The sequence below is a fragment of the Anomaloglossus baeobatrachus genome, chromosome 5, assembly GCF_048569485.1.
Source record: "Anomaloglossus baeobatrachus isolate aAnoBae1 chromosome 5, aAnoBae1.hap1, whole genome shotgun sequence".
Classification (NCBI taxonomy): Eukaryota; Metazoa; Chordata; class Amphibia; order Anura; family Aromobatidae; genus Anomaloglossus; species Anomaloglossus baeobatrachus.
In genome coordinates this window covers 576173737-576245825 of record NC_134357.1, presented here as the reverse complement: position 1 = coordinate 576245825, position 72089 = coordinate 576173737, and the positions used below count along the sequence as shown (strand labels likewise).

At 44.6% G+C, this 72089-nt stretch overlaps 2 protein-coding genes across 2 annotated transcripts; one reads left to right on the top strand and one right to left on the bottom strand.

The window, feature by feature from the left end:
• The first annotated feature begins 4812 nt into the window (after positions 1-4812).
• Positions 4813-5445, top strand: LOC142310457 (oocyte zinc finger protein XlCOF29-like). Its single transcript, XM_075347981.1, has 2 exons — positions 4813-4966; positions 5096-5445. The coding sequence occupies exons 1-2, from the start codon at positions 4889-4891 to the stop codon at positions 5318-5320; spliced, it is 303 nt and encodes a 100-aa protein (XP_075204096.1). The 5' UTR covers positions 4813-4888; the 3' UTR covers positions 5321-5445.
• A 20038-nt stretch (positions 5446-25483) lies between these two features.
• LOC142313100 (uncharacterized) lies at positions 25484-52112 on the bottom strand. The gene is made up of 8 exons (XM_075352085.1): positions 51891-52112; positions 51686-51809; positions 51505-51602; positions 40992-41141; positions 40683-40862; positions 40478-40601; positions 40281-40394; positions 25484-28171 (listed from the first exon to the last, which is right to left on the bottom strand). Exons 1-8 carry the CDS (start codon positions 52110-52112, stop codon positions 26823-26825), a joined length of 2361 nt encoding a protein of 786 aa, XP_075208200.1. The 3' UTR covers positions 25484-26822.
• Between the last annotated feature and the right edge of the window lie 19977 nt (positions 52113-72089).

The following is a 72089-nucleotide window of genomic DNA, read 5'->3' as shown; positions in this document are numbered from 1 at the left end:
CACCCGACTCCGGGCATGTATTAACGTAGGGTCCTGGAGTTGGGCTGTCCCAAACGTATCCGGGGACGCCTCCAACTCCGGGATGGGCTCGACCGTCTCAGCCTCTCCTGCCAATACCTCTAGGGGTGACCTATCGGGTTCACACTCTGTCCCTATCATCGTGACCCCTACGGCAGGTGTCCCGGATTCAGGATTGTAGGGCTCAGGTCCCGGACCGACCAATATCTGAGGGGACTTAGGGGGTCCCCTCCATAAAGTCCAAAAATAGGGCAGATCCCTTCCTAGGATCACGTCATAAGGAAGAGTGTTAAGAAGTCCCACCTCATGTTGCACCTGACCGCAAGGTGCTGTGATGGTGACAATCCCCGTGGGATAGTCGTGGCGGTCCCCATGTATGCAAACCACCCCCACAGTGCGTCCTGTGGCCTTTACTTTAGCTCTCAAGGTGGATCGCACAAGGGTCACTAAGCTTCCGGAATCCAACAATCCTGTAACCGGACATCCATTCACCTGTATTTGGCACAAGTGGGGCTCTGTCTCTGGGGAGACCAGGTCAGCGGTACACACCACCTGAGCATACATTGAACCCCGCCGGGTAACCCCACAATCCATGGGCTCCGTGGTGAGTGGACACTGGGCTTCCATATGTCCCACCCGCTGGCACCGCCAACATCTAATGGGGACGGAAACCCCCTTGACGGGTTGTCGTTTAGGGTACAGTACCTTCCGGACCTCAGGAATGGCGGCCGCGGCCTCAGACGGGACGGTAGGGGACTCCTGTACCGTTGTCAGCGGTGGGTCCTTGGCCCTAGGCTTGGAGGGGCCGGACCGACGGGCGGTACGCAAAGTCTCAGTGTCCCGTATCAAGTCCTGCGTAGCCACATGCCGCTCTACCAGGGACACTAATTGGTCCAGGGTACTCGGGTCACCCTGTCCTACCCACCGTTGAACGGTGACGGGTAAAGTGCGCACAAAACGATCCACTACTACCCTTTCCACCATTTGCGCCGGGCTCAGAGTGTCAGGCTGCAACCACTTTTTTACAAGATGTAATAAGTCATAGGCCTGGGAGCGTACGGGTTTGGCTTCCTCATAGAACCACTGATTTACCCGCTGAGCCCGTACATAGGTATTCACCCCCAACCGAGCCAGTATTTCGGCTTTCAGGGTCACATAGTCAATGGCGTCCTCGGTACCGAGGTCCAGGTACGCTTTTTGGGGTTCCCCCGTCAGATAGGGCGACAATACCTCAGCCCACTGCGGGGTCGGCAGCTTTTCCCGCTCGGCCACCCGCTCAAACACCGCCAGGAACGCTTCCACATCATCACCCGGGGTCATCTTTTGCAACGCTTGTCTCACCGCTTTCCGGACGCTGCCGTCGTCACCCGGTCCCGGGGTTGTTGCTGCCGGTCCGGCACGGATCGACTTGGCCAGGAGAACCATCTGTTCTTGGTGCCTTTTTTCCTGCAATTGTAAGGCTTGCTGCTGACGTGCATTGGCCTGCTCCATCTGTTCTTGGTGCCTTTTGTCCTGCACTTGCAAGGATTGCTGCTGACGTGCATTGGCCTGCTCCATCTGTTCTTGGTGCATTTTGACCTGCACTTGCAAGGATTGCTGCTGACGTGCATTGGCCTGATCCAACTGTTCTTGGAGTTTTTTTTCCTGCACTTGCAAGGATTGGAGCAGGTGTGCATTGGTTTGTAGCTGCTGTGCATTAGCCTGTTGCTGCTGTGCATTAGCCTGAGCCAAATGCTTTAGTATGTCCTCCATGGCGTCGCCGGGTTTGGGCTGTAGTATAGCCGCTCGAATCCAGGACATGCGCAGCTGGGTCACCAGGGATGGATGCTACACCTCACCGGCTGTCATGCCCGCCGATTCTCCACCATATGTGAGGTAGCGCGGTCGGCTGCGCAGCAGAAGACACGGGATCCAGGCATCAAGGTTCACAGCACACGGTTTTAATGTCCAAACAAAAAGTCCATAACAAAATACATGTGCCTCTCCAGCAGAGGGCTCAGGAAGTTCTGGTCACTTCCCCCACACCCGGCACACCTGCCCTCGTTCCTGTTTCCTTTTAACCCTTCCTTAAGCCTGTAGGGAAACAGCATTAACCCTATAGTGGATTTACTTTCTATCATGGAGTGAGCACAACCTGGGCGAGACATACCGGCCGTCATATATAACCCCGGTCACAGTCTCACAGTGTTTAACATTGAAAATATTGAAGCTTTGTATTTGTCGTATATGTAGTTAGCTGCGTAGTGGTACTGTATCTATGTAGTAAGCATGGTTTTGCTCCCATATCTATATAGTAAGCTCAGTTATGGTAGCATATTTGAGTAGTAAGCTTAGATATGGTACTATGTGTATGCAGTAAGATTGTTCAGTTCACGTATGTATGTAGAAGGCTTGGTTCTGTTGCTGTTTCTATGTAGATGACTGAGTAAGTATGATTGTGTTCCTGTAGTGATACACTAAGCTCAGTTCTGTTCCTATATCTATGTAGTAAGCTCTGTTCTGCTCTCATACCTCCATATTAAGCTCTGTTCTGCTCCCATATCTCTGTAGTAAGCTCGGTTTTGCTCCCTTATCCCTATAGTAAGCTCGGTTCTGCTCCCATATCTCTGTAGTAAGCTTGGTTCTGCTCCCATATCTCTGTAGTAAGCTTGGTTCTGCTCCCATATCTCTGTAGTAAGCTTGGTTCTGCTCCCATATCTCTGTAGTAAGCTTGGTTTTGCTCCCATATCTCTGTAGTAAGCTTGGTTCTGCTCCCTTATCCCTATAGTAAGCTCGGTTCTGCTTCCTTATCTCTGTAGTAAGCTCGGTTCTGCTCCCATATCTCTATAGTAAGCTCGGTTCTGCTCCCACATCTCTATAGTAAGCTCGGTTCTGCTCCCATATCTCTGTAGTAAGCTCAGTTCTGATCTTGAATCTCTGTAGTAAGCTCAGTTCTGCTCCCTTATCTCTGTAGTAAGCTCAGTTCTGATCTTGAATCTCTGTAGTAAGCTCAGTTCTGCTCCCATATCTCTGTAGTAAGCTCAGTTCTGATCTTGAATCTCTGTAGTAAGCTCAGTTCTGCTCCCTTATCTCTGTAGTAAGCTCAGTTCTGATCTTGAATCTCTGTAGTAAGCTCAGTTCTGCTTTCATATCTCAATAGTAAGCTCGGTTCTGCTCTCTTATCTCTATAGTAAGCTCAGTTCTGCTCCCTTATCTCTGTAGTAAGCTCAGTTCTGCTCCCTTATCTCTGTAGTAAGCTCAGTTCTGCTCCCTTATCTCTGTAGTAAGCTCGGTTCTGCTCCCATATCTCTGTAGTAAGCTTGGTTCTGCTCCCATATCTCTGTAGTAAGCTTGGTTCTGCTCCCATATCTCTGTAGTAAGCTTGGTTTTGCTCCCATATCTCTGTAGTAAGCTTGGTTCTGCTCCCTTATCCCTATAGTAAGCTCGGTTCTGCTTCCTTATCTCTGTAGTAAGCTCGGTTCTGCTCCCATATCTCTATAGTAAGCTCGGTTCTGCTCCCACATCTCTATAGTAAGCTCGGTTCTGCTCCCATATCTCTGTAGTAAGCTCAGTTCTGATCTTGAATCTCTGTAGTAAGCTCAGTTCTGCTCCCTTATCTCTGTAGTAAGCTCAGTTCTGATCTTGAATCTCTGTAGTAAGCTCAGTTCTGCTTTCATATCTCAATAGTAAGCTCGGTTCTGCTCCCTTATCTCTATAGTAAGCTCAGTTCTGCTCCCTTATCTCTGTAGTAAGCTCAGTTCTGCTCCCTTATCTCTGTAGTAAGCTCAGTTCTGCTCCCTTATCTCTGTAGTAAGCTCAGTTCTGCTCCCTTATCTCTGTAGTAAGCTCAGTTCTGCTCCCATATCTCTGTAGTAAGCTGGGTTCTGCTCCCTTATCTCTGTAGTAAGCTCAGTTCTGCTCCTTTATCTCTGTAGTAAGCTCAGTTTTGATCTTGAATCTCTGTAGTAAGCTCGGTTCTGCTCTCGTATTTCTGTAGTAAGCTCAGTTCTGCTCCCATATCTCGGTTCTGCTCCCATAAGCTCGCTTCCGTTCTCATATCTATGTAGTCATCTTGGTTCTGTTGCGGTATCTAGGTACACAATAATCTAGGCTCTGTTCCCATATATAAGCTAGGCTCTGTTTCCATATACTGTATATGCACCAGCCTGTTCATAAAGCCTGTTACCACTGCCGCTTTAATGCAGCAGACAGAGATAAACAGTCCAATAGTGGGCTGCCACAACTTGAGGGCCACTGGTTTGTGATTGCCCCCCAGGCTAAATTGTGCCAGCCAGCCCCTGGTAAGTACCAATGGTAGATGGGCTCTCACACAGAGATCTGTGTCGCTGTCAGGTCCCTCGCTGTTCCAGCTGCATTGCACCGCAGAGCTGTGTATACATTGACAAAGAAAGCAGAGGCAGTAATAAACCGTCTTTGCCTTAAGTAGAGATGGACGGATTTCCTCTCCGTTGCACATGTTTGTGTATAGATGCACTGCTATGTAATGACATTGTAGAGTAGACGTCCGATGGCCTGGACATGTAAAGTCTACGAGCTCCAAAACCAGTTTAGAATATCTAAACTTTTTTATTTACATAATTTAATTTTTCTAATTTAGGAGTGAAATATAATGTGGGCACATTTTGTAATTGGGTTAATTTTCACTATTTTGCTGCCTTCATACAAGAAATGGGTGGTAAATTGTACGCGTCAGCGAGTGCACAGATCTGTACGCCATGTGTGGGCCCCTCTTCTTCCGTTAGAAACAAGAAAACATCGAAACCTAATTCCATTGCCCTTTTCTTAACTGACAAACTGGGAAATTTATATTATTTATAATATCAGATCCTTTCAGTGGTTTTATTCTGTTTAAGAAAACTTCCTATCCAGGATGGATATGAACAGGGAGAAGATGGCGGAGAGGATTTTACACCTCACCCTAGAGATCCTCTTCCGGCTTACTGGAGAGGTGAGAGATTCTGATGACGTCACATTACATCATTCTTATCTATGGGAATAACAGATGGACAGAACTGGAGAGGTGAGGACTCTGGAAATGTCTGGAGTGAGATTTATTACTGTGTCTCTCCATAACCAGGATTACACAGTAGTGAAGAAGACCTCTAGTGAGCACTGTCAGGCCCCTGTGTCTGAGGGATGGGGAAGACCCCTGAGCCCAATCACGGGGCCTCCACCTCACCCCCCGATACATGAGGACATCAATGACCAGAAGATCCTAGAACTCACCTACAAGATGATTCAGCTGCTGACTGGAGAGGTGACACTGCTGGGAATGCTGGGACATTATACAGTAACGCTATGAAGGGATCGGGGGTGACGGTATCATTGTATGTGTCAGGTTCCTATAAGGTGTCAGGACGTCACCGTCTATTTCTCCATGGAGGAGTGGGAGTATTTAGAAGGACACAAAGATCTGTACAAGGACGTCATGATGGAGGTTCCCCAGCCCCTCACATCACCAGGTAATAGACAGGACTAAATACACACGGCCTATAATTATCTGTATGTAAGGAATGAATTCAGTCCCTGTATGTGTCTCCTCCAGCTCTATCCAGTAAGAGGACAACACCAGAGAGATGTCCCCGTCCTCTTCTCCCACAGGACTGTAAACAAGAAGATCCCGATGTTTCTCAGGATGTGTTTCCTCCAGCTCTATCCTGTAAGAGATATCTACTCATGTACTTTCTGCACTAATTTTGTGTTTACATTTTTAGGCTTTCTGCTCTGGGTTTTTTCAGCTGTATTTTCTTTCCTTCTGCCTCTTCTGCTGTTTGTTTCTAGTGCCTTCTCTATGTCATTATGAAGGCAACTCAAAGACCTGCAGAGGGTTCATGATTACTGTGTTTCCCAGTAAATAAGACCTACTCCAAAATTAAGCCCTAGTTACAGTCATGGACAGTGTTGGGAGGAGTCAAACTGCGCATATTCTTAAGAACCCCACTCTCTTAGGGTCCTCATCAGTTGTATTCTAAGGTTAATTGTTTAACAACCTTTGATGACTTCAAAGTCATGTGACATGATGTAACCAAAGGTCTTTTAACTTCAGGAGTCTAAAAGAACTGAACAGAAGACAGGCTGGCATGCAGGACTGGCATTAGGGTAGAGTGCGAGGAAACTGGGCAATTTCACAGGGCTCCCATTCTCTTTGGGGCCCTAGTGTTTATATGCCGATTATAGGACTGCTTAAAGACCTTTTTGACATCACAACCAAAGGTCTCATTTGCAGGAGTCTAAAGCAGAAGAGGAGACAGGCTGGTGTGTGTGTGTGTGTGTGTGTGTGTGTGGTCACGCCAGTTTTAACCAGCTTTACCAAAATTGGTAAAGCTTGGCCAGAACAAGGGTGTGATGCCACCTCTTCTGTAATTCGTAACAAACTGCAGCGTTCCCTATGCCAGAAATGTCACTTCCGTCCCTGATGTCATTTTTCAGTGTCCATCGCCAGTCTTGATGAATTGGAGCCCAAATGTTTATCTGCACAGACAGCAAGACACTGCTACCTGCTTTGGTTACAAAGCCTTTCGATAGACCATCAACGTCATAGTCCCGGACATCCCCATTAAATTTCCAGCATTTGTCCTTAACTATTTTATTTTCATCTTGGAAAAAAATCTCTTTGAAATTGTCTATGTTGTGGACCAATGTCACAGAGATGTTTGTAGGTTATTCAACTGTCAAGGCGGTGTCAGGATCTGTGGAAACTACATTCTGCCTGCTAACGTCTCTGATGTCCGTGAGCAGTGTAGGGAGACACAGGCATCAAACCACAGATAGGCAGGCTAGCAAGAGTTAATCTCTGCTGGGCTGCTACGGTAGTTAGTGTCTTTGATCACATGCTGCAGGAAGCCAGTATCATTCTCTGCCCTTCTGTATATGCTGGTTGGACTATTCCATTAATGCCAGATATAGTTTACCTATACTGGTCTGGTGAGGGAGGTGTTGTGATACAGACTAACAGGTGGTTGTTGTGCATTACTGCTGTGAACTGTTGTGGTGTTAACCCTTGATGTCCTTTTGTTACTGCCTTCCTGCTCTTGCTTTTCTCCTTAGTCTCTCACTGTTTGTTTCTGTGAGTTTGCAGTGTGCCTAAAGCTGGGTTCACACTAAGCGACAGCGACAACGACGTCGCTGTTACGTCACCATTTTCTGTGACGTAACAGCGACCTTGTAAGTCGCTGTTATGATCGCTGCTTAGCTGTCAAACACAGCAGAAGCAGCGATCATAACGTCGCTGTGCTACATGTGCAGAGAGCAGGGAGCCGCGCTTAGCGCTGGCTCCCTGCTCTCCTAGGTACAGTACACATCGGGTTAATTAACCCGATGTGTACTGCAGCTACATGTCACAGTGCAGAGAGCAGGGAGCCGCGCACACTGCTTAGCGCTGGCTCCTTGCTCTCCTTGCTACAGTATACATCGGGTTAATTAACCCGATGTGTACTGCAGCTACATGTGCACAGAGCAGGAGCCGGCACTGGCAGCAAGGGCGGAGGCTGGTAACGAAGGTAAATATCGGGTAACCAGGGAAAGGCCTTCCCTTGGTTACCCGATGTTTACGCTGGTTACAGCTTGCCGCAGCTGCCAGACGCCGGCTCCTGCTCGCTTCATTTCGTCGCTCTCTCGCTGTCACACACAGCGATGTGTGCTTCACAGCGGGAGAGCGACGACCAAAAAATGAAGCTGGACATTCAGCAACGACCGGCGACCTCACAGCAGGGGCCAGGTCGTTGCTGGATGTCACACACAGCGACAGCGACGGGACGTCGCTGCAACGTCACAGAAAATGGTGACGTAGCAGCGACGTCGTCGTTGTCGCTGTGTGTGACACCAGCTTTAGTTTTAGTTTTCCCATCTGTCTTAATCTTTATTTCCATCATACTCATTCACTTTCCTTCCCTGGGAAATCACACATTAGATCTAGTAAGGAGAATAGTGAGGTACAGTACAATGGCATCTCCACCTTCAGGGGTAATCCAGAGATTAGGGACAGCTTAGGGTCTCCTAGCCTGAGGAACAGTATAGGAGCCCACTGTCCTTTGATATCTTCACATTGTGACAATCAGTCAGATTATTTACTGTAGCACATTCCAGAGAACTGGTGCTACTGGAGAGATATCCTGGAGACAGGAATGGGAGGTCTGAATTAACGAAAATGTATCTGTTAGATCTCAAAATTGGAAAACAGATTCAGAATGATTTTTTCCCAGATTTAATTTCTGATGTTATGGTATAAAAAAAATTAATGTACTTTCAAGATAACATCATTAAAAACTAGTAACATTGTGTTTATTTTTAGCAGATGACTGTATTGGGAGTTCAGATGGAAATCTAATATCTTCAGAATTTATAACAGATGATGAAAGTATCACACATGATACATATGAAGAGCATGCTGGTATCCCAGATATACTTCCAGTCCTTCCTCGGAAAGCACTATCATCTGATCTTTTCAAACAAGTCCAAAATTCCAATTTATCACAGAATTTTAAGCAAAATAACAGTTACAGAAGGGACGTGGAACAAGAAACGGCCCCTACAAGGGAGAAACCATTTTTATGTTCAAAATGTGGGAAATGTTTTACCAGGAAATCACATCTTGTTAACCATCAAAGATCTCATACAGGGGAAAAGCCATTTTCATGTTCCGAATGTGGGAAATGTTTTAGTCAGAAATCAAATCTTGTAACGCATCAAAAATATCACACTGGGAAGAAGCAGTTTTCATGTTCAGAATGTGGGAAATGTTTTATCCGAAAATCACACCTTGTTAGACATCACAAAAATCACACGGGGGAAAAGCCATTTTCATGTTCAGAGTGTGGGAAATGTTTTATTGAGAAATCAAAACTTGTTGTGCATCAAAGATCTCACACAGGGGAAAAGCCATTTTCATGTACAGAGTGTGGGAAATGTTTTAATGAGAAATCAAAACTTGTTGTGCACCAAAGATTTCACACCAGGGAGAAGCCATTTTCATGTTCAAAGTGTGAGAAATGTTTTATTCAGAAATCAGTTCTTGTTAGGCATCAAAGATCTCACACAGGGGAGAAGATGTTTTCATGCTCAGAATGTGGTAAATGTTTTACTAGGAAATCAGGTCTTGTTTACCATCAAAACAATCACACAAAATAAACCATTTTTATCTTCTAAATCTGGAAAATGTAGTTCTCAGAAATCAGATCTTGTCAAACATGTGAAGAAGCCGCACAGGGAAGGAACTTTTTTCATGTTGTGAATAATTGAAGCATTTTCTTTCTTTTTAAACTTATTGTATTTTTCAGACCATAAGACACACCTAGGTTTTAAAGAAGGAAAGTAGGGAAAAAGATTGAAGCAAAAAATGTGGTTATGCTGCACTGATAGGAGGGATCTGCAGCTGACACTGTTACGGGGGGTGCCATCCTCCAATTTCTAGCGCAATGATGACTTTCCCTTTAAATAGTGCTTATCACAAATCTGTGGCTGCCTTTTTTATTTACTAATACAGTGGAGAGCCGCAGATTAGTGAATTTTCTAAATATAATCCAGTACCAAAACTTTTGAATTGTCCCTAATGTCCCCCGAAAGGAACTTCCAGGTTGTGAGATCCCACAACCCTTAGCAGTGTGAGCTCTACGAACCCAGAGAGAGCCTTTATGAACATTTGTAAAATGTTTTGATACTGGATTATATTAAGATACTTCACTAATCTCAGATTACCCACTGCTTTTACTAAAAAGCGCAGCCCCAGATTGGAGATATATTTCAGAATTCCTATCACATTGTATATAATTGCATTTCCAAACTTGTTGTTTTGTTAATAAATGCTTGTAAAATATATATTCTTCCTGCCTAGATTTCTCTGTTGTTTAGATGTGATGATTTTGCCTCACCTCTGGAGTAGACATTTCACACAAAAATAGTGAGGGGTTGTCACATAGGTGTCACAGTCGGCTGACAATCCATTGGCAGCAAGTGTTGGAAAATCCCAGAGATTGACAGCACGAGTTGTTATCTGACAGTTGTCTGTTTCTGCAGCAGCGGACTCTATGACCCTGGGAACCTGTCAGGTTTTTCCTCTGTTGCCAGCTTCTGACTTTCTTTATAAACCTCTCCCTGGGATGCTTTGGGTGTGATTTATAGTTGTTCCTGGCTGTGGTCTGCAGTGGTTGTCTCTTCTTGTTTTTCCAGATATTTCTGTGGTAGCTGCTCCTAAGAAAAGTATAAAAGTGAAATAAAATAATAATTTTATAGTATTCTATGCCACTTCAAGTTATTCAAAAAGGATATAGATAAGGTAAAATAGGGTAAATAGACCAAAAGGAAATATTTAAATTTGAAATTTTTTGTTAATAACTATTTTTGGTGGAAAAATAAAAGACACTCAAAAAAAAATTAAAATCAATTGTTTGATAAAGATCAATAATTAAATGATGCGCATATAAAATATTTGGGGCACAGCTACAAATAAAATAGTGCACACAAATAAAAGCCCCGGCCGGCGGCTGATATCTGGAATATGCAGTATGATATTACATATATTTCAATGGACAAGTACAAAAAACAAACAAAACCGCTCACCACTGCAGAGACAAGCCTGAATATATCCTCCTGTTAGTCCCCTTTGGTCCGGCACGGATTACGGCAGCAAGCCGAGAAGATAATAGAAGAAAGCAGTGGAAAAATCCAGCTGGACTCCAAAGGGATAAATAAAAATGCTTCTTTATTTATATCAACTCGATTAAAAATATATATCCATTTCTCAAGTAAAGACACCGGCTTGTTCACACTGATGCATGGCAGATGTATACTACTACGCGTTTCGGCGGAACGCCTTCCTCAGGTCATAGTCAGTACAATATTAAGAGGATATTTATAAATGTTTTTCCTGAGCAGCGAAGTAACTCACATGTTCTCAATAAATTAATTATATAGGGGAGTATACACTGCTCAGGTAAAATCACAAATTCACAAGAGAAAAGTACAAAAAGACCATGAAGTATTTATCTAACCTTAAATTACATAGGTATCCATCCAGATAAAATACAGAAAAAAATATATATATATCAATTAACATCTAGGTATGAAAATCTTATATATAGATAAATATACATATCTTTTTTTCTTTCTTTTTTTTCCCCATAAATGGACATGAAAATCAATAGACACAATAAAACCCCACTTTATAGATGTAGATAATCACATTCGTTTGTCAAAACACATTATAGGAAGCAAGATATATAAAAAGGACATTGCCCACAGGTATAAGAAGAGAGAGAAAAAAAAAAAAAAAAATTATAATGTCTCACAGTTGTCAGCCGATGCCTACCCGTATATGTAAGGCTCAAACAGAACACATGTCAATATTAATGAGCGACAGAAATATCAGCGTTGAGATCTACAACAACAAATCAACCACGCTCATACAATGGAAGTGTAAAGTGCTGTTGTATTAGTCTCGCAGTTGTCAGCCAAAAAAAAAAAAAAAAGTTAAATTTCTCTCTTTTTTTCAAAAACCTCAATAGCATAAGATCAAATCATGTCTGCTATTTAATCCCTTTGGGAGGCGGGTATCCAACATAAAAATCCACCGACTTTCATGATTAAGTAGCTTTCTCCTATAGTCGCCTCCTCTCAATGGTTTAAAAACCTTCTCTATACCCTTGAATTTAAAAGCTGTCAAATTGCCCTTGTGGACTGTGGCAAAATGTCTAGATACCGCAGAGATACCAATGGTATTAGCGTTCACTGAATCGGACATGTGCTTGCGTATACGTTTTTTAAGTGGCCCCACTGTACAGCCTACGTACTGAATCTGGCATTGTTCACACAATGCCTTCTTATACCTGTGGGCAATGTCCTTTTTATATATCTTGCTTCCTATAATGTGTTTTGACAAACGAATGTGATTATCTACATCTATAAAGTGGGGTTTTATTGTGTCTATTGATTTTCATGTCCATTTATGGGGAAAAAAAAGAAAGAAAAAAAGATATGTATATTTATCTATATATAAGATTTTCATACCTAGATGTTAATTGATATATATATATTTTTTTCTGTATTTTATTTGGATGGATACCTATGTAATTTAAGGTTAGATAAATACTTCATGGTCTTTTTGTACTTTCCTCTTGTGAATTTGTGATTTTACCTGAGCAGTGTATACTCCCCTATATAATTAATTTATTGAGAACATGTGAGTTACTTCGCTGCTCAGGAAAAACATTTATAAATATCCTCTTAATCTTGTACTGACTATGACCTGAGGAAGGCGTTCCGCCGAAACGCGTAGTAGTATACATCTGCCATGCATCAGTGTGAACAAGCCGGTGTCTTTACTTGAGAAATGGATATATATTTTTAATCGAGTTGATATAAATAAAGAAGCATTTTTATTTATCCCTTTGGAGTCCAGCTGGATTTTTCCACTGCTTTCTTCTATTATCTTCTCGGCTTGCTGCCGTAATCCGTGCCGGACCAAAGGGGACTAACAGGAGGATATATTCAGGCTAGTCTCTGCAGTGGTGAGCGGTTTTGTTTGTTTTTTGTACTTGTCTATTTGCTCTACTTAAACCAGCTCCTGCAAAACTATTTTCACACTGATTGCTACTCACAATTGTGATTTAATATGGATTCATCTAGAAGGAATTTTTTGGACTATGAAAATTGCTCTGCCAGGCTTGATAAAGCAGCCATGATTTTTTTCTACACCCAAAGAAAGGACAGAGGTTCCTCCTGATGATTTATTTAATATTATGAAAGATCTGGAACATAAAATGTCCAAAGAAATGAGGATCTGGTGGGACCATAACTCATTACAGACTTATCTCAATAATGATATGATTCCCAGAGGTCTCCGTATCCATAAAAGAGTGACTTCACAATATGATCAAACCTTTCAAGATAAATGGAATAATATTTTGTCTCAATGTTCCTTGAATCTTATCAAACTAATTTTGCAAGAGATAGAGAAAGACTTGGTCGATATAAAAAAGGAAATTAAAGACCTACAAACTGCAGCTAATGTTTTTTCTGGTAACAAGCATTTTGGCAAATTACAGGAGAATATCTCAAATAACCTTGCAAAATTAGAGGAACACATTACAGAGATGAAGAAAAAGAAATTTATCAGAGACAAAGATGACTATGCTAATAATCAAGTATACAGCTGGAATAAGAGATCTTTTTCCTACAAAAGAAAATCATCTATGAGAAACAAAGTTTCATTTGCCGGTTCCAGCTTTCTCTCAGAGCACACAGTTTCCAATGCTTCAGATGATTTCTCTGATACATCCAATGCCTCTACCTCCACTTCTATGGGAAATAACTAGTGGTTTCCCAACCACAGCAATAAAAACCGCAAGCGTGCAAAAAACGACGAAGGGGAGGCAAGAAACACAGGAAGAAAATGCCATACTCGGAGTCTGAAGAATTGGTGAGTGTTCCAATCTGGAATATATCCAGTTATATATTGTCACAAACACAAATTAATGTTTTATCGAAGGGATTGGGGTTTTCCCCATCCAGAGACTTTGATATATTTAATACTCTATGTGACATTAATAAATTTGTGAGGAACCTTACAGTCAAATGTCACTTTGACAAAAACAATGAGATATGTGCCCCTACAGTCTCAACTTCCCAAGTGATCTCACAAGATTTTTTTACTTTGCAAGAACAGACTGTGTTATGGGATTTGAGACATTTAGAGAAAAATGCCAATGAGGATGTTATATGTCTTAATAATTCATTTGCAACACCTAACCCTGCCTTTTACCCATTGCAATCAAGACCGCACATTCTGGATTCATTCCAGGAATTGATTGAATCTGAACTTTTGGAGCTGGAGAGACATACTACAAATATTACAAATGTGTCTCATAATTTGTCTAGTAGTGAGCGGAAAGCACTAAAAGATTTACGGAACAACAAAGATCTAATGATAAGACAATCAGATAAAGGAGGGGCTTTGGTCATTATGAACTCTGGACTTTATAAGAAATTGAATTTCATAGATCTTTCTAACGATCACATGTATTTGGAACTTATGTCTGATCCTACAGAAAAATATAAGTCTGAGTTATTGTCTATTTTGAATGAGGGTTTAACTATTAATGCAATTGATGGTAAACTTAAAGACTATTTATTTGTGAATCATCCTGTGGTCCCGGTGTATCATTCCTTACCTAAAACACATAAGGGGTTATTTCCACCTCCCCTTAGACCCATAATAGCGGGTATTGGGGGTCTCAATGAAAAGCTGGGTGAGTGGGTCGACCATTATTTGCAGCCGCTGGTCAGACTCATCCCTAGCTACATTAGAGATTCCAAATCGATTATTTCCCTTTTTGATAATATGGAATGGAAAAAAGAATACACCTGGATCACAGTAGATGTTATTGGTTTGTACCCGGCAATACCTCATGATGTAGCCATTAATTGTTTGGAATATTTTTTGAACAGTTTCAGCAATTATAACCCTTCTATTGTCGAATTTTTGCTAATTGCGGTCAAGTATCTCCTCAGTCACAATTATTTTTCATTTGATAAACGTTTTTTTTTGCAGCGGAGTGGTGTTAGCATGGGAGCGGTTTTCTCACCCTCCCTTGCTAACATTGTTATGGCGGTTTGGGAAGAGAGGTTTTTATACAGTACTAATTCACCTTTTTTTAGTGATATTTTGTGGCTGGGGAGATACATAGATGACATGTTACTCGTATGGAGGAGCACAGAATCCAGAGCTGAGGAATTGTTTTCATATTTGGATAACAATGAGTTCAATCTGAAATTCACACACAATCTACATAAAACAAAAATTAATTTTTTGGACATTGAATTCTCCATCAAAGATAACAGAGTATGTATTTCTCCATTTAGGAAACCTCTGGCCACTAATAACACACTGAATGCATCTTCCTGCCATCCTAAACATGTTCTGAGAAATATTCCAGTGGGAGAATTGATCCGTACTAAGAGAAATAGTTCCAGCCCAAATACATACAAAAAAGAGGCACAAAGGGTTAAAGACAGACTCAGAGCATGAGATTATCCTGGGTGGATACTAGACAGAGCAGAGCATATAGTTGATAGAGTAAATAGAGTAGACCTCCTTGCCGACAAATCTAAACAGAGGGACAACGATAATTGTTTTATTACCTTCTCCACGCAATTCAGTGATCAATTTGACAGTATAAAAAATATCATAAAAAAATACTTACCTCTGCTGAACCAAGATCTGAGATTGAAGGAAATCATGAGCAAGAATGCAGTTAGATTTGTTGCCAGAAAGGCTCCCACTTTGCAGAGTATTTTGTCTCCTAGCACATTTGTCTCAACACGGCCTGTCAGATCTACCACGTGGTTAGAAGTCAAAGGTTTTTTTAAGTGCGGTGCCGCTAAATGTAAATGCTGCAGTTTTGTTAGCAAGAGTGATACCTTTGTATCTTTCCACAATGGTAATAGCTTTAACATTAATACTTTCATTAACTGTAATAGTGATCATGTGGTATATCTGATAGAGTGTGAACAATGCCAGATTCAGTACGTAGGCTGTACAGTGGGGCCACTTAAAAAACGTATACGCAAGCACATGTCCGATTCAGTGAACGCTAATACCATTGGTATCTCTGCGGTATCTAGACATTTTGCCACAGTCCACAAGGGCAATTTGACAGCTTTTAAATTCAAGGGTATAGAGAAGGTTTTTAAACCATTGAGAGGAGGCGACTATAGGAGAAAGCTACTTAATCATGAAAGTCGGTGGATTTTTATGTTGGATACCCGCCTCCCAAAGGGATTAAATAGCAGACATGATTTGATCTTATGCTATTGAGGTTTTTGAAAAAAAGAGAGAAATTTAACTTCCTTTTTTTTTGGCTGACAACTGCGAGACTAATACAACAGCACTTTACACTTCCATTGTATGAGCGTGGTTGATTTGTTGTTGTAGATCTCAACACTGATATTTCTGTCGCTCATTAATATTGACATGTGTTCTGTTTGAGCCTTACATATACGGGTAGGCATCGGCTGACAACTGTGAGACATTATAATTTTTTTTTTTTTCTCTCTCTCTCTTCTTATACCTGTGGGCAATGTCCTTTCTATATATCTTGCTTCCTATAATGTGTTTTGACAAACGAATGTGATTATCTACATCTATAAAGTGGGGTTTTATTGTGTCTATTGATTTTCATGTCCATTTATGGGAAAAAAAAAGAAAGAAAAAAAATATGTATATTTATCTATATATAAGATTTTCATACCTAGATGTTAATTGATATATATATATTTTTTTCTGTATTTTATCTGGATGGATACCTATGTAATTTAAGGTTAGATAAATACTTCATGGTCTTTTTGTACTTTTCTCTTGTGAATTTGTGATTTTACCTGAGCAGCGTATACTCCCCTATATAATTAATTTATTGAGAACATGTGAGTTACTTCGCTGCTCAGGAAAAACATTTATAAATATCCTCTTAATCTTGTACTGACTATGACCTGAGGAAGGCGTTCCGCCGAAACGCGTAGTAGTATACATCTGCCATGCATCAGTGTGAACAAGCCGGTGTCTTTACTTGAGAAATGGATATATATTTTTAATCGAGTTGATATAAATAAAGAAGCATTTTTATTTATCCCTTTGGAGTCCAGCTGGATTTTTCCACTGCTTTCTTCTATTATCTTCTCGGCTTGCTGCCGTAATCCGTGCCGGACCAAAGGGGACTAACAGGAGGATATATTCAGGCTTGTCTCTGCAGTGGTGAGCGGTTTTGTTTCTTTTTTGTACTTAGAATAATATATCTCCCGTCTGCACCATAGGTTACATCAATCATTTTGAAAGCCACAGAGTTTTTAATCAGGATAGCCACTCCTCCTTTTTTTTTTTTTAGAGTCATTTGCAAAGAACATATGTGGAAATCTTGGATGTAGTAGCCTTTTATTGTCATCAGTAAGAAGGTGAGTTTCTTGAATACATGCTATATCACATTTGGATGCTATAACTTCTCTCCAGAGCATGGATCTTTTTGCAGGAGAATTGAGACCCTTCACATTGAGAGACAGAAACTTAATACTCATGGTGGATCCCAGAAAGGACGATGTTTCCAGGCAGGCCGACTGAGAGGCATAGGGCAGGCAGAAGCAGGCAAGGGGGACCAGTTAGGGACGGTGCACGGGTGGAGGGAAAAAACAACAACAACAAAAAAAATTGAATACTTCAGCTTCATCCTTACCGGACAGCTGGGAAGTACTTGCTCGCCATAGGCGAGAACAACAGAGGGCTTAAGTGACATCACAGGTCACATGAGAGCTACACACGTCTGCGGCTGGCGAGACTCCCTCAAGCTGGTTCCCACTCAGGATTGATCTTTTTCTTCTGAGCATCCCCCTGATCCCGGCGCGAGTCTGAGTGCATTGTAAGGGGTAATCCCCAGGACTCAAGTAGTTTGCTCTGTTGAGGGGACTGGCATACATGTGTTTTAGAATCCCTGAAGATATTGAATTTCACCGGGAATCCCCATTTATAGTGTATGTCATGCTCCCTCAGGATTCTGGAGAACTGGGAAAATTCTCTTCTTTTTGCCAGAGTTGCAGCAGACAGGTCCGGGAACACCTTTAAATCATTAAATTCATCTGGGAGGATTAGGGTTATCCCTCAGTATCTGGAGCACTGCTTCCTTTGTTTTATAAAAATGCAGTCGTGCCAGCGTGTCCCTGGGCAGAGTGGGGTCGATACCTTTAGGTTTAGGGATTCTATGTATTCTATCCACTATGAGATCTCTTTCTGTGTGTTCTGGGAGCAGTAGTTGGAGAAACTTGTGAAAGAAATCTGGCAGCTCTTTATCAGCTACTGACACAGGAATGCCCCTAATTTTAAGATTGTTCCTTCTGGATCTATCTTCCAGATCCCCAAGCTTGTTTTTCAGTATTCCCACCTCCTCCTCTAACGCTGTGTTAGCATCAATCAGATCATTGTGTGACTGAGCAAGTTCGGCCATTTTAGACTCCACATGGTCTGTACGGTCCCCCAGTGATTTGATTTCCTCTTTAACTTCTTTAATCATGTTCTTAAGATCCCTGAAATCCTTCTGCAGTGATGACCTCAGAGAACTGAGCAGGGCTTGCAGCCTTTCCTCTGTGAGAGGAGTGCCTGTGACACTGCTTCCCAACCCTGTCTCTTCCTGGTGTAAGGGAGACACTGCAGCAGCAGACATCTTCTGAGGAGAGGGGGATCCCCTATCCCTGGGATAAAAGTCAGTAAGCTTGGCCGGGGGGCCAGATTTCCGGGGTCTACCCTTTGGCATACTGTGCTGGGGGGATTACTCACTGTTTGAGAGGAGAGTTCTCAGCGATTTGAAGCAGGTTTGAGCCAGTTTGTACAGCCACAGCACAGAGCTTCACTCTTAAGCAGCCATTGCCTTCAGCATGCAGGCCACACCCCCCCAAGGACCTTGGATCTTCACTAGCGCTGATCGAACGCCCCAAAAAACGGTACCGGCAGATCACTGACAGATTTAAAAATAAGTCCCATCCGCTTCGGAATCCAGTGCCCAGAATCTGGAGATTTGGAGATTAAAACGTCTGTGGAGGGCATAGGGGGGTAGGAGCATGCGCGGTGTACTCACTGAGGCGTTGTCATGGCAGCATACTCCTTCTGTGTCACGCTTTTACCTTCCGAAGCCAACAACTCAATATTCACTACTTTGCCTGCCCACCGGCGCGTGTAATTGGTTGCAGTTAGACGCGACCCCACCCTGAGTAGCAGCAACAAATCACAGGTGGCAGGACAGCCGTTGGGCGGGGAAAGTGTCTGCCAGTCAGTATCGTGGTAAAAAATAAACAAATAAATAAAACAATCATCAGGACAGTTATAGCGCGCGGCTGCAGCCCCAGCTGTCAGGCTGTATCTGTGCTGTGTATCCAGTGCCCACAGTCACACGTGCGAGGCTTTGCCGGGTGATGCCATGGCAGACTCTCGCGAGGCATAACCCTCAAGCATCACCCTGAGAGGCATCACCCTGAGAGGCATGACATCACCCGGCACAGCCTGCCGTTCTCTGAACATGAGCGTGCATATACCTAGAAACACATGCACGCTCCTGTCTGAAGAGTGCTGCTGTGCCGGTGATGCGCTGTTAGACTCGTGGGGGTCTGCCAGGCATAACATCACTCGGCACAGCCTGCCTGTAGTGAGATAGCAAGCTGGGTCGTAAACCAAGAAGACAAGTAAGTATAGAGGGAGTGGAGACGGGATAACAAAGCAGAGAGCGGGTTAGGGAGACAGGGAGGTAAGACAAGACGGAAAGGACGGAGGTCAGGTAAAGGAGTACTAGGTAGCGGGCAGCATCAGAACAGACTCACAGGGACCAGAAGTGCACACTGCAGAGCAGGAACTATTCACTGGTGGCGTACCAAGGAAAACAGTTCCAAGATAAGGCAGCGTGACTCCTGGAACGAGGCACAACAGAATAGGGTCCTCCCATTGGGCCTAACCCTGGAGAATGCAGACAGCAGGCAACCAAACACATATAATGGCTCTTCACAAGCAAAGTCATACGAGAATCATAACAGTAATATTTCTGATTTTATTAAACTGTTTAAGCACCAAGTCCAGGAAAGTGTCCAAAAAATGACCCTGGCTTTTAAAGGGTTAAAAGCTCAATTTTGGAAAAAGATGTATTAACATGTAGTCCTGTGTCATATAGAAATGATAAAATCCATAAAGAATCCAATAAATGGGGCCAGCTATAAAGCTGACCCCCTCCTTTGGAAACAAGTAATTAAAGAGAATCCTCTAGCAGATGTGAGGCCAATCTCAGCTTGAATGCTCAAGAATGCAGAAAAGCACAAATTTATGATCGGTAGAGATAAGAGCACCACTTGAACAGAAAAATAGCAGATAAATTAAAATCCTTTGTTTCACCTTATAGAAAATATGAATGAAGGTTTTATGAACTGCATTGATATAATAGAAAAGTCATTAATTACAAATTTGTGATAAAACAGAGAATGCAAAGCATTGTTCTGCATCATTGGGTGATGACCAGGGTCCCACCAAATGGAGATTGGCCAGAGAGATGAAAATATCTATGCAATGTCTCCTATCTATGAACAGATAAAATCATGATAGGAAAGATGACAGTAATATCTTCTGCCTGGGGCATCCAGTGGCAACAATATTGTAAAAGTTGGGAATCTCATAATTTTCTAAGACTTATGCCTGCTTTACACCAGACGATCTATCGTGCGATAGATCGTCGGGGTCACGGTTTTTGTGACGCCCCTCCGGCATCGCTTGCGACGTCGGCCTGTGTGACACCTCCTAGTGACGCAGTATCGCTCACAAATTGTGAGTCGTGTACTGGTCGCTAGGTTTCATAAAATCGTTTATTTTACTTTGCGCCAGTTATTCATCGTTCCCGTGGCAGCACAAGTCACTCCGTGTGACACCACGGGAACGATGAATAGCAGCTTACTTGCGTCCCGCGGCTCCCGTCGGCTATGCGGAAGGAAGGAGGTGGGCGGGATGTTTACATCCCGCTCATCTCCGCCCCTCCGTTTCTATTGGCCGGCGGCCATGTGACGTCGCAGTGACGCCGAACATCCCTCCCACTCCAGGAAGTGGATGTTCGCTGCCCTCAGCGACGTCGCACGGGAGGTAAGTACGTGTGACGGGGGGTTAACGTTTTTGTGCACCACGGCCAATCAATTGCCCTTTGCGCACAAACGACGGGGGCGGGTACGACCGTGAAATTGCACAATCGGTCGTCCCGTGTAAAGCAAGCATTAGACACATCCTGCCATCCAGCTGTGTTATGTGTCACCAGAGGGGAAGGATGTGGGTGTAACTTGTGTTAATAAAATGCTAATGCCAATAATGATCCTCATAGAACATTGCTGTATAGGATTGTTCCACATTCCATTAGAGTCCTTCCCTCTATAAATCTGAATCTATGTGTGTGATCCAGGTTCATTTATTTGCTCTCGTTATTCCCTTTCATGTAATTGTATATGCTGTATTGTTTTGTTTCCCTTTGTAACATCTTTTATGTTTATAAACACTGCCTACTTCTCAGATTAAATATCTAAATAGCGTATGGCTTCGGGATGTGGTTTATAGATTAAGAGGAATAAAGCTACCTCTAACATGTGTCCAATCGACCTGTATAAGCAAAAGACCCAGATTCCAGCAATGTGTCACTTACTTGGCTGCTTTCTGAAGTTTTAATAAATAGTTTTATCTGCATAAGATCTACCAGTTCTCAAAATGCTCCTCTGTGTATAACCCCACCCACACCACTGATTTGCAGCTGTGTACAATGAGCATTGAGAACAAGCTGCCAATCAGGTGTGGGGGAGGGGTTATACAGAGCTAATGGACATGGAGGGTACATGGCAGCAGTTTTACTAGCTCTGTAGTGATAATCCCCTAGCGATAATACAGTAATTTTATCAAAACTGCAGCAAGCAGTAAATGACACATCATTGGAATCAGAGTCACAGTCTGTCGTGGGTAACAGACAGTCCTGCGGTGTCCAACAATAGAAGGTCACAGCATTTGGCTGCGCAAAATACTCCCTGACTTTCTATTATTTCTACTGTTAGTATTCAGTGTACTGGTATCTCCTCTGCTGGTTTGTCATCCTTTTTTCTTTAAGACCCTGGGGAACTCCTCTTTAGCTGCTAATAATCTTTATTTCCAATTGGGTTTAAATACTCTCATTTTCCCTGAACTTGTGCTGGTGATATTCAGTTCTTTCACAAGCTCTGGATACAAGCAGGCGGCTTGTACATATCAGTAGGAGCGTTGTTGCTCTTTACCGAACTTCTTACTGAGTCGTCTAGAGATAAGTTGTATATTGTTTCCCCTTGTTTGTTATCCCTGTGTGTTCTTTAGTGCCTTGTGGGGTTGACGAAGAGCTCATCCCATCCGATCCCTACCTAGGGTCCAGATCATGGTCAGCCTAGGGTCAGGTATCTGGCTCTGCTCATAGATGTGGAACCTATCTAAGGCCCCCTTCGCACGTCCGTTAAAATCACGCACGTGTTTCACGGTCCGTTTTTCATGTCCGTTGTCCGTTTTTTCATCCGTATTCTTGTTCCGTGTAACATCCGTGTTGTCTCCGTATGTCCGTATGATTCATCCGTTTGTCCGTTTTTAGAGTCCGTGTGTGATCCGTGTCACTAGCGTTTGCCATCCGTTTTTCAAGAACGTTTTTCTGTGGATTGTCATCACATTAATGATTCAATGTGTTGATGCTGGTGTTAATTAACATTTTCCAACTTAATGAGCCACTAATCCGGATTTGGTTTTTTTGGTGTGCTTCCATACTGGGTCTTGTTGAGTTTTTCAAGCACTAAACCAAAAACAAGCTGAACAAACGCTCAAATGAAGCCTCACACTCCTTCCTTAATGCCTGCAGGCTGCAAAATGACATTAAATACAGCTCAAAGTAAATTGAAGACACCTGGCAATAAAGAGATACATTAATTACAAGCAAAGTTGAAAAAACGGACACGGACCACACGTAGATGCATCCGTGTCACGTACGTGTTTTCACGCACCCATAGACTATCATTGGATGCGCGTGTGCGTGTTCTGTGCCAAAAACGGACAAGCATCCGTGAGGCACGGATACACATACGTGTCACGCACACGGACATACGGAGCGTATGGAAAAACGTACGTGTATACACAGACATTGAATAACAATGGTCCACGTTTGTCCGTGTCTCTGGTACATACGGACACGGACCAAACACGCACGTGTTTCACGGACGTGTGAAGGGGGCCTAAGGTGGTGAGGGAACCCAGGGCCCAGCGGTAGGCTTGGTCAGAGGTCACCATCTCCCCATTTGCTACACACAGGGATTCCCTTTCGCCATTCACTTGGTACTTCCCTGTACCTAATATGACACTGTCTTCATATTATTCTGATTTTTAATTAAGGGGTAAACACTTAGTGACAGAATCCCAGAAAATTCACAAATCCCCAGCATATGTATCATAAATGTTACTTGCTTTTCACAAAGAGATAGACCCCTTTTAGTTCTGGTCTCTTCTACACCCATAATTTAAACTGTAATAAAGGTTTGTGGGCAGAGACGAGTGAACCTGAATAGTAAAGTTCGGTGTTTGTACCAAATACAGACTTTATAAAAAAAAATCAGTTTTAGAGTTCGGAGTTCGGGTGCTTTATTTATCCTAACCACTTGATCTAGCATCGCTGTGCTCGGGTACACTCAGTGCTCAGCCAAGTGCGAGTCGCTTGCAGGGTTTCAATGGCTTTCACGGGGAGGTAAAAACATTGCTATAGAATGTATTGTGCACAAGGAAAAAACTCTGTCCTCCCACCCAAGATACTAAATGCTCTGTTTATTGCCGGTTGAATGTGGGCGTAGACCCGAGCTGCCCAATCAGTGACTTCCAATGGGGTTCATGACAAGTCCGGTTCCCGATCTAAACGTTATCTAAAGTCCGACTGAAAGCTGAACCAGAACTTCAATGGGTGCACTTATCTCTATTTGGGGGTAGCCCCACAAAAAAAATAATTCCTTGGATATCAGACATATAAAATCCTTTAGTTTTTTTATTACAACAATTATCCTTTATAAAAAGATCATTTTTATAACATTAACACTAGAAGTCCCAGAGAGGGGTCATTTAACATTTCTACCTTTGGAACCCAGAGACTGGTTGAATGACCTGAAGGATTTTAGCTAACAGCCTATAATCACCGTCTTTTGTTCTGTAATTAAGGCCATTAGGGGTACTTCTCACATAGCGAGATCGCTGTTGAGTCACTTTTTTTGTGACGTAGCAGTGACCTCATTAGCGATCTCGCTCTGTGACACTGAGCAGCGATCTGGCCCCTGCTGTGAGATCGCTGCTCGTTACACACAGTGCTGGTTCATTTTTTTTGATGTTGCTCTCCCGCTGTGAAGCACACATCGCTGTGTGTGACAGCGAGAGAGAAACGATCTGAATGTGCAGGGAGCCGGCGTCTGGCAGCCTGCGGTAAGCTGTAACCTAGGTAAATATCGGGTAACCAAGGGAAGCCCTTTCTTGGTTACCCGATATTTACCTTGGTTACTAGCGTCCGCCGCTCTCAGGCTGCCAGTGCCGGCTCCCTGCACACGTAGCTGGAGTACAGATTGGGTAAATAAATAAACACAGAGGTTTGCTTATTAACCCGATATGTACTCTGGCTAGGAGTGCAGGGAGTACAAAGGTAAATATCGGGTAACCAAGCACTTCGTTACCCGATATTTACCTTAGTTACCAGGTGCAGCATCGCTTCCACGCGTCGCTGCTGGCTGGGGGCTGGTCACAGGTCGCTGGTGAGATCTGCCTGATTGACAGCTTACCAGCGACCATGTAGCGACGTACCAGCGATCCTGACCAGGTCATATCGCTGGTGGGATCGCTGGAGCAGCGCTAAAGTGTGACGGTACCCTTACTGTCGCAAAACAGGAGGTTGTTGTTTTCCATTGAGTTTAGCCATTTAGTTTCTATTTCGTTCTATTCAGTTTGGACTAAGGGTCATTTGACTCTCTTTCGGGACTTCAGGGGGGAGCTCAAAATTTTTGGGACTTCTAGTGTTAAGAGCCCAATTTATCGGGGAGACACTCTTGATTGATTAAGTGGTGCATGCCTCTTCATGAATCCGGAGCGTTTGTCGACTGGCATGTGCCTTCTTGTACCATGCTAGAAATATTACTTCCTTCAGGGACTGGAGTAAGATTTCTGGCAAAGGGAACGCCACAGCTTGTCATGAATTAAAGTAGCTGTGCTGTCACGCCCCCGTCCCACCCAAGTTCTGCCAATTTTGGAAAATGCCAAAAGCCACCAAATGTTAACAACTTTCTGAATTTTTGAGACTTTTCAGAGCTTTTGTGACAATTTTTTTTACATAAATGCTTTGATTATATGGGACCAGAGTGTCTTAAGGCTATGTGCCCACGCTGCGGAAAATGCGCGGATTTTGCCGTGGATTTTTCGCGGAAATTCTGCAGATTTTTCAGAAATCTGCAGCGCAGCTACTCCCCAGACATTTCTATGGCATTTAGGAATTGCTGTGTCCATGCTGCGGATTTTTCCGCAGCGGAAATACTGCGGATTTCACTGCGGAAAAATCTGCAGCATGTCAATTATTCTTGCGGACTTACCTGCGGATTTTGCCCATTCAATTGAATGTCAAAAAACGCAAAATCCACAACGAAATCCGCACCAATTGAAAGGTGCGGATTCCGGGGGAATGCTGCGGATTTAGCTGTAGAAACATCCGCGGATACAGAGTCCCGTGGGCACGTAGCCTTATAACTTCCACATATTTAGGATGCAGTGTGATTCAAGTCTCCCCTCACTATTTTTGTGTGAAATGCCTACAGGTCTGCGCCAACTCAAGAGGTTTACAGGCAAAATCATCACATCTAGACAATAGAGAAAGCTAGGCATGAACAATATACAGTATATTTTACAAGCATTTATTGACAAAACAACAAGATTTGAAATGCAATTATATACAATGTCATATACTTCAGAGTTCCTCTCTCCAATCTGGGGCTGCACTTTTTAGTAAATAAAACAGTGGGAAACCTGAGATTAGTGAATTATCTAAATATAATCCAGTATCAAAACTATTCAAAAATATTCCTAAAGGCTCTCAAAAGGGCTATCAGTGTGTCAGCTAAAAAAGAAAATGAATATTCACTGCTCCCCACACCATAATCCCGCCCACCTCTAGGCAATGAAGGCAGCGCTAACCAAGAGGTGGGCGGTATTATTTGCGTGGGGAGCAGTGAATATTCATTCTCTTTAATATTGGGTACACATGACTACCCAGCCGCTGGCTTACTGCTGTAGCTGGGCGATCATGTGTGTTTATTAGAGAATGAATATTCACTGCTCCCCAAGCCCAAAATCCCGGCTGTGGGGAGCAATGAATGTTCTGGGAGCTGATGTCTGCGTGTAACTGGGGGCACATGGCAGCAATGTCATGCGCTGCGCCGTTTACATGCTAAAGTCACTTGCATCAGAAGAGAACACCATGCACCGGGCGAGCGGAGGGATGGTGAGTATAATCATTTATTTTCTTATGTGTGCAGCGTGATGGGGAAATATATACAGGAATGGGCCTGAGATGAGGGTCATATATACAAGGATGGGGACATATGTACTAGAAAAAGAGCCATATATACCAGGATGGGGATCATATATACTAGTATGTGATAAAGATACGCAACATATATACCAGGATGAAAGATATATACGAGTATGGGAGACACATATACCTTGAAGGGGCCCAGTATGGGGGGGGACATTAGTACAGAATTGGGGGATTTTATCTCCGTAACAGTGTCAGCAGCAGATCCTACCCATAGCAGTGCTTCATGACCACATTTTTTGCGTTAATTTTTTCCCTATATTCCTCCTTGAAAACCTAGGTATGTCTTATGGTCAAAAAAATACAATAATTTCTAAAAAGAAAGAAAATGGTTCCTTTCCTCACAAATTCTTACTTAAGGAACTGTAGCCGATTTTAGGATAAAACCCTTTAAATTAGGATACATCATGATGGCTTCTCCGTGTGACTCATCTGACAACAGGACCTGATTAATGATAACATTTGGCAAATTCTGAAAGCAAAAATGGCTGCTCCGCTCTGTTGGTTTTCTGATGTGGGCAAGACTTCATTTACCAGTTAAACATTTCAATTTTTCACAACATGAAAAAGGTTCCTTCCCTGTGCGGCTTCTTCACATGTTTAACAAGATGTGATTTCTGAGAATTACATTTTCCACATTCAGAACCTAAAAATGGTTTATTTTGTGTGATTTTTTTGATGGTGAACAAGACCTGATTTCCAATTAAAACATTTCCCACACTCTGAACATGAAAATGGCTTCGCCCCTGTGTGACATCTTTGATGCACAACAAGTTCTGATTTCCAATTAAAACATTTCCCACACTCTGAACATGAAAATGGCTTCTCCCCAGTGTGAGATCTTTGATGCTGAACAAGTTGTGATTTCCGAATAAAACATTTCCCACACTCTGAACATGAAAATGGCTTCTTACCGGTGTGACATCTTTGATGCACAACAAGATCTGATTTCCGAATAAAACATTCACCACATTCTGAACATGAAAATGGCTTCTCCCTTGTGTGACATTTTTGATGCTGAACAAGTTTTGATTTCCAATTAAAACATTTCCCACACTCCGAACATGAAAATGGCTTCTCACCGGTGTGACATCTTTGATGCACAAGAAGTTCTGATTTCCAATAAAAACATTTCCCACACTCTGAACATGAAAATGGCTTCTCCCCGGTGTGAGATCTTTGATGCACAACAAGATCTGATTTCTGAATAAAACATTTCCCACATTCTGAACATGAAAATGGCTTCTCCCCTGTGTGATATCTTTGATGCCTAACAAGGTGTGATTTCTGAATAAAACATTTTCCACACTCTGAACATAAAAATGGCTTCTCCCCTGTGTGACATCTTTGATGCACAACAAGTTCTGATTTGAAATTAAAACATTTCTCACACTGTGAACATGAAAATGGCTTCTCCCCTGTGTGACATCTTTGATGCCTAACAAGATCTGATTTGACATTAAAACATTTCCCACACTCTGAACATGAAAATGGCTTCTCCCTTGTGTGACGTTTTCCATGGTCAACAAGACTTGATTTCCTAGTAAAACATTTACCACATTCCAAGCATAAAAATGGGTTCGCACCTGTTTGATTTTTTTTATGCATAACAAAATTTGACTTCTGAAAAAAACATTTCTCACATTCTGAACATGAAAATGGCTTCTCCCCTGTGTGAATTCTTTGATGCTCAATAAGATTCTGATTGAGTATCTTCTGAGTAAAACATTTTTTACATTCTGGGCATGAAAATGGTTTCTCCCTTGTAGAAGCCGTTTCATGTTCCACATCCATTCTGTAACTTTTATTTTGCTTACAAATCTGTGATAAATCGGAATTTTTGACTTGTTTGAAAAGATCAGATGTTAAAACTTTTCGAGGAAGGACTGGAGGTATATCTGGGACAACAGCATGCTCTTCATATGTATCATGTGTGATACTTTCATCATCTGTTTTACATTCTGAAGATAATAGATTTCCATCTGAACTCCCAATACAGTCATCTGCTAAAAATAAACACAATGTTTTAATGATATCTTGAAAGTACATTTTTTTTAAACCATAATATCAGAAATTAAATTAGGAAAAAATGTATTCTAAATCTGTTGTCCAATTTCGACATCTAAAGGCCGCTTTACACGCAACGACATATCTAATGATATGTCGTCGGGGTCACAGAATTCGTGAGGCACATCCGGCATCGTTAGCGACGTTGTTGTGTGTGACACCTACGAACGCGCATTAACGATCAGAAATACTCACCTAATCATTGATCGTTGACACGTCGTTCATTTTCAAAAGATCGTTGCTCGTTCTGGAAGCAGGTTGTTCGTAGTTCCTGAGGCAGCACACATCGCTATGTGTGACACCCCGGGAATGATGAACAACAGCATTCCTGCGTCCTCCGGCAACAAGGTGGGCGTGACGTTCATTCGGCTGCTCTCCGCCCCTAAGCTTCTATTGGTGGCCCGCTGTGTGATGTTGCTGTGACTCTGCACAAACCTTCCCCTTAGAAAAGAGGTTGTTCGCCGGCCACAGCGAAGTCGTTAGGACAGTAAGTTTAACGCGTCCTAGCGATAATGTGCGCCATGGGCAACGATTTGCCCGTGACGCACAAACGACGGGGGCGGGTGCAAACGCTAGCGATGTCGCTGCATGTAAAGCAGTCTTAAGAGTAGTCATGGGCGATCCACCCGATGGTCGGGATTGGGGAGACTCGTCCGATTATTTTGTAAAGATCGAGATCGGGATCAAGATAACACGATCTTGCGTCCGATCACCGATATTGGTCTTTACAGTTATGGGATGGGGCGGGAGAGGGGGGCTGTAAAATAAAGAATACACTCAATAATAAACATTGTCATTATACTTACAGGTTCCGCGACGCGTCCTGCACTCTGTCTCCCACCGCTTCCGAGTACGATCATCGCTGTGTCCTCCCGGTAACCAAAGGACCTTTTGTGACGTCATAGCCATGTGATCAGTCACGTGGGCATGTTGTATTATCTCATTGGCTACAGACTGGGTCACAAGGCTATGACGTCATGCAAAGGTCCTGTAGTGTCAGCATGCTTGCCGGTAGACGGTGCTTGCCCGAGCTTCCAGTACTCGGTATATTTGGCGACCGCCGTATACCGTCGAGATGCTCAGGCACATGCCTGGCCCCCCTCCCTGCATGTTGGCGCTCTTTACAGAGTCAGCCCACATGCAGGGATTGGCTGCCATAGCCGGTGATGAATAGCGGCGCCGGGAATCAGGTGATCGGAGATCACCATTGCTATAGTAACCCGCTTGTTAGGTTACTATGGCAATAGTGGCAGCGGTGATGGCAACAGTGGCAGCGGTGAAGTCACCGTTTACCAACCCGCAGCCTCTGATCACTCATTGAGTGATTAGACAGCGTGGGGAGCAGCAGCAGCATTCTTCCACCCCCCTGTGCAATCTGATATAGCAGAGCTAGATCGGTAACAGAAGACTAGGATCATGGAGGGGTGAGAGGGAGTAAAAAAGATGGAGTCCCTAAGTGTGTCTGTGTATTTAATTCTATTAAAAGTATTTTTTCTCTGTGTGGTGTCTTTTTTTTGAACCCTTTATTGGAGATTCTTAATGGCCGGGTCAAACTTTCCTGACATTAAGAATCTCGGGCTTAATACCAGCTGGTAAAACAAAGCTGGTATTAACCCCTTATTACCCAGCGTGCCACCCGCTACCAGGGCCACTGGAGGAGTTGGATACAGCGCCAGAAGACGGCACCTCTTTAAAAGCGCCATTTTATGGGGCAACTGCGGACCGCAATTCACAGTGCAGGGGGCCCAGAAAGCTTGGGCCACCCTGCGCTGTAGATTCCAATCCCCAGCTGCCTAGTTGTACCTGGCTGGACACAAAAATTGGGCAAAGCCCACGTCTTTTTTTTTAATTTTTTTTCATGAAATTCATGAAATAATTAAAAAAAAGGCTTCCCTATATTTTTGGTTCTCAGCCGAGTACAAATAGGCAGCTGGGAGTTGGGGGCAGCCCATACCTGCCTACTGTACCTGGCTAGCATAAAAAAATATGGCGAAGTCTAACACACTTTTTATTTATTTTTGGCAAAAAACGTTTGTTTTTTTTTTTAAAAAAGGGCCTCCCTGTATTTTGATTGCCAGGCAGATGGGGGTGGCAGCCCATAGCCATCTGCTTTATGTGTGCTGAGAATCAAAAATACTGTGGAGCGCTTCATCATTTTTATAAATTATTTATTTACTCTTATACAACTGTATATTGTGTACAATATATACAGTACAGACCAAACGTTTGGACACACTTTCTCATCTCTAGAACAATTGTTAAGAGGAGACTTTGTGCAGCAGGCCTTCATGGTAAAATAGCTGCTAGGAAACCACTGCTAAGGACAGGCAACAAGCAGAAGAGACTTGTTTGGGCTAAACAACACAAGGAATGGACATTAGACCAGTGGAAATCTGTGCTTTGGTCTGAGGAGTCCAAATTTGAGATCTTTCGATCCAACCACCGTGTCTTTGTAGAAAAGGTGAACGGATGGACTCTACATGGCTGGTTCCCACCGTGAAGCATGGAGAAGGAGGTGTGATGGTGTGGGGGTGCTTTACTGGTGACACTGTTGGGGAGTTATTCAAAATTGAAGGCATACAGAACCAGCATGGCTACCACAGTATCTTGCAGTGGCATGCTATTCCATCCTGTTTGCGATTAGTTGGACCATCATTTATTTTTCAACAGGACAATGACCCCAAACACACGTCCAGGCTGTGTAAGGGCTATTTGACTAAGAAGGAGAGTGATGGGGCACTACGCCAGCTGACCTGGCCTTCACAGTCACCAGACCTGAAACCAATCGAGATGGTTTGGGGGTGAGCTGGACCACAGAGTGAAGGCAAAAAGGTGAACAAGTGCTAAGCATCTCTGGGAACTCCTTCAAAACTGTTGGAAGACCATTTGGGTTACTACCTCTTGAAGCTCATCAAGAGAATGCCAAGAGTGTGCAAAGTAGTAATGAAAGCAAAAGGTGGCTACTTTGAAGAACCTAGAATATAAGACATATTTTCAGTTGTTTCACACTTTAAAGGGGTGGTTCACCCGTTTTTTTTATTTTTTCTATGAGTTACACTTACTATTATCGGCGTTTTCTGCATTGGCTTCTATTTCCAATTCTGGCACTGAGCGGCGCTATCCTGCACGCTCAGTGCCTGTCATATGACCCCCTGGAGCTGTGGCCGCCAGTATCCTCTTACGTCCCGACAAGTTCCGGGCTCTAAAACTTAACGGGTACGTCAGAGGAGGCTGGAGCCACTCCGATTGAGTCACAGGGCTGTGGGCGGTGACTACCGCACGTCACAGCCCAGCATCGAGGGGAGGATCCGGAGGACGTCAGTATGGAGCGCTGAAGACAGCTGAGCGTCGGGCAGATGGTGAGGCACGGGGCGCCAGGGTGGAGTACAGGGGGGGGTTCTTCAGCATCCCCCCCTGTCACGTAAGTATCTGATCACACTCTCCACCCGCCCGCTCTGCTGCGATGTCAGGAGAGCGGGCTGTGTCGGGCTGTGTGATCATGTGCTCCTCCAAGCAGCACTACAGGACGCAGCAAGACACTGACAGGCTGGTCCAATGCAGCACCGCATGTGTCAGAGCAGCTCACCGCTCTGCCACCTGTCTTGCTGCATGGGACCAACTGTCTGCACTCTGTCACCTACACCACAAGTCACAGAGTGGAGACAGTTGGTAACAGAGCACCTCTCTCCCCCCCTCTCTTCTTTCCCCACTCTCTTCTCTCCCCCCACTCTCCCCCCCCCCACTCTCTTCCCCCACCCCTCTTTTCTCTCCCTCCCCTCTTCCCCCTCTTCTCTGCCCCCCTCTTATCCCTCTCCTCTCCCCCCTCTTTTCCCTCTCTCTCTCTTTTCCCTCTCTCTCTCTCTTTTCCCTCGCTCTCTCTTTTCCCTCGCTCTCTCCTGGCATGGTCAGTACAGAAATCTCTCGATCGTGGAAGAGTGAGAGGGAGTAATAAACATGGAGTCCCTACTGTGTCTGTGTATTTATTTCTAATAAAGTATTTTTCTCTGTGTGATGTCTTTTTTTTTTTAACCCTTTATTGGAGATTCTTAATGGCCAGGTCAAACTTGGCCTGACATTAAGAATCTAGGGCTTTATACCAGCTGGTAAAACATAGCTGGTATTAACCCCTTATTACCCAGCGTGTCACCTGCCACCAGGGCCAGTGGGAGAGTTGGATACAGCACCAGAAGATGGCGCTTCTATGAAAGCGCCATTTTCGGGGGCGGCTGTGGACTGCAATTCGCAGCGGGGTGCCCAGAAAGCTTGGGCCAACCTGTGCTGCGGATTCCAATCCCCAGCTGCCTAGTTGTGCCTGGCTGAACACAAAAGGCGAAGGCCATGTTATTTTTTTTTAAAAAATTACTTCATGAAATAATTTAAAAAAAAGGGCTTCCCTATATTTTTGGTTCCCAGCCAAGTACAAATAGGCAGCTGGGGGTTGGAGGCAGCCCGTAGCTGCCTGCTGTACCTGGCTAGCGCACAAAAAATATGGCGAAGCCCACGTCATTTTTTTAAAAAAGTTTTTAGGCAAAAACCTTTATACAAAAAAAAAAAAAGGCCTCCCTGGATTTCCATTGCCAGTGAAGGTAACACCAAGCAGCGGGGGTTTGCAGCCAGTAGCTGCATGGGTTATCCTTAGCAATAGAAAATGCAGCGGGAGCCCAAACTTCATTTTTTTCACCCCTAACCCTAGGGTTAGGGTTATGTGATTGTTTTTTTATTATTATTTTTAATGAATTTAAAAAAAAAAAAATCGACATGGGCTTCGCCCATCGAGTACCAGAGCATTTTACTGCTCATTCATCCCTACTCCTGACCACAGCGCCAGCAGAAAAAGTAATCAGATGACTCCAGTGTCGGCCGATTACTTGTCCCCCTGCATCCATCGCAGCGTGTACGGGCTGTGAGGTCACCTGAGTTCAGTCCAGCACTGGAGTCAACTGATCTGAACTCAGCTGAACTCCAGCCCGCACACGCTGCGATGGATGCAGAACAAGTAAGGTCTAAGCCACACTGTGAGAAAAACAGTGCAAGTGGAGTGCGATAAAGCATTGCATTCCATTCGGACCAATATTAGCCTGTGTGTCAGCGCACATGAGCAATTATTTTCTCAGCCCTAATTGGACCGAGAAAATAATCGCAGCATGCTGCAATTGTAATGTAAGACTCTTTCTCTTTTATCCATTCAAGTGTATGGGGTGAGAGAAAAATCGCACTGCACTTGCGGTACATTGGTGCACCGCAAGTGCAGAGCGAGAATCACAATAGCCGACTACGGAGGAGAGAGGGAGAGAAATCCCCCCCCACCCCTCCTCAGTGCTGGCCCACCCCTCTTGAGTGCTGGACCGCCCCCTGCAGCTGAGCGTACCATAGTCAATGTCCCAGTCAAAGAAGAACAGAATGTTCTCTATTGGCTGGGAGAGCCATGCAGTGAAATAACATCAATAGGTCAGCCCAGGTCACTGCAGGGCATGATGAGTGCTGCTGTCAGGAGGTTAGTGAGGTACATTATCTGACATGAACGCTGCACTCCTGACAGCAGCGCTGTCACTGAGTTCAATGACCGCCGCCTTCACAAACCAAGTATCGCGAGCGGCCCGTGATGTCACCACTAGTCACAGTCTCGGGTTGACAGCGAGAGGTGATGTGATAAGCGGTGGACAAAGAAGGCAGTGATGACCGCTGACGTCAGGAGTGCAAGACTTCATCACCGCAGGTAATGAACTTACTAACCTCCTGACGGTAGCGCTTATCATCCCCGCGGCTGCTGACACTGCAGTGCGGGCGGCTGCTGACACTGCTGTGCGGGCAGCCGCGGGGCTGGGGCTGGAGCGCGACACAGACTGCACGGGCACCCGACGGAAGTCACACAGAAGTGCTTCCGTGTTGCTTCCAGGAATTTTGCGGACCCATTGACTTGTATTGAGTCACGGTTCGTTATTACGGAACAGAATAGGACATGTTCCATAATAACGGAGCGGACATACGGCATCCGATGTGGGGTTTTTTTTGTAGGATCGGATGCACATGAAAGTGCTACCGTGTGCCATCCGATCCTACACAAAAGACATTGAAAAGATGGTCCTGTCCGTGGGTCCGCAAAAAAACAGGAACTGACCAGGACAGGTCATGTGAATGAGCCCACCTGCAGCTATTGCAGCATGTGCGGGCTGTGAGATCAGGAGTCAGCTGACTCCAGTGCCGGCCGATAAATTCTGTGTCCCGCTGCAGAAGGATCCAGTAAAATAACGGTTGCATGCACTGTACATTTAATCCACAGGATCCGGTCATATGCGGTTAGCGTTTTTTTGCCTACAGGCAAAAAAACGCTGATGTGAAACTAGCCTGCAAAATGCATGCCATGCGGATGATACGGACGACACACAGACTAGGCAAGAGGGAAAAAAGCAATCTCATGACCCCTTCACTTTTTTTTTTCCCCAATTATTTTTTTCACATGTTGCGCCGGCTAATAATCATAATTTCTGTACACACACAAGCACACACACGCACACACACAGACTATGAACTATATGAGAACAAGCAGAAGATGGCCGCTTTCTTCCCCTGGTTGTGCAGAGCTGGCAGCTTCTGCTGTCTCTGTGTGATTTCTCGCAGTGCACCCACACTGGGAAGAGGCAGGGAGGAGACTTTGGGTGGAGAGGAGAGTGGGTGTGTTAGACACAGTGGGTGTGTTAGACACAGTGAGTGTTTTAGACACCGCCCTAGAGCCACAAAGAATTATGGGAGTTGTAGGAACTGAACCTAGGAAGTCAGAAGAGAGATTAACCCCATCAGAGCTGGAGCCAGCAATGAGCATGTGCTGCTAGAGCACGATAAAAGGTAATATTGCTGAAAAAAACATAATAGATGTGTTGAGAGGCACATACTAGCAAGATTTATCAGAAAAAAATCAGTTTTGGTAACTGGACAACCTCTTTAAAGTATTTCATTCCATATGTTTTAATTCATAGATTTGATGCCTTCAATGTGAATCTACAATTTTTAGAGTCATGAAAACAAAAAAAACTCTTTGAATGAGGGGTGTCCAAACTTTTGGGGAAGCCCATTATTTTTTAATTATTTAAAAATATAATAAAAAAAAATGCGTGGGCTCCCGCTGTATTTTGATAGCCAGTCAGGTAGAGCCAGGCAGCTGGGGGCTGGGATTCCCCTGCAAATGGCGCATTGTTTCTTAGCGCCTTTTCCAGGTGCTTTACCCGGCTCATCCAGTGGCCCTGATGGCGGTGGCAGACTGGGTAACAATTGGGTTAATACCAGCTTTGTATTCTCAGATGGTACTAAGCCCGAAATTTATGGTGTCACGCCAAATTAGACATAGCCACCATGAATTTCTAGTAAACAGTACAAAAAATACAAGACAGAGAAAAAATTTATTAGAAATAAAACAAAAAAAAACATTTAGAGACTCCATATTTATAATAAAAAAATCAAATCCTTAGACCGATGTAATCCACAGGTAGAGCATTGTCAGCTTCATCACTCTGTACAGACACAGTCTAAACACAGAGAGAAGCAGAGAGCATTGTCAGCTCTGCTACATCACTCTGTACAGAGCAAGAAGCACGCTGACAGTGAGGGGATGATTGCACTGGCGTCTTGCATGGGCATCACCCCGCACGGACTGATCTCAGGACAGGAGCGCATCAGCTGCATAGAAACACATGCAGCCGACCTGCTGCTGTCTGGAGATTGAGCGCCGTGATACGACACTCGCACAGTGACAGTCAAAGTTCAATCGAGTTTATGAGCCATGGACTCGGGTGAACCCTGACATCACCGCGAACATGGCTGAAAACAGCCGATGACTGCCGAGTGACGAGCAGTGCAGTGAATACCCCCGGAAGTTAAGAGGACCTTTGAAAACGTCATAGTCATGTGACCAGTAAGTATGATCATAAAGTTTTTTATTTTAATAATGTGCTTTCTTTTTACAGCCCCTGGACCTGATCTGGACCGATCTGTATCACGAGCTTTCCAGGAAAGCTCGTGATCGATATCATGCATGTTGAGAACAAGAATTGAGTATACAAAAATACTTAATTCAGCCATTTCACAGACTCAGGTATATAGTTCAGTTGAAGTAAACTAACACACATATTTGTGAATGCTTTTGTTTCTTACTAACATGTATATATGTATATAGCATATTCAGTGATTTTTCCTTAGACACAGTATATATATATAGCTCAAAGATGGCTGCCGTATCCTGATTGCACCCGAGAAAGATGGACAAAAGAATATACGTTATTTTCAGTGTTTGTTCATTTTTAGTATGTAGCTAATTTATTGCCTGCTGTTTTATTTTTTTTCTTTTAGGGGATACAAGCATAAAAATTCTGAATTTTGTTACATTGGTAAATAAATACTCAATTAAACAAGGGAGGACACGAAGGTAATAATTATATTCTCCAACAGTAGAGGGCGCAGCAGGCATATTAGATAGGTTTTGAAGCTGACCCTTCCCCCGCAGGTTATGTTTATTAGATTACTATGAGGTATATCTGTTAACTGAAATAGGAAAGTCTTGTCTTATATGTTTATTTAGTATTTTCAGTCATATGAAGTATAGATGACCACTAACTGTATTATGGTCAGAGTTAAAGTTATAAGAATGATCTAATCTATATTTCTTTTAGTTTTGTTTTTATAGATGAAACCAGATGGTGGTCGATTCTGCACTGGATATGCTGCTGTTTACACCACATGAGGTAGTTAAATTTAAGCCACTCCCTCCCCTCCTATCGATACAGGAGGCAGTGACGTATTAAATGCCCTCTCTTGATGGGTAGAACAGGAGTGGGTAAGAGTTTTTAGATGTGTATGTAGGTTGTAGATTTTTCCTGTTGTCAAATGAATTCGGTATGCTGAAGAGAAAGTCTAGATCTGAGCTGATGGAATTGGATGGAGATCCCCGCACAGGTGCAGCTGACCAAGAAGCAGTGAACGGGCCTAGAGTTGAGGAGTCCTTTACCATGCATAAAGACCATGCCTCGGTGACACCGGTCACGTCAGTGACTTTTGTCACTCCTTGTGTTCTTAAATCCCTACAGGAAGAAGCAAAACAACAAGGGATGGAGTGTGACATGCAGGGAGCCAGCTGACTGAGGAATGTCTGTGGACAAAGGGTGGTAAGCTTTCTCTGCCATGAGAGCTCTTCTTAATGATGACCCAGGTAACCTATGGACTACAATCTGTGAAAGACAATTGTCAGTGTGTGCTTTGGTGATGCCAGGGTTCAGTACCCAGGTGGGTAGACTCACCCAGTCTTGTAAGACATGTGCCTAGAACGAAGTGAGAAAAAACTGTAAAGAATCTGCAGAAACACCCTGCACCTACTCTACCCATTTTTAGAGACTGCAAACTGATTATAGATGTATATCATGAGCACGTTGTATGCAAGTCTGTGCGTGTTGTGTAAATTTCTTTCCAGGTTTGGTCAGAGGTATTCCAGTGCAGAAAACGACATTATTGCTGAGAAGCACATGAAGGTGGTATGTAAAAAATGTGTTTACAAAAGTGTATATTTTATAGAAAAGTGGAAACTAGTAAATCGTGTATAAAATGTATATGTTTTGTTTTCTTTTCGTAATAAACAGGTCTTTATGTAAGATGTTTTTTGGTTTAGCACAGACATGTATATTTTTATATAATTGACTGAATAGTGTGATAAACAGGTGTATTTTCCAATTCCAGATCTTAAATCAGAGCTATTAGCATATGGTTTTCGGTCAGGAGACTGATTGATCCTAAAGGACAAACGAGAAAGATCCATGAGTCACCACTAGATGAGCTGATCCAACCGCAGAAACATCTATGGATCCACACCTCGCATTGCAGAAGGGTTGACCAACCAGAGAGGCACTGAGCGTTCTGCTGATACTTATCATTTTCAGAAAACCCTGTACAGTCTCAGACCAGCATTGCCAGAACAGTTAGAAGAGAGGACTTAGAGAACCTTGAGACATGGGAAAGTCCAACTACAAAGGGTGATGACTCGCTTAGGAGTCCTTGGTCTCAAACCGGTGAAGAAAACCCCTTTCCCCTTTCCGCCCATGTTTCAACGTTCAGTTAGGCAGGTTTTTCAACAGATCTTTCTACCTCTCTTCCTAAGGGAACATAGTACCCTTAGAAATCAGAAATGGCAGAAGTAAGTCTTTAGGGGGGACTGTTGAGGACAAGAATTGAGTATACAAAAATACTTAATTCAGCCATTTCATAGACTCAGGTATGTAGTTCAGTTGAAGTAAACTAACACACATATTTATGAATGCTTTTGTTTCTTACTAACATGTATATATGTATATTGCATATTCAGTGATTTTTCCTTAGACACAGTATATATATATAGCTCAAAGATGGCTGCCGTATCCTGTTTGCACCCGAGACAGATGAACAAAAGAAATTCCTGGAGTCTGGACTGTCCAATCAAAGAGAGGATATGCAGATCCTATACGTCATGAAGCCCCGACCTACAATACTTGATTGGACTAAAACTTTTGTTTACACCCCTTTTACTTCGTGGTCTAGTTGTCCAAGAATAAAGATTTCAGTTTTGCCTCAGCTTCTGTCGTGGGAGGGAGTTTTATAATTGATTTAATTAATTATTATTCTTTCTCGTTGTGCACACACGATATTTTTAATTTGGAACAACGGTCAGATCGAAAAGGGATCACTTGTATCTCATCCTTAACATGCACACGATCACTATGTGATCGGTATGATCCCCGATCTTTACAAATTGGGATCTCCCATCCCTATTTAAGAGTCACATCTTCGTTAATTTGAATCTCCCATTACTAGCACCAGTTCTCTGGAATGTGCTACAGTAAATAATCTGATTGATTGTCACAATGTGACTGCAGGATAATGAGGGACAGAAGGCTACTATACTGTCCCTCACGCTAGGGGACCCTAAACTGTTCCTAATCTCTTGATTACCCCTGAATATGGAGATGCCTGAGTCCCGTGCCTTACTATTCTCGTGACCAGATCTAATCTGTTATCCCCGGGGAAGGAAGGGGCAGGAATATGATGGAAACAAATATTAAGACAGACAGGACACATTGCAAACTCACAGAAATAAACAGTGAGAGACTATAGAGAAAAGCAAGAGCAGAAAGGCAGTAACAAAAAGACAACAAGAGTTAAAACCACAACAGCTCACAGCAATAATACAAAACAACCACCCGTAAGTCTGGATCTCAACACCTCACCAGACCAATAGCTGGCATTAATGGACACTGACAAATGACATCAGGGACTGCAGTGAGATTTCTGGCATAGGGAACGCTGCAGTTTGTTATGAATTAGAGAAGCGGCGGCATGACACCCTTGTTCTGGCCAAGCTCTGCCCATTTTGGCAAAGCTGGTTAAAATTGGCGTAAACACACACACTCACTCACACACACACACCAGCCTTTGGTCACGTGACGTTATATCAAAAAGGTCCTTAAGCAGTCCTATAATTGGCATATAAACACTGGGGCCGCTAGGAGAATTGGGGCCCTGTGAAATTGTCCAGTTTGCTCTCCCTTTCCCCTAATGCCAGTCCTGCATGCCAGCCTGTGTCCTGTTCAGTTCATTTAGATTCCTGCAATTAAGATACCTTTGGTTACATCATGTCACATGACTTTGAAGCCATCAAAGGTCCTTAAAGAAATCAACCTCAGAATACAACTGATGGGGACCGTAAGAGAGTGAATTTCCTAAGAAATTGCACAGCTTGACTCTCCAAACGCTGGCCCTGACTGTAACTACCACTTATTTTTGGAGTAGGGCTTATGATTCAAGTATTCTCTAAAAATCCCATAAAATCATACTAGGTCGTATTTTCTGGGAAACAGGGTATTCATGAACCCTCTGCAGGTCTTTGAGTTGCCTTCATAACGACATAAAGAAGGCACTAGAAACAAACAGCTGAAGAAGCAGAAGCAAAGAAAATACAGCTGAAAAAACCCAGAGCAGAAAACCTAAAAATGTAAACACAAAATTAGTGCAGAAAGTACATGAGTAGAAATCTCTTACTGGATAGAGCTGGAGGAAACACATCCTGAGGAACATCGGGATCTTCTTGTTTACAGTCCTGTGGGAGAAGAGGACGGGGACATCTCTCTGGTGTTGTCTTCTTACTGGATAGAACTGGAGGAGACACATACAGGGACTGAATTCATTCCTTACATACAGATAATTATAGGCCGTGTGTATTTAGTCCTGTCTATTACCTGGAGATGTGAGGGGCTGGGGAAACTCCATCTTGACGTCCTTGTACAGATCTTTGTGTCCTTCTAAATACTCCCACTCCTCCATGGAGAAATAGACGGTGACGTCCTGACACCTTATAGGAACCTGACACATACAATGATACCGTCACCCCCGATCCCTTCATAGCGTTACTGTATAATGCCCCAGCATTCCCAGCAGTGTCACCTCTCCAGTCAGCAGCTCAATCATCTTGTAGGTGAGTTCTAGGATCTTCTGGTCATTGATGTCCTCATGTATCGGGGGGTGAGGTGGAGGCCCCGTGATTGGGCTCAGGGGTCTTCCCCATCCCTCAGACACCGGGGCCTGACAGCGCTCACTAGAGGTCTTCTTTACTACTGTGTAATCCTGGTTATGGAGAGACACAGTAATAAATCTCACTCCAGACATTTCCAGAGTCCTCACCTCTCCAGTTCTGTCCATCTGTTATTCCCATAGATAAGAATGATGTAATGTGACGTCATCAGAATCTTTCACCTCTCCAGTAAGCCGGAAGAGGATCTCTAGGGTGAGGTGTAATATCCTCTCCGCCATCTTGTCCATGTCCATATCCATCCTTGATGGGTTAATCAGGAGAATTCTCTTATATAGAAGATCTCCACTGAGAGGATCCGATATTGTAGGGACCTGAATGGGGAGAAGATGACGATATAACATCATAAAGAATCCGCTGTAATAATACAATTACTGGAGATAACCATTCACTAGATAGGGATGATTGCCGCGCTGCCATGAGGAGTCCAGACTTAGGGTACCTTCACACTTAGCGATGCGGCAGCGATCCGACCAGCGATCTGACCTGGTCAGGATCGCTGCTGCATCGCTACATGGTCGCTGGTGAGCTGTCAAACAGGCAGATCTCACCAGCGACCAGTGAACAGCCCCCAGCCAGCAGCGACGTGCAAGCGACGCTGCGCTTGCACGGAGCCGCCGTCTGGAAGCTGCGGAGACTGGTAACTAAGGTAAACATCGGGTATGGTTACCCGATGTTTACATTAGTTACCAGCGCACACCGCTTAGCTGTGTGTGCAGGGAGCAGGGATCCGCGCACACTGAGCGCTGGCTCCTTGCTCTCCTAGCTACAGTACACATCGGGTTAATTAACCCGATGTGTAATGCAGCTACATGTGCAGAGAGCAGGGAGCCGCGCACACTGCTTAGCGCTGGCTCCTTGCTCTCCTAGCTGCTGTACACATCGGGTTAATTAACCCGATGTGTACAGCAGCTACATGTGTAGAGAGCCGGAGCCGACAGCACAGGCAGCGTGAGAGCTGCGGAGGCTGGTAACTAAGGTAAATATCGGGTAACCACCTTGGTTACCCGATGTTTCTCTTGGTTACAAGCTTACCTCAGCTGTCAGACGCCGGCTCCTGCTCCCTGCTCGCTTCATTTGTCGCTCTCTCGCTGTCACACACAGCGATCTGTGTGTCACAGTGGGAGAGCGCCTTTGAAGAAAACGAACCAGGGCTGTGTGTAACGAGCAGCGATCTCGCAGCAGGGGCCAGATCGCTGCTCAGTGTCACACACAGCGAGATCGCTAATGAGGTCACTGCTGCGTCACAAAAAGCGTGACTCAGCAGCGATCTCGGCAGCGAGCTCGCTGTGTGTGAAGCACCCCTAACTCTGCTGCCTTATTACAGTGAATGAAGCATTTGAGGGTTTCTTCTGAATCATGTCATTTGAAGAATTACATGTAAGCCTGTCATTCTAATAGGTTTAGGAGAAGGGTGTAGCCTCACTGCGCCCTGAACCAGGCTTACCCGGAGGGGCATGATTAAATGCCTACCCAGTCATCACCAGAGCAGTGGGAACCACTGCCTCTAGGGAAGAACAGGAAGGATTAACCCTGTCACTTACTCTGAGCAACCCTGAGCTCCCCGATGTCCCAAGACAGGTTCTTTCCCCTTGTGCGGCGATCACGTGTCTATCCCTGTCTTACCCTAATCACAACTGTGTCTAGTGAGCAGGGCAGGAGGAACACTAGTCCTGCTTTATGATAATGACACAAAAGTAAAACGACAGACAAAGTAAAAAGAAACTGCATTCCCAAACAAGTGGTAAAAAAGGGGGATGGAAAGAGAAATGAATAAAAAGGGAGATGATCAATAGGAAGACACCAAAGAAGACTTCCAAGCAGCAATCTCCAGGATCAAATTCAAAACAATTTTTCTTTCCATGGCTCTCACCTCCATGCCAGGACCATGGAAAAGCAAGTCATCACTGGCAACTATTGAGGTAAAGTGGTGAGTACTTATAACGGGGGAGTGCAGAAATCAGAACAGCTGAGACAACTCAGGTTTAGTGTTGAGCAGACCCGGACTGTAAACGTCCGGATCCGCGCGGTTTCAGCGCTATCTCCGGGCCGGACCCGGGCACGGGATTCTGGGTGCACAATCCGGAATCGGCAATTAATAAAAATGAAAAAAAAACAATAAATAAATGAGCGTTTCATACTTACCGAGACTCTGTGTCATGGCGGCACACTGCTTCCGGGTCGCGCTTTCACTTCCTGTGCTGTGCACCCAATCACACAGCTTTCCGTGTTTTCCCCGCCCACCGGCCATCCTCTCAGCTGTGATTGGTTGCAGGCTGATGCGCCCCCCCAGCCTGTGACAGCTCTGCTGCGGTCATCGCTTATCGCGGCTCAGTAATAGGCTGCACTCAGAGCGGGCAGTCTTCTCTATAGCTGCTCGCTCTGAGATGTAGCAATGCTGGATGCGTCGGCGTGGGACTTCTCCTGTGGATTACGTCGGAGCTGCAGGGTGTTTGGGCTTAATAAAGAGGTGAAGCAGGGTGTTACGAACCGGCGCCGCCATAGCCGCAAGCAGCCTGCTGCGGTTCCCGTTGCACCCAGGCGCCGCCTGCCGTTCTTGGCCGTGCCTCGGGTCGTCCAGTTGGCTGTTCCTTCCACCACGTCTAAGTGTGGAGAGGCGGCTAGTGCGCCAGACTCATGAAGCAAACAAGAAGATTGGAAGGGCACCACCCGTCGGGATCTCCTGGTATATGGAAGATCAGAAGAAAAAAAGGGTCACACGCCTCCTGCCTCCCCCTGTTGTACCCCTTCTCCTCCCCCCCTGGTACCCACTGTGCCATCAGGTGTGAGTATGCTATCTTGCAGACTCAGCAAATTCTAGTCTAGGTATATACCCACTGGCTTGGTGTTGGAATTATCCTGCTTCTTGTGCCTGGGGTTGATTATTCCAGCCTTACGTTTTTCCAGGGCATGACCATGGGTAGGCCGATGCTCTGGACTGGATGACCATGTCCTGTATAATCTATACTTACCCTAAATAACATAGGTACACATTATTTATCCTTACACCTATTCTGGTGAACACAGGCATATGTTGCCAATCTGATTTCCTTTGACCGGTGCCCGCAGGGTACTGTATGTGTGGTATATAGACTGTGGATGCCTATTTCACTGTGATTTAACTATCTGGGTATTTGACAGGGGTATTGTGTAAGGTCTACTCACTATTTTTGTATCTTTGCATTTTGACCTGAACTTATGTATACCCCTCACTACCCCATATGTTGAAGTCGGTCATTCGTATATCAGTGGTTTTTACCCATGCTAAGTCATCACCTTCTACTATCTGTGTTTATATATATATGCTAGAGATTTTCTCCATTATTATACTCATGTATGTGTGAAACCATTGCTCTATACATCGGTGGCTCTATACCTGTACCGGGCAGTTACCATTCATTGTTTGGAAATTTACTGTATTTGTAAGGGGTACCCTCTATTATATTTATATATTTATATATTGGAGGCTGGCGTGGTGGGGAATCATGCCAATTTTGGCTTTTTAATTGTTTTTAATCAATTGTGTATGTGCCCTTGTTACCTTGCTCCTCCCACTTTGTTTGTATAATAAAATATATTTTTTCATAATCACAACATTGGATTCGGTGATCCCATTTTTTGGTATATCTTTTCTCTCTTTTTTCGGCTAGTGCGCATGCGTGCGCCGATTTACCCCAGTCAGAGTCTAAGCCCGGTGTTTTGCCTAGTGAGCATGCTCAGCCTGATTGTGTTATATCCAGGGTGGATAAAAATCAATTTTAAAAAAAAAAAAAAAAAAAATAAAAAAAAAAAAAAAATCGATTTTTTTGATTTAAATCGGATTTTTTTCAATAAACTGCTTTTTGAGGAAAATATTTTACCATCCAAAGGTTCTTCCATCATGAGATAAAGCTGAGTTGTTTAACTCAGTAGAATAAAGGCTGTATATGTGTAACATTCACAATGCCATGCTCTTCCAGAGGTTTCTGTAGGATTAGTTGGCAGTTTCTCTCCTATATTATCACAGACGCTCGCTTTACTTACGCAGTTCTCAAAACTGAATTTGACTCCGCAGAGGTCCCAGACTCTTCTTCACGGCAAAAATATTACAACATGAACAGAGTTGAGAAAAAGACCTTAATCCTATTGTTCTACAAACCTATGAATACAGAATCAACCCCTTCAGTGCCAAGTCCAAGACGTTAGACAATATGTTTCTGATTGTTTGGAGTGGAATAGATCTGCACAACACAAGAAAAAAGTGAATCTAAGTGTGAGGAGGAGGAAGGGCAAGCAGACAAGAAAATGAAAGTGAAACTTTGAGCACAATACTGCAGCATAGCCACAGACAGACAAGTCTGGATCTGTTTGTGTGTACGATCTGAGGTTTATTACATTCTTTCCTTATAATGGCAGCAGGCCGTAAAAGAGACCCAGTTTGGGAATATTTTAATGAAGCTCCTTCGCCTATCGGTAAGGCAGGCATGCGTGCAAAATGCAAACGATGCAACAAAGAGATGCAAGGCCTGGTGGCGCGAATGAGGCAACATCATGAGAAGTGCGGTGATGAAGATGACCAAAGAAACACTTCTGAACAGGCATGATCTTCAGGTTGGTAAACATTTTTATTGAATCCTAGTTCTAAAGACTGAACTGTCATGTGTGAGAAAAATTATATTTCTTATTATTACTGCATGTTACTGTCATTTGGTACAGTTATGAAGAAAAACAAATATTCCTTTTGGGGCAGGGGCAGTGATGTGTTGTGTACAATAAGCAGAAATTGTATAATAAACAATAAAATAACAGCATTGACTTTTTTTGTTTAGGGGAATTCATGGATTCTGGAAACTATCCACCTCCAAGATCACCATCATCCTGTTCTACAGTTTCAGAGTTCTCCATCCAGGATAGTGCTTCATTAGCAGCAGCATCATCATCAGACACCCACAGCCACATATCACCATCACCCAAAAGGAAGAAAAAACCTTTACCTCCTGGAACCACCATAGATAGGTTTGTGATAAGAACTAGCAGATTAGAAAAAGAGTTGATTGATGAAAAAATTGCCCAGTTTATTTATGCAACGAACTCTTCTTTCCGTCTGACTGAGAACCCACATTTCATTAATATGGTTCAGTCACTGAGACCAGGATACAGTCCACCCAGCAGAGCTGATGTTGCAGGGAAACTGCTGGATCAAGTGTATGACAGAGAAATGGAGCAATGTGCAACAGCTCTGGAGGGTAAAATTGTTAACCTAAGTATTGATAGGTGGAGTAATGTCCACAATGATCCTATTGTATGTGCTTGTATAACAACAGAAGAAGGTAAAGTCTTCCTTGCACAAACAACTGATATGTCAGGAAATGCACACACAGCAGAATACTTACAAGAAGTGGCAGTCAAAGCTATAATGACATGTGAACAAAAATTCAAATGTCTAGTACACAGTTTGGTCACTGACAATGCTGCAAACGTATCCAAGATGAGAAGAGATTTAGAAGGGAGGGAATACAAAGCTGCTAATAACATATGGTTGCAGTGCTCATTTGCTGCACCTCTTAGCCAGAGACTTAAGTGTTCCAGAAATAAAGGCTAATGTTGTTGAAATTGCTAAATACTTCCGTAATAATCATTTTGATGCAGCAGCTCTGAAAAGGATGGGTGGAACCAAGCTAACGCTCCCACAAGATGTTAGATGGAACTCTGTGGTGGACTGTTTTGAGCAGTATATCAAAAACTGGCCTATTCTGATGACACTTTGTGAAGAAAATCGAGATAAAATAGATGGCACTGTCACGGCCAAAATCCTCAACATTGGGCTTAAGAGAAATGTTGAACATATGCTGAGCTTCCTGAAACCCATCTCTCAAGCTTTAAACAAAATACAGAAAAATAGCTGTTTTATTGCGGATGCTGTTGAAATTTGGAAGGAACTGAGTGAACACTTAAAAACAGAACTACACATGGACAGAATTAAATTACAAGCAGTAAACAAACGAATGGGACAAGCACTGACTCCAGCTCATTTTTTGGCAAATATTGTCAATATCCAATATCAGGGTCAAACCCTAAGTGCTGAGGAAGAGGAGTTAGCTATGACATGGGTATCCAGCAATCATCCATCTTTAATGCCAACTATAATAAACTTCAGAGCTAAGGGGGAACCATTCAAGAAATATATGTTTGCTGAAGATATTTTAAGGAAGGTCACACCAGTAAACTGGTGGAAGTCACTTAAGCGCTTGGATTTAGAGACTGTTCAAGTAATGATTTCACTTTTAACAGCAGTAGCTTCTTCTGCAGGCGTTGAAAGAATATTCTCTTCCTTTGGACTCATTCATTCATTCTAAATTGAGAAATCGGTTGGGACCCAATAAAGCAGGAAAGCTTGTTTTTCTTTTCCAGATTATGAATAGGAACAAAGAAGAAGATGATGATGATGAAGATGACGACAAGTGAGCTACAGAGGACAGCAGGGACAGTAGTATTTAAGTTTTTCATGTGTCGGCTGGGCTGACAGTCTAAGTTTCTTACAATATATATATATTTTGTTTAGCCAAATTAGTTAACAAACATGGATGTTTGTTTAAGCAAATAACTTATGCTGTAATGTTGTTATTGTTTCAGTTGAATAAATCTATTTAAATTGTTATTAAAGGTCAGGATTATTTTTCTCCTTCCTAAGTACAACAGAACAGTGGTGTCCAAATATGAATGATTAACCCATTAAACTGGGGAGAAAAAAGTAATATAAAAAGTGATTCTAAAAATCTTCATCTACTTGCATGTTAAAGTAGCAAGAACTAGTTTAGGTAGAAACTTTGATTTAAATCACTGATTTAAATCAAGCCTTACTGACTAGTAATTTAAATCGTGATTTAAATCGTGATTTAAATCAGATTTAAATCAAATCCACCCTGGTTATATCTGAGACTAAGTCCTCAGTTCAGGCTACTGAGCATGCTCCCACAATTAACCCTAACAGCCTCTTTGCACAGGTACTTGGACTTCGTGCTGTGTCTAAGTTCTGGGATGTGCCTACTGAGCATGCTCAAACTGATAGTCTGCTTTCTGAGCCTGTTGCTCAGGCTACTGAGCATGTTCAGGCACTTAGTGGATCAGAGGCTAGGTCCAGTAAGGACCTCAATGAGCATGTCCGTGAGGTGGCAGGCCCTGATAGGGCAGAGGGTGTCAGGTGTCCTGATGACGTGGCAACTCCGGACTGGCTCACAGAGGCCCGCCCCTATGATCTGGCACCTCACCATTGGTCGTCAGATGATGACTGGTGAAGTGTTTGGGGCGTGGCTGCCATGAGGTCATCAATGACGTGGCGGTTCCGGATAGGTCGCATGTGATGTCACTGATGACATGGCACTCTGCTATTGGACCTTGGTGGTTCCACCCTGGGTTTGGGGCGGACCCAGGTTATAAAAGGAGCTGGAGACAACATGGAGGTGCGCAGTCTTCATTTAGAGTTCTTGGTGGCATAAGCCTTGTTGGAAGCGGTAGGCAGGGCTAGGCGAACGGTGCCTGTCACGCCAAGATTCGTGGCTCAACACATGAGGGTCAGGCGCCGTGCTTCCTTGCTACCATTCCTGTTGTGCTAGAGCAGTCCAGTGGCGTTAACTGGACTGCGGCTGCTGCGTCACCTGTTCAGTTGTGCCCCCTATGCACACGGACAGAATACCTGTTGCGTCACCTGTCCGAGAGTGTCCTCTACGCACACGGACAGTGTACCTGCTGCGCCACCTGTCCGGTTGTGCACTCTACGCGCACGGACAGCGCATACTAGAACCCCTGTGAAGTTAAGAGGGTGTTCCTGGATTGGGTGTGTGAACCCTATTTTCCTCCTCGGCTTCCCAGTCAAATGCTACTCGTGTGACTACCTGGTCTGACGTGTCCTTTACACACGTGGCCAGTCGAGTGGTGGCCAGAAACGCTAATCGGAGGACCGCTCGGCCTGACGTGTCTTACACACGTGGCCGAAAGGGCGCTGTCGCAGCGGTCTTTTCGGTCAACGCTAACTGGTTACCATCCGGCCTGACGTGTTGTTACACACGTGGTCGGAGTAGCGTCCGCTCCACCGAAACGCTAACTGGGTTGTCGTCCGGTCTGACGTGTCCCTACGCACGTGACCGATTCCTTGAGTTATCTAAGAGCCATCCAGCTCTATAGTCTCCGCCTAACCCACAGGGTGCTAGCAGCTCCATTACCATCTGGAGCACGGTGTGCCCCGACTGGCGATTGGGATATATACCCCTGGTCCTAATCTGCCGGTCCCCCCATAACACAGGGTGTGTTTTGTACTTTATTTCAAATAAAGGATTGTTTTCTTTGTCTGTGTTTATTTACTGTCATTTACAGGTTTGTGTGATGCAGGTATCTGATAGACGCCTGTGCCATCACACAAAGCTAGGGTTTAGCAGCAGCCGTGCGCTGCTATTAACCCCTGCTATTACCCCGAGTGGCACCGCATCATGCCTCCGGGAAGAGCTGGTATCGCACAACGGTATTGTCACATCTAATAGATGCGGCAATACCGGGCAGCTGCGGGCTGAGGATATACCAGCCCCCAACCGGTGTTATCATGGCTGGGGATGAAAACTGGGGGGAACCGCACGTTGTTTTTTTTTTTTAAATTATTTATTTAAAAAAAAAAAAAAAAAAAAGCGTTTTTTTTCTACGCTGCAGTCCTTGTAAGGAACTCCCGCTAGTCTGACATCGCAGAACAGCTGCACACTTCTGACAGGAGCGTGCATGTGTTTCTAGGTAGATGCACGCTCATGTTCAGACAGCAGCAGGCTGAGATTATGCCAGCCCCCATCCGGCGTTATCATGGCTGGGGATGAAAAGAAAAAAAAAAATTCTGCCAGCAGGTGGAAATTTGGTGCTGAAAGCTGGTGCAGACGATTCCAGCACCAAATGTGCACCTCCTGGCAAAAAACTGCGGCAAAAATCGCGGAAAAATAACCGAGGCAAAAAATTGCGTCAAAACACCACGCTTTTTTGCCAGGAGGTGTAGATTGGATGCAGAAATATGGTATAAAAATTTCAGCACAAAATCTGCATCTCTTGGTCAAAAACACTGCAATTTTTCTGCTAGGAGATACAGGTCTGTGAACTCAGTGACCTCCACCTGAGGTCAGGTTACCTGCGATCACAGATGAAGGACTGTGGTAATCTCCAGCTGTGACCGCAAATGACCTGAGTGACGTCACCGCTCAATGTGCAGCTCATTAATTCTCTGGTGCTCACAGAGAGCGGTCGGTCGTGCCGCTCTCTGTGATATTCAGATGTAGCAGAGCTGAAGCGGCGTGGGACATTGTGTGGATTACGTCGGAGCTGCAGGGTGTTGGGGGGTTAATAAAGTGGTGAAGCAGGGGATGTTTGTATTTTATTCCAAATAAAGGATTGTTCTCTGTGTCTGTGTTTATTTACTGTCACTTACAGGTTAGTGTGATGCAGGTATCTGATAGACGCCTGTGCCATCACACAAACCTAGGGTTTAGTAGCAGCTGTGTGATGTTATTAACCCTGCTATTATCCCGAATGGCACCGCATCACGCCTCCGGGAAGAGCCGGTATCGCACACCGGTATGGTCACATCTAATAGATGCGGCAATACCGGACAGCTGCGGGCTGAGGATATACCAGCCCCCAGCTGGCATTATCTTGGCTGGGGATGAAAGTAGGGGGAACCGCATGTCATTTTTTTTTTTACTTTCACCAGAATCACACATGCGAGGGGCTCACGCGAGTCTGCCATGGCAGCACCCGGCAAAGCCTCGCACGTGTGACTCTGGGCACTGTATACACAGCACAGATACAGCGCGACAGCTGGGGCTGCAGCCACGCGCTATAACTGTGCTGCCGAGTGTTTATCTTTACCACCGTGAACTGACCGACAGACTGCACTGCTTTGCACGCGCACCGGCCGTCCTGGCGCCTGTGATTGGTTGCAGTTAGCTGACACGCTGACACTCAGGGTGGGGGCGCGTCCAGCTGCAACCAACACGCGCCGGTGGGCGGGAAGAACAATGAATATTGAATAGTCGGCTCCAGAAGGTAACAGCGTGACCCTGAAGGAGTGTGCCGCCATGACAGCGCCTCGGTGAGTATGTCGCACTCGCTCCTAGCCCCCTAACCCCTCCACAAACGTTTTTAACCTCCGGATTCCGGTCCCCATTGACTTATTTGGGCACCGGATTCCGGAGCGGATCGGACTCTTTTTTAAATCTGGCAGTGATCCGCCGGTACCGGATTATTGACCGTCCGATCAACTCTACTCAGGATAGTAAGCCAAGAAAGACACAAGGGTCTGCTTAACCCTAGCAGCGCTAGCACAAGGATAGTCTGCTCAGCTACGTGAAAGGCAAAGCAGATCCAACTAGTGCTGGCGTGCGCTGTGACCTTCTGACCCATGGGATAGGGGCAACCTCTCTCTCTCTGATAATCTGGTGTCAAAACACTGATGTAAGTGTTCAGTGTAGAGAACGGGATAAATGTGATCCAAAAGTCACAGCCAGATGGAGAAGTCCCATCTATGATCAGCTCTAATCCTGCCATCTCCACCGCTCTCATTACACAAGTATAAAGCATAAAATATTGGTGGATAAAACAAGATTGAGCACAAGACCTTCACAGCCGTCTACACATCATAGGGGGATTTCATGGCACCTTCTCTCCATCTACCTGATGATCATGAGGAACATCGGGATCTTCTTGGTTACAGTCCTGTGGGAGAAGAGGACGGGGACATCTCTCTGGTGTTGTCCTCTTACTGGATAGAACTGGAGGAGACACATACAGGGACTGAATAAATTTCTTACATACAGATAATTATAGGCCGTGTGTATTTAGTCCTGTCTATTACCTGGTGATGTGAGGGGCTGGGGAACCTCCATCATGACGTCCTTGTACAGATCTTTGTGTCCTTCTAAATACTCCCACTGCTCCATGGAGAAATAGACGGTGACGTCCTGACACCTTATAGGAACCTGACACATACAATGATACCGTCACCCCCGATCCCTTCATAACGTTACTGTATAATGTCCCAGCATTCCCAGCAGTGTCACCTCTCCAGTCAGCAGCTCAATCATCTTGTAGGTGAGTTCTAGGATCTTCTGGTCATTGATGTCCTCATGTATCGGGAGGTGAGGTGGAGGCCCCGTGATTGGGCTCAGGGGTCTTCCCCATCCCTCAGACACAGGGGCCTGACAGCGCTCACTAGAGGTCTTCTTCACTACTGTGTAATCCTGGTTATAGAGAGACACAGTAATAAATCTCACTCCAGACATTTCCAGAGTCCTCACCTCTCCAGTTCTGTCCATCTGTTATTCCCATAGATAAGAATGATGTAATGTGACGTCATCAGAATCTCTCACCTCTCCAGTAAGCCGGAAGAGGATCTCTAGGGTGAGGCGTAATATCCTCTCCGCCATCTTGTCCCTGTCCATATCCATCCTTCACAGGGCAATCAGGAGAATTCACTTCTATAGAAGATCTCCACTGAGAGGATCCGATATTGTAGGGACCTGAATGGGAAGGAGATGAGCCGATGTGTAAAATAATGGAGATAAGGGAATGAGATAATTTGGGTACTAAAAAATATTCAACATGAAATGTGCTATATAAATAATATAACTGTAAAAGTAGCACATTATCTTTATAAAAAAAAAAATCCTTCGTACGGCAATGTGAACGGAAAAATAAAAGAGTAAATGCTCCTGGAATAAGGCTGGGTTCACACTAAGCGATAGCGACAACGACGTCGCTGTTACGTCACCATTTTCTGTGACGTAACAGCGACCTTGTAAGTCGCTGTTATGATCGCTGCTTAGCTGTCAAACACAGTAGCCGAAGCAGCGATCATAACGACGCACGTTGCTGTGCTACATGTTCAGAGAGCAGGAAGCCGCGCACACTGCTTAGCGCCGGCTCCCTGCTCTCCTAGCTACAGTACACATCGGGTTAATTACCCGATGTGTACTGCAGCCACATGTGCAGAGACCTGGGAGCCGACGCTGGCAGCGTGAGAGCGGCGGAGGCTGGTAACGAAGGTAAATATCGGGTAACCACCTTGGTTATCCGATGTTTACCTTGGTTACAGCTTACCGCAGGCTGTCAGACGCCGGCTCCTGCTCCCTGCACATTCAGGATTGTTGGTCTCTCGCTGTCACACACAGCGATGTGTGCTTATCAGCGGGAGAGCAACAATAAAAAAACGAACCAGGGCTGTGTGTAACGAGCAGCGATCTCACAGCAGGGGCCAGATCGCTGCTCAGTATCACACACAACGAGATCGCTAATGAGGGCACTGCTGCGTCACAAAAAACGTGACTCAGCAGCGATCTCGCTGTGTGTGAAGCACCCCTAAGAGTAGGAAAATACAAAAGTGCAAAAACAAATAATTTCCCAGTTTTTCGGGTAAGAACAGGACAATGGGATTAGGATTCAATGTATTCTTCTCTCTAACAGAAGAAGAGGGGCCACACATGGTGTACGGATCTGTGCACTCGCTGACGCGCACAATTTACCACCCATTTCTTGTATGGATGCAGCAAAATTGTGAAAATTAACCCAATTACAAAATGTGCCCACATTATATTTCACTCCTAAACTAGAAAAATTATGTAAATAAAAAAGTTTAGATATTAACTGGTTTCGGAGCTTGTAGACTTTAACCCCTTAACGACCGCGGGCAGTAAAATTATGTCCTAGCGGTCATAGTGTTAATCCCCTCCCATTGCTGACGTCAAGCAATAAAGAAATAAAGTGTATACCGCCCCCCAGCATTGGAAAATTTCTGTGGTTTCAGCTACCAAAGGGTAGCTCAGACCCTGGAGATCATGATTCGGGGTGAAAAAAATGATTTATCCCCCACCTGGCATGATCAATCATGTCAGATGGGAAATAAGTCGCCTACCCCAGTTTTCCGATGTGACCAAAGTGCCACCCAGTCCCATGCCCCACCTGATTATCTAAAATGGCCGGAGCACATGCTGCGCTCATCATCTTCTGAGTTCTGTCGTATCTAACATGTCAGATGCGACATCAAGGTTCTCCCCAGGTCCAGCCAGGCCACCCCCTGTCAATCCCCGGTCTCCCGTTACCTCCTGCAGCGACGATCCCCCACGATCCCTCCTCTTCCTTTTCAGAAGATCCTGGCTACATGTGCTGAGTGGCTCTCATCCAGCTCCCTGCTAGTAGTGAAACTGAGCTTACTGCAGCTCACACTGTCATGCTGTGGACCCGGGGAGTATCACTGCACCCACACTTCTCACATGGAGGGTTTGAAATTCGAGAAAATGGGGGGATACGTTCTCTGAGCGTGCCACCCATATTCTGGAAGGTCCAAAGTTGTCGTATGACCTCAAAAATGGATTACGGCAGACTGGATTTTTTTTTCTTTTTAATAAATTGGTGAAAGAGGGAATGTGTTGGGGAGTGTTTTTTCAAATAATTTTTTTTTTTTGTCTTTTTTTAATTACTGACTAGGTTAGTGATGTCGGGTATCTGATAGACCTCGTGACATAATTAACCCTAAGCCCAACAACCCCATTTATTTCCCCATTTGCCACCGCACCAGGGCAATGGTAAGAGTCGGGGCGAAGCGCCAGGATTTGCGCATCTAGTGGATGCGCCACTTCTGGGTGGCTGCGGCCTGCTATTTTTAGGCTGGGAAGGGCCAAATAACCATGGTTCTTTCCACCCTGAGAGTATCAGACCACAGCTGTCCATTTTACCTTGACTGGTAATCCAATTTGGGGGGTGTCATGGTGTGATATTGTGGGTTATGTACTATTTTGTGTGGGTTCATGTTTTGGCTGTGGTGGTCTGTCTATTCGATATATTGTTTGTCCTGTTAAGTCAGGTTATATCTCCTTGAAGTGCTTCTGTGCCTAGGTCTGGGGGAGGGGGCCTGGAATCCACCTAAACTCTCTGTTTACCTGAGAGATTAGTGATTCTGGGTGAGACTAAAGGCCATGTCACACTAAGCAACATCGCTAGCAACATCGCTGCTGAAACAAGACTTTTATGACGTAGCAGCGATGTTGCTAGTGAGGTCGCTGTGTGTGACATCCAGCAACAACCTGGCCCCTGCTGTGAGGTCGTTGGTTGTTGCTGAATGTCCTGGACCATTTTTTAGTTGTTGCTCTCCCGCTGTGAAGCACAGATCACTGTGTGTGACAGCGACAGAGCAACAACTGAATGTGCAGGCAGCAGGAGCCGGCTTCTGCGGACGCTGGTAACCACGGTAAACATCGGGTAACCAAGAAGCCCTTACCTTGGTTACCCGATATTTACCTTCGTTACCAGCGTCCGCCGCTCTCACACTGCCAGTGCCGGCTTCCTACTCTCTGCACACGTAGCCAGACTACACATCGGGTAATTAACCCGATGTGTACTGTGGCTAGGAGTGCAGGGAACAGGGAGCCGGCAGTGGCAGTGTGAGAGCGGCGGACGCTGGTAACGAAGGTAAATATCAGGTAACCAAGATAAGGGCTTCTTAGTTACCCGATGTTTACCATGGTTACCAGCGTCCGCAGAAGCCGGCTCCCTGCTGCCTGCACACGTAGCAGAGTACACATCGGGTAAGTAACCCGATGTGTAGTGTGGCTAGGTGTGCAGGGAGCCAGCGCTAAGCGGTGTGCGCTGGTAATCAAGGTAAATATCGGGTTGGTTACCCGATATTTACCTTAGTTACCAAGCGCAGCAACGCTTCCACGCGGCGCTGCTGGCTGGGGGCTGGTCACTACTTGCTGGTGAGATCTGCCTGTGTGACAGCTCACCAGCAACCCGTGTAGCGATGCTCCAGCGATCCCTGCCAGGTCAGGTTGCTGGTGGGATCGCTGGAGCATCGCTTAGTGTGACATCTCACCAGCGACCTCCTAGCAACTTACCAGCGATCCCTATCAGGTTGTATCGTTATTGAGATCGATGGTAAGTTGTTTAGTGTGACGGTACCTTTACAAGAGAGAAGAAACAAGATTGAACCTCTGAGGGAGACGCTGAGGCTGCAGCCAGCATTGGTTTAGTGTCCAAACTGGGGTCACTTGTAGGGGTTTCTGCTGTATAGGTACCTTAGGGGCTCTGCAAATGCGACATGGTGCCATTTATTTCAACTTTTCCAAAATTCACATGGTGCTCCTTCCATTCTGAGCCCTCTCGCTTGTCCAAACAGAGGTTTTTACCACATGTAGGGTATTCCTGAGCTAAAAAAAAAATTGGTTAACAAACTGTGGGGTCCAGGTGCTCACCAAACATCTAGATAAAATCCTTGAGGGGGTCTAGTTTGAAAAATGGAGTAACTTGTGGGGGTTTCTGCTGTTTCGGTACCTTGGGGCCCTGCAAATGCTACATGGTGCCCGCAATCTATTTCAGCCAAATTTGCTTTCCAAAATTCAAACATTGCTCCTTCTGTTCCGGCTCCTCCCATTTGTCCAAACAGAGGTTTCTGACCACATGTGGGGTATCACCGCACTCATAAGAAAGTGGGTAATAAACCGTGGGGTCCACTTTTTGGCGTTACCTCTCGAAACCTGTCAAAGTGACACCGGTCAGAATTGTAGAAAATGGACGAGTCATGAAGTACAAAACTGGCTCCGTCCTTAAGGGGTTAAACTGAATGTAAATGAGCCGGTCAGGAATAGCGGGAAACTGGTCCTGAACTGGTTAAAAGGTGAAAATAGCTGAGACATGAAGGGGTTAATGATAATGATGATCCCAAAATAACAGAGCCCCTGCACCTACCTCCTCCTGCAGAGCCGCACACTAGATATATAATACCCTGCACCTACCTCCACCTGCAGAGCCGCACACTAGATATATAATACCCTGCACCTACCTCCACCTGCAGAGCCGCACACTAGATATATAATACCCTGCACCTACCTCCTCCTGCAGAGCCGCACACTAGATATATAATACCCTGCACCTACCTCCACCTGCAGAGCCGCACACTAGATATATAATACCCTGCACCTACCTCCTCCTGCAGAGCCGCACACTAGATATATAATACCCTGCACCTACCTCCTCCTGCAGAGCCGCACACTAGATATATAATACCCTGCACCTACCTCCACCTGCAGAGCCGCATACTAGATATATAATACCCTGCACCTACCTCCTCCTGCAGAGCCGCACACTAGATATATAATACCCTGCACCTACCTCCACCTGCAGAGCCGCACACTAGATATATAATACCCTGCACCTACCTCCACCTGCAGAGCCGCACACTAGATATATAATACCCTGCACCTACCTCCACCTGCAGAGCCGCACACTAGATATATAATACCCTGCACCTACCTCCTCCTGCAGAGCCGCACACTAGATATATAATACCCTGCACCTACCTCCTCCTGCAGAGCCGCACACTAGATATATAATACCCTGCACCTACCTCCACCTGCAGAGCCGCACACTAGATATATAATACCCTGCACCTACCTCCACCTGCAGAGCCGCACACTAGATATATAATACCCTGCACCTACCTCCACCTGCAGAGCCGCACACTAGATATATAATACCCTGCACCTACCTCCTCCTGCAGAGCCGCACACTAGATATATAATACCCTGCACCTACCTCCACCTGCAGAGCCGCACACTAGATATATAATACCCTGCACCTACCTCCACCTGCAGAGCCGCACACTAGATATATAATAACCTGCACCTACCTCCACCTGCAGAGCCGCACACTAGATATATAATACCCTGCACCTACCTCCACCTGCAGAGCCGCACACTAGATATATAATACCCTGCACCTACCTCCACCTGCAGAGCCGCACACTAGATATATAATACCCTGCACCTACCTCCACCTGCAGAGCCGCACACTAGATATATAATACCCTGCACCTACCTCCACCTGCAGAGCCGCACACTAGATATATAATACCCTGCACCTACCTCCACCTGCAGAGCCGCACACTAGATATATAATAACCTGCACCTACCTCCACCTGCAGAGCCGCACACTAGATATATAATACCCTGCACCTACCTCCACCTGCAGAGCCGCACACTAGATATATAATACCCTGCACCTACCTCCACCTGCAGAGCCGCACACTAGATATATAATACCCTGCACCTACCTCCACCTGCAGAGCCGCACACTAGATATATAATACCCTGCACCTACCTCCACCTGCAGAGCCGCACACTAGATATATAATACCCTGCACCTACCTCCACCTGCAGAGCCGCACACTAGATATATAATACCCTGCACCTACCTCCACCTGCAGAGCCGCACACTAGATATATAATACCCTGCACCTACCTCCACCTGCAGAGCCGCACACTAGATATATAATACCCTGCACCTACCTCCACCTGCAGAGCCGCACACTAGATATATAATACCCTGCACCTACCTCCACCTGCAGAGCCGCACACTAGATATATAATACCCTGCACCTACCTCCACCTGCAGAGCCGCACACTAGATATATGGCCGCTCTGTGCTTACAGGACCTGTGATGATGTCACATGGAGGGGGGGAGTCAGGGGTCACATGATCAGCTCCTCAGTGTATGCAGGACTCTGCTGTGCTGGTTGTCATGGTGCTGGATGAGGGGAAGTTTATGTGTGGGGTCAGGAGGGGTTTACAGTGTGGATGTAGCAGAGCTGTGTGTGTACGAGGTGTACGGAGCGGAGCCGTGTGTGTACGAGGTGTACGGAGCAGAGCCGAGTGTGTATGAGGTGTACGGAGCGGAGCCGTGTGTGTACGAGGTGTACGGAGCGGAGCCGTGTGTGTACGAGGTGTACGGAGCGGAGCCGTGTGTGTACGAGGTGTACGGAGCGGAGCCGTGTGTGTACGAGGTATACGGAGCGGAGCCGTGTGTGTACGAGGTGTACGGAACGGAGCCGTGTGTGTACGAGGTGTACGGAACGGAGCCGTGTGTGTACGAGGTGTACGGAGCGGAGCTGAGCCGCGTGTGTACGGACCAGAGCCGTGTGTGTACGAGGTGTACGGAGCGGAGCCGTGTGTGTACGAGGTGTACGGAACGGAGCCGTGTGTGTACGAGGTATACGGAGCGGAGTCGTGTGTGTACGAGGTGTACGGAGCAGAGCCTTGTGTGTACGAGGTGTACGGAGCGGAGCCGTGTGTGTACGAGGTGTGCGGAGCCGCGTGTGTACGAGGTGTGCGGAGCCGCGTGTGTACGAGGTGTACGGAGCGGAGCCGCGTGTGTACGAGGTGTACGGAGCGGAGCCGCGTGTGTACGAGGTGTACGGAGCGGAGCCGCGTGTGTACGAGGTGTACGGAACGGAGCCGTGTGTGTACGAGGTATACGGAGCGGAGTCGTGTGTGTGTACGAGGTGTACGGAGCAGAGCCTTGTGTGTACGAGGTGTACGGAGCGGAGCCGTGTGTGTACGAGGTGTGCGGAGCCGCGTGTGTACGAGGTGTGCGGAGCCGCGTGTGTACGAGGTGTACGGAGCGGAGCCGCGTGTGTACGAGGTGTGCGGAGCCGCGTGTGTACGAGGTGTACGGAGCGGAGCCGCGTGTGTACGAGGTGTACGGAGCGGAGCCGCGTGTGTACGAGGTGTACAGAGCGGAGCCGCGTGTGTACGAGGTGTACGGAGCGGAGCCGTGTGTACGAGGTGTACGGAGCGGAGCCGCGTGTGTACGAGGTGTACGGAGCGGAGCCGCGTGTGTACGAGATGTACGGAGTGGAGCCGTGTGTGTACGGAGCGGAGCCGTGTGTACGAGGTGTACGGAGCGGAGCCGTGTGTGTACGAGGTGTACGGAGCGGAGCCGTGTGTGTATGACGTGTATGCAGTGGGGTTTTGTGTTTGATCTGTTCCCAGTTTTATTTGTATTTATAAGTGTTGTCAGGGGCTCTTAAGGTGCGAAACTGGAAGCTGCAAATAGACGTGACAAAATTGTAAGATGTCTTGCAGGGGGATGCAGAAGTCTTGAAATTGACAAACTTTTGAAGCGTGATCAACGAACAATCAAGTGTTTCATGTCAAATAGCCAACAGGGTCGCAAGAAGCGTGTTGGGCAAAAAAGGCGCAAAATAACTGCCCATGAATTGAGGAAAATCAAGCGTGAAGCTGCCAAGATGCCATTTGCCACCAGTTTGGCCATATTTCAGAGCTACAACGTTACTGGAGTATCAAAAAGCACAAGGTGTGCCATACTCAGGGACATGGCCAAGGTAAGGAAGGCTGAAAAACCACCACCTCTGAACAAGAAACAGAAGATAAAACGTCAAGACTGGGCCAAGAAATATCTTAAGACTGATTTTTCACAGGTTTTATGGACTGATGAAATGAGAGTGACTCTTGATGGGCCAGATGGATGGGCCAGAGGCTGGATCAGTAAAGGGCAGAGAGCTCCACTCCGACTCAGACGCCAGCAAGGTGGAGGTGGGGTACTGGCATGGGCTGGTATCATCAAAGATAAACTTGTGTGACCTTTTCGGGTTGAGGATGGAGTGAAGCTCAGCTCCCAGACCTACTGCTAGTTTCTGGAAGACAATTTCTTCAAGCAATGGTACAGGAAGAAGTAGGTATTTGTTAAAGAAAAACATGATTTTCACGCAGGACAATGCTCCATCACATGCATCCATCTACTCCACAGCGTAGCTGGCCAGTAAAGGTCTAAAAGATGAAAAAATAATGACATGGGCCCCCTTGCTCACCTGATCTGAACCCCATAGAGAACCTGTGGTCCCTCATAAAATGTGAGATCTACAGGGAGGGATAACAGTACACCTCTCTGAACATTGTCTGGGAGGCTGTGGTGGCTGCTGCACGCAATGTTGATCGTAAACAGATCAAGCAACTGACAGAATCTATGGATGGTCGGCTGCTGAGTGTCATCATAAGGAAAGGTGGCTATATTGGTCACTAATTTTTTGGTTTTGATTTTGCATGTCAGAAATGTTTATTTTTATCCTTTATCAAGTAAAATAATAATTGCAGATAGTGAAAGTCATTCTTCTGTTACCCAAATCTTTGCTGAACATTACACAATGTACATATCACATTCCTCTAAATAATGGGGACAATCTAGTTATACCTTTATCAATCCATTCTGTGACATTCCCAAAGTGCTCACAATTCCTGTTCTTCCAGATCAGAGCACAACATAAGTAATAATCTATACTAAAATGGAGTTTATTTCTGACCAACACTGAACACACAGTTTTCCAACTCCAATTTTGTCACCTCCTTTGTCCCAGGAGTCCCACTTCTAGGGTGGAGATCGATTGCCGCCTTTCTCTGCACCATGATAGCCATTTGGCTCATAGCGCAATGTCGGGCAAACACCTTCTTTCACAGAAGTAAATCTTGAAGAAAATCCCTCACAATAACTATTGCACGGACGCTGCAAAGATCTACAGATCTGAAAACTTCAGACTATATTCCTTATAACTCAATAAGAAGGATATGAAAAACATCCAATACGGAACAAGAAAAAATGAAGTTGAATATGAATACATTTATGGATAAAGTGTAATGAGTGTGTCCGCTCTGTTGAGTCTGGGATCAGAAGGTCACAGTGTGTTATTGTTCTCATGTTTATAACTTGATTTGAGTGAATGTACCTTCTTTTAATGCTGTAGGGGTTAAGGACCCATTATAATCTGGCTATCCTTTGTATCTTTAATCTCAGGTGCATCTCTTTTGTAATCACTTTGGAATGAGCCTGTCGCTGAAGGAGATGAGGAGTTGTGGCTATTGCAGCTGTGGTGTTCATCTGCATTGGAAGAGCTTGAAGTGTTCTTCCTTTTTGTGTCTATTTCCCTCTGTCTCCTTTACCTTGTGTTGTATTATTGCAGTGGTGAGACTACTGCTCTCACTGGCCTTCTCTCTAGCCAGGATGAGTTCAAGGTGAGCGAGGACCTAGGTACATGATGATCACTGCAAAAAAGGAAGAGGTAGCGCATATGAGAAGCACCCGTGGGCTGAAATTATATTAATACAAATATGGATTTGCTCACCTGAAGAGGTTGTGCGCCCTCGCACAACCCCGGTGGTAGGTAGATAGATATTTCCTCCAGAGTAAGGGGCTGTCTCCGCTGGCGTTACCGTTACTGTGCTGAATGAATCCGGATTTGGTATCGCTGCTGGCTCCTGAGATTCACCGGCACCTTGGATCCTGGAGCACCTGTGCGATCCTCCGTCCTTCAGCTAAGTGGTTCGAGTTAGACCTGGCAGGTCCTGTTCCTCAGAGCAGCTCTAACCGAATTCCCTTGTCGGGAGTGTGAATATATTGGATTAGAAATTTCGGTCTGGTTGAGCGCTAATAAATGGGCTGCCAGTCTTTGTAAGATGATTTGCTTTATTATTAATAGTAATAAAAAAGCTCCTGTTTTACACAACGCGTTTCAGCAAAATCTCTTGCTTTCCTCAGGTAACTAGGATACCTGAGGAAAGCAACAGAGATTTTGCTGAAACGCGTTGTGTAAAACAGGAGCTTTTTTATTACTATTAATAATAAAGCAAATCATTTTACAAAGACTGGCAGCCCATTTACTAGCGCTCAACCAGACCGAAATTTCTAATCCAATATAGGTACATGATGATGACAGGGTGGGGGGGGGCCTTATAGAGACATTAGGGAGCATAGGGTACAGACTCAAGCGATTTGGAGGAGGTGTCCCCTCTCCCCATCATCAGGACTTTTTTTTTTAACTATTCCCGTTTCCACCCTTATATTACGCTGCACACTGAGTGTCTGTACGCTCTGGCGTGACATAATGTTTTGGTTTTGAAACCCACAGTCTTATCGGTTGGGCAGATCGAAGTCCTGGACAGGGGCTTAAATTTTGTCTCTGGCATTTTTTTGATGAGGATAGAAAAGTTTCAGGTCAGAATTACTCTAGTAACAAATTTACATTTAATGAATTTGAAGGATTCTCCTTCTCTGAACAGAAGGTCATTGTAATGCTAAACTAAATGGATGAGGATCGTAATTTGGAAGAATTGGTGGGGTATCATGATGTAAAACCAAACGTCTCAAACTCTCATTATTATACAGTAACATCTCGCGTACCATCATTAGATATTGGTAGAAAAGGACCTGTTGGCTCTGCACTGTTATGTGTCCTACAATAACAGTAAGGCTAAAGACACACGGCGAGTAAAATGGAGAGTGGAATGCGATAAAAAAATCGCATTTCACTCGGTCCAATGTTACTCCATGGAGCAGCTCCCATGAACAATTTTTTTCTCAGTCCTAATCGGACAGAAAAAACAGTTGCGGCATTCTGTGGGTGGAATCTGATTTGTTTTCACTCGCACCCATGAAAGTTTATGGGTGCGAGAGAAACATTGCATTGCACTCGCATTACAGCGGAGTGCAGTGCGATATACGCATCAGCTGACAACGAAGGAGACATGCAAATCAAAAAAAGGTCCGTGGAGCCTCTGTTAGGAGTCTCGACACTGAAAATAGCCAGATATCCCTCCGAGAAGGACCTAGACAAGGAGTGGTCTCCCCGAGATCAGTGATTGTTTTGTCTTACTGGTCTACTAGGCATTGCTCCCCCCTAGCCAGAATCCTACTCCACACTGATGAGGGGCAATACCCCAAAACAGCTGTCTGTGGATGGATACCTGGCCTTGGTATTCCCCTTGTCATATCTTTAAACTTGTCAAAGAGTTGGATATTGACTAAAAGGGCCACTTAATATGGTGGTTATGGTGGTCTCCTAAAAAGAGCCACTCCTTGGCTAGGTCCTTCCCAGAGGGATGTCTGGCTATTTTCTGTGTTGAGACTCCTAACAGAGGCTTCACGGACCTTTTTTGATTTGCATACTTCCCAGGGGGCAATGCACCTAGGATTTCACTGTGTTGAGCGCCTTTGATGGCTGCTGGCAGTGTTTTCTCTGGCTGGTCTCCCCGAGATCAGTGATTGTTTTGTCTTAACGGAGGAGATAGGGAGATTAGTCCCTCCTTCTCCTCCGCAGCGCCTGTCCCTCTCCTCCGCAGTTGTGCTGCTATCGCAGGATCAGGTCACAGTAGCACGACACTTGGCCTACACTCCAGCAGAGCGGGAGCCAAGTGTCATGCGATGCAATCACGTTAATGCTCATGTGGCCCCAGCCTAAAAAGTTATATAGTTTAACCAAAAATCAGTATAATGCCATTCGTGAACTAAAAAAATAACAACTGCATCAGACCAGACCTGCAAACCACAAGTAGTATGAGTTATCATCATGATTTTCCTGTATATGGTTAATCAAGCGGGGGGAAGCTTCTTTTGTGGTGATGGAATTATAGTGTTCTTTGAACCGTACATATAAAGGTCTAATAGTCTTTCTAATATAAAACCTGCTGCAAGGGCAGAGAATAATGTAAACAACCTCTCCCCCTTGACCTGTATTCATGTACTCTATGCCATATAGTGTCATGTAGGCTGGATTTCTGTTTGCGTTCTTCTCAGCTGGAGGTGACTCCAATAGACAGGCCTTTGGGAGACAATGGAGCCAGGAGCTTCTGAAGACTTCTACATAGATAGCCACATACTCAAAAGTGAGTGTGAACTCTTCCTCTCTAGGGGTTGATCCACAGGCACTTGAGAACACACTCTTGGTGATCAGTCAGTTGAGTGTGTGCTGAGGTTCAAGCAGCTGGGATCTTCGCTGAGGCAAGAACCTGGCGCCTGTGTGTAGATTTATGGAAGCTGTCTCGTGGGATTGGGTTGCGTCCCTCATCATTTGAATCCATTGACTTCTTCCAAGGATTACTTCTACGTATTCTCTGGCGTCAGATTTCTGGGTGGCGCCCCCGGAACTTTGAGGATTCATTGTGGACTCTAAAGAACAATATTGATAATGGATGTTCTATGCTTCCTGCCTCAATCAAATTTGTTGGATTGTTCATTGGCCTGGTGTCCCTGCCTGCTCTGTCACATACCCCGTCACGGAGACTCTCTGAATTTTTTTGGATGTTGACATTGATGTCAGGGATGGCACAATTTTTATACGGGTTTTTAAGAAGCCAATTGCATCCAATGTGTTATTACACTTTAATAGTGCCCATCCCAGACATACAAAAATAGCCCTCCCAAACAGCCAGTTCCTCAGACTCAAAAGAGTTAATAATAATGAAGCTACATTCCTGGAACTGGCTGCAGATCTAACAGTACATCTCCAAAAAAGATACTATCCTGACAGTGTAATTCATGAATCTTTTGTAAAAGCGGTTAAAAATTATAGAAAAACTAATTGTTCTGTTAAAGAGCATGCCACTAAAAAAGCAACAACCCACTCAGATTTGTGTTCAGTTTCCAATTTGGCCCTATGGACAATAGAATTTGTCATATTTTAACCCGGTGTTAAAAGATGTCACACAATTCAAGCCCCTTATTACATACCGGAGGACCAATAACCTAAAAGATATACTAGTCCAGAATAGGTTAAAGCGATTCAGCACTTGGTTGGACCAGGTTTGTCCATCTGGAAATTTCCGATGTGGTAATTGTCGGTTTTGCCAATTATATATCACTATTAACCCGTTAAAAATCAGACCTTATGATCATACGGTTAAAAAAATGTAAACTAAATTTGTTGTTTACATTATCTTCTGCCCTTGCGGCAGGTTTTATATTGGCAAGACTATTAGACCATTATATGAACAGTTCAAAGAACACTATAATTCCATCACCACGAAAAAAGGCTCCAACCGCCTGATTAACCATATTCAGGAAAATCACTCCTTGCGGTTTGCAGGTCTGGTCAGGGTTAATCTTCCTCCTCAAGGAGGTGATCTACACAAGATGTTGTTACGGATTGAAGCTAGAGTAATTGTTCAGGGCAGTTGTGGTCTTAATGATAGGAACGATCTTTGTGTTTTCTTGTAATATAATAGGTGTCGCTATATACTGTATATGATACCTGTAGTATTGCATGTGTTCCCTCATTGTCTTTTTCAGCAATCGGTGTTGTTTTTAATTGGCGGTGATGTAGACCGGGTGCACCTTTTTGAGGAAGGCGGTTTCCGTTCACTGCTAAGGACCCGTAGAAGCGCAACCCCGCACAAAATGGCCGTAGTCCTCTGAGAGCCCGAACCCGGCATCTACCCCGCATGTTATTAAAGCACCTGTTTGAATAAACTGAATCTTTACACAATAGTCATGGAGAGTTCCGCCTTCCTTCTTCCATTTGAAGTATGCAGTTGATGTCCTGTCTGACTTAAGCGCGCACCCCTGGCCATTGTTTGGAACCCGGAGGATTTGAGCAGAAGGTCTCCTATACAGCTATTGACAAGGTAATCCATGGTGGCGCAGGACCACTTCTCAATTGTTTGTCAAAAAATAACAACAATTTGGTTGTACATAAATCAGACAAGGCAGGTGTATAGTGCTATTGGATGCCTCTTTTTTAAAATATTAGAATGACATTTTGGAAAATAATACCACTTACCGTAGATTGCAGTCAATCCAGCTGATGTCTTTTCTAAAGCATTATACAATACTTTGGATGAAGGTTTGAAAATGGTATTTTAAATAAATATACAATAAAAATACAAGGGGCTGCTGATAAGTCTTTGGCTTTACCCAGAAAGAAAAGAGATACGATGATAAAGCTTTCCATTTATTCCACATACTCTCCACTGATGACACCACACTTCTTACATCGGTATTCCAAGTTCTGTAAGCCTAGCAAAAAGAAGGATTTCGGTTGTGCCTCAAACCAGGCATCCAAAGCAGCCATGGCATCAGAAATGGTGTAAAATTTGGAACCCTTGAGGTGTTTCTACGGGTTTGGAAACAGATGATAGTTGGACGAAGCTAGATCTGGTGAATAGGGTGGGTGGTAAACCAGCTAGAAGCCCAGCTTTGCCAGTTTGGCCGTGGTGGCTTGTGCAGTGTGAGTGGAGGCATTGTCTTGCAGGAACAAGATTCCTTTGGACAGCTTGCAGTACCTTTTGGACTTCAGAGCTGTCTTTAATTGGTCCAAAAGTTCAATGTAATACCTTGCATTGATGGTGGAACCCTTTTGAAGGTAGTCCACTAGCAGCACACCTTCCTTTTCCCAGAACACAGACGCCATCACCTTAAAATTCTTTGGATGAAAAGAACCACTGTGTCACCACTCTTTTGACTGCTCCTTGTTTTCAGGGTCATACAAATAAATTCAGGTCTCATCCATAGTGACCAGTCGATCCATAAAGTTCTCATCAGTCCAGAAATGCTGAAACATGGACCGGGAAGTCTTCACTCGCATGCTTCTCTGATCTGTTGTCAAACATTTGGGGACCCATTTTGCAGATCGCTTCCTTATGTCCAAATGTTCATGGATAATGACACAAACACGTTCACGGGAAGTCTCCTTGATGTCTGCTATTGCTTTAGCTGAAATTCGTGGATTATCCAGTATGAAGTTGTGCACAACATCGACAATCTCCGGAACAATAACCACTCTTGATCGTACAGGACGTTCATCCTCATTGGTGCTTAAGTGGCCCATATTAAAGTTGTATAACAGCAGGTCTGCTAAGCAGAAAATGTAATGCCCAATAGTCCAAAAAGTAACAGAAATGCAGCAGGGACTAAAACTTAACTTTTACTAGTAAATAGATAAAATCAGTAATAATAATAATAGTAAGGTGCTTGTGCATAAATTGTGCAAACAACAACAAAATGCCACATGGCAGCGCATAGGCTTGATCTCACCCAAGCTTCATCCATGGGCTGGACTGCACATCGGTCCCAAGGTGAGAGGTCACAGGCCAGAAGGATCAGGTGGACAGGTATACTACAAACCCTGTCGTGCCCCGTGAATGAACTTCCGCCCTGACAAGGGCAGCACCCAAATAGAATGTCTGCCCCGCAACCAAAAAACAAACAATTCCTCCCGACGCGTTTCCCTCTCAGTAATGAGAGTTCCTCAGGGGAGACGGAGGAAAAAATTGGGAGAGATCGACCTGCAGTGGCAGGGATCAGCACAGGCCAACAAGGTGATGGACCTATGTGTGCTAGGCAAATGGTGGCGCCATTATTATTATTACTGATTTTATCTATTTACTAGTAAAAGTTAAGTTTTAGTCCCTGCTGCATTTCCATATTAAAGTTGGCAACCCAGTTTTTAACTGTGGAATATGAAAGGCATTGATCCCTCAATGTCTGCGACATATCACCATGAACATGCTTTACAGACTTTCCTTGCAGAAACAAGAATTTTATCACTCCTCTGCTCTCAGTTGCTGTGAATATCGCATTAGACTTCACCATTTTATTTTCCCGTGTGCGTAGGACACTGTTGCCATAAGCAACAAACACAACATTTTGAAAACATACACTGTGTGCAGAATTATTAGGCAAATGAGTATTTTGATCACATGACACTTTTTATACATGTTGTCCTACTCCAAGCTGTATAGGCTTGAGAGCCAACTACCAATTAAGTAAATCAGGTGATGTGCATCTCTGTAATGAGGAGGGGTGTGGTGTAATGACATCAACACCCTATATAAGGTTTGCTTAATCATTATGCAACTTCCTTTCCTTTGGCAAAATGGGTCAGAAGAGAGATTTGACAGGCTCTGAAAAGTCCAAAATTGTGAGATGTCTTGCAGAAAGATGCAGCAGTCTTAAAAATTGCCAAACATTTTAAACGTGATCACCGAACAATAAAGTGTTTCATGGCAAATAGCCAACAGGGTCGCAAGAAGCGTGTTGGGTAAAAAAGGCGCAAAATAACTGCCCATGAATTGAGGAAAATCAAGCGTGAAGTTGCCAAGATGCCATTTGCCACCAGTTTGGCCATATTCCAGAGCTGCAACGTTACTGGAGTATCAAAAAGCACAAGGTGTGCCATACATAAAACGTCAAGACTGGGACAAGAAATATCTTAAGACTGATTTTTCAAAGGTTTTATGGACTGATTAAATGAGAGTGACACTTGATGGGCCAGAGGCTGGATCAGTAAAGGGCAGAGTGCTCCATTCCGACTCACACACCAGTAAATTGGAGGTGAGGTACTGGTGTTGAGGAGGACCTTTCCATCAAATACTTAATTAACCTCTTGACAAGGGATTGTGGGAAATATGTCGATTTGCCTTACATAATTCAGGTTTCAGATCATACACATGACACAGATATAAAGATGGCTGACATTGCCTGTTTCTCCACACCTTGCCTGGAATGCAAGGAATGTCCAGATGTAAGAAGATACCATATAAGGGAAGACCCCTGGTCAAGCTAGAAGACCAACCCAAAGATCAGATGACATTACAGACCAAACCATCCAGCATGGATCCACCAGATGACGTCCCTCCCATCACCATCACCATGGATCCATCCAATGATGTCATAGACCCGCCTACAATGACGCTTACCAATCAGCTCATGGACTAACACATTGTTCGACCCACTGACCAATGAACACACCCGGACATGCCCCTTTGCAAGGTTATATCAGAGCAAGCTCAGTTGTAATAAAGCAGAGCATGGGCTGACTTCTGTCGAGGATAGATGAATATCCGACTGTGTCTGATCTCATTTTTCAAGCATGCACTCGATCCACACCAATTTGGCCAGGCAGTAGGCAACTAGTGATCTCTGGTTAAGAGTTCACCCTAACATTATTGGTGCCCAACGTGGAGCCAATAGACGGAGACACCTGAAATCCTGATGAACCGGCAACTGGAATGGCATGACGTGCTGGACACCCCAGGAAATTGATCACTTCTGAACGAGAGTACGGTAGGTCTGCTGATTTTTCATAATCTGTAGTCTTCCCGTGGTCTCGGTGGGGTGTGTGGCACTGATTGCCTGACTGTGTCCGGTTTGTTGGGGTATCTGTTGACGGGCAGACGGGTCTCACGGCTATTGGCCATGTTAATCTCAGAAGAACCGTCACATATTCAGTTGCCTGCTGCCTGTTGTGTATTTGTGAAGAGAGCATGTGGGTTTATGAGTTCTGTTAGTTGTCGCCTGTGATATGGTTTGTGGTTCTAGTGGAAACTTAAGTAGTTAATACGGTTTGGTACAAGACCAAGAGATATAGGGCAGGTTTTAATTGGTCAGGTTAGGCACGTGTTTTTCACGGGCTCTCAAATTTGTTGATATGGTAAAGGATATTGTCTGTGGTATAGTATACGGTTGTCGCCTGTGGTACAGTTTATGGCTCTGTGAGGAAATACGTGGGACTGCTGGTACATGGTAATCTTGGGGCCTAGCGCAGTGTAGCGTGGAATGGCTGGTACGGATACCATTGGGGCATAGCGTTTAAGTTGCGCATTGTGGCTGGTACGTGGTAGTCTTGGGGCCTAACGCTGGACGTGAAATGGCTGGTACGGATACCATTGGGGCTTAGCGCAAGCTTGGGTGATACTAGGTGGTTTTTTATTAGGCTAGTTATAAGTCCTCCAAGAGAGGTGAATCGGCCGGTATAGACACCTTGTAGTCAGGGGTGATACTAGGTGGTTTTTTATTAGGCTAGTTGTAAGTCCTCCAAGAGAGGCGAATCGGCCGGTATAGACACCTTGTAGTCAGGGGTGATACTAGGTGGTTTTTTATTAGGCTAGTTGTAAGTCCTCCAAGAGAGGCGAATCGGCCGGTATAGACACCTTGTAGTCAGGGGTGATACTAGGTGGTTTTTTATTAGGCTAGTTGTAAGTCCTCCAAGAGAGGCGAATCGGCCGGTATAGACACCTTGTAGTCAGGGGTGACACCATTGGTGTCTTTATGAATTACGGACCATGTAGAAACTGGGCAGGGACACCGTGCCGAGGCGCCTGCTGCAGACTTAACAGAAACTTTACTTAGTGTTCAAGTTGTGTGTCAGTTGTGAGTCATCTACTCCTGTGTTTGTTTGTTGGTGTTGTTTATCTTGAAAGAAAGATGGAAAAATTGATGAAGCGGTGTCTAGTTGTGCCGGAAAGATCCGGATGAAAGTGGACTTTGTTGGGATGTGGGGACTCTAGGCCGCAATCCTGTGATAAACCATGTGCTAATCATGGAGGCAGACATTTTAGATCAGATTTTAAAATGGTGGATGAAGCACATGGCTGAGGCATGATTGAGACAGAGACAGAAAGTGAGTCTGGGGATGTGCAATGGATTGGATGGACTACTATATACTTAGACAGAAACATGAGTGTTTTTAACTGTAGTTGGATCAGGACTGTATCTACCTGAATGTGTGTATATGATATATATAAATGTATGTGTGGTGTGTATGTATAAAATCCAGACTATGGACTATAGGGGGAAATAGTTGAGAGAAAAAAAAAAAAAAGTTTACCTTCCCCCCCCACATGATGCTGCAATCCCAACAAAGAGAAGGAAATCACGTGCTGTGGGGCCATTTTCTATAGGCCTCAGTGCAGCTGACAAAACTGCAGCCACTGAATAACATGAAGTGTTAGTAAATGTTTATAGTACTAAAAGATGGAATATTGAATGATTGGGTAGTTGTGGAAGACACTTAATATAGATCCAGTGTGCAGGTTGGATTGAGTCAGGACAGTCACAAGGAGCAATATCTTATTAATTAATAAGCAATAAAAGAATAAGAGAAAAACCTTAAAATAAACGTACCTTAAAATAGATCTGATGAAAATAAATAAATATTCCAGTTATGGATCTGATAGATTGATCCTGAGAGTTGAATGTTTAAAAAAAAATAAATAGATAAATATATCCATGGGATATCCATGTCTTGCAGAAAGGAAAATAAATAAATAAATAATAATAAAAAAATCCAACAGAAGGAGGGAGATATCACTCGTGTCCAGGGAAAATGAACAGTGTGCTTTTGGCTTTTGGGGGAAGTAGCAACTTTTAGAAAGAAAAACAAAACAAAACCTGTAGTGCAGGCTTTTCATCTCACCTTCGATCTATTGTGAGAGCAGCCCAAGAGAAACAAAAAAAAAGGGGCTTACTGCATTTAATTCATTGCAAATTATATTGGAAAAAAGGTCATTGACAATAGTTTTATTTTACTAATTTTATCCCAAAGAAATGAAAGTTAACTGTGGACATGTTTAGATTCATTGATAGCTTTTCAAGCATAGAAGTCTGTTAGATAATTTTTCTATGGCAAATCAACATTTTGTTTTCCCACATGGCCAGTTTATTTGTTCTAGATTCTTTTATCCCTTCAAGTTATAGGACAGTATCACAGAGATGCTGATAATCTCCTCAATGTTTCAAATATGAACACCTCTACATCCAATATCTAGAGGTTGTGCTACGTTATTATTATAGTTATTATTAATAATAATAATAATAATAATAATAATAATAATAATAATAGTAATAATAATAATAATAATAATAATTT

Bases quoted from the DNA above. Each gene is read 5' to 3' on its own strand.
- LOC142310457 (XM_075347981.1), top strand. From the start codon at position 4,889: ATGGATATGAACAGGGAGAAGATGGCGGAGAGGATTTTACACCTCACC. The intron at 4,967-5,095 runs GTGAGAGATTCT...CTCCATAACCAG, and splicing joins TCTTCCGGCTTACTGGAGAG to GATTACACAGTAGTGAAGAA.
- LOC142313100 (XM_075352085.1), bottom strand. From the start codon at position 52,112: ATGTCTGGAGTGAGATTTATTACTGTGTCTCTCTATAACCAGGATTAC. The intron at 51,603-51,685 runs GTAATAGACAGG...TGTCTCCTCCAG, and splicing joins CCAGCCCCTCACATCACCAG to TTCTATCCAGTAAGAGGACA. The intron at 28,172-40,280 runs GTAAGAGATTTC...GTTTATTTTTAG, and splicing joins GTTTCCTCCAGCTCTATCCA to CAGATGACTGTATTGGGAGT.